This window comes from Nomascus leucogenys, chromosome 19 (genome assembly GCF_006542625.1).
Source record: "Nomascus leucogenys isolate Asia chromosome 19, Asia_NLE_v1, whole genome shotgun sequence".
NCBI classification, from domain to species: Eukaryota; Metazoa; Chordata; class Mammalia; order Primates; family Hylobatidae; genus Nomascus; species Nomascus leucogenys.
In genome coordinates this window covers 73,194,799-73,263,808 of record NC_044399.1, presented here as the reverse complement: position 1 = coordinate 73,263,808, position 69,010 = coordinate 73,194,799, and the positions used below count along the sequence as shown (strand labels likewise).

General features: G+C 52.6%; 2 protein-coding genes, 1 non-coding gene and 1 pseudogene across 5 annotated transcripts; 2 read left to right on the top strand and 2 right to left on the bottom strand.

The window, feature by feature from the left end:
* The first annotated feature begins 82 nt into the window (after window positions 1-82).
* On the top strand, window positions 83-672 carry LOC100598068 (annotated as a pseudogene).
* Window positions 673-10,632: 9,960 nt separating this feature from the next.
* Window positions 10,633-35,483, top strand: SMTNL2 (smoothelin like 2). Of its 2 annotated transcripts, none has more exons than XM_030799898.1 (8): window positions 10,633-10,645; window positions 18,809-18,896; window positions 19,340-19,582; window positions 20,240-20,315; window positions 21,572-21,754; window positions 22,963-23,080; window positions 23,315-23,466; window positions 34,532-35,483. In XM_030799898.1, the coding sequence occupies exons 2-8, from the start codon at window positions 18,842-18,844 to the stop codon at window positions 34,656-34,658; spliced, it is 954 nt and encodes a 317-aa protein (XP_030655758.1). In that variant the 5' UTR covers window positions 10,633-10,645; window positions 18,809-18,841; the 3' UTR covers window positions 34,659-35,483. The 2 variants fall into 2 exon arrangements, with proteins under 2 accessions (XP_030655758.1, XP_030655757.1); XM_030799897.1 differs by lacking the exon at window positions 10,633-10,645 and adding an exon at window positions 11,082-11,550.
* An 11,115-nt stretch (window positions 35,484-46,598) lies between these two features.
* On the bottom strand, window positions 46,599-46,702 carry LOC115831590. Its single transcript, XR_004027118.1, has one exon. It is a non-coding gene; the product is annotated as a U6 spliceosomal RNA (small nuclear RNA).
* A 10,836-nt stretch (window positions 46,703-57,538) lies between these two features.
* Window positions 57,539-68,602, bottom strand: ALOX15 (arachidonate 15-lipoxygenase). Of its 2 annotated transcripts, XM_030799729.1 has the most exons (15): window positions 68,537-68,602; window positions 67,804-67,963; window positions 65,750-65,951; window positions 65,370-65,451; window positions 65,169-65,291; window positions 64,900-65,003; window positions 64,539-64,699; window positions 63,427-63,570; window positions 62,072-62,281; window positions 59,711-59,797; window positions 59,443-59,612; window positions 59,158-59,279; window positions 58,475-58,575; window positions 58,183-58,350; window positions 57,539-58,073 (listed from the first exon to the last, which is right to left on the bottom strand). In XM_030799729.1, the coding sequence occupies exons 1-15, from the start codon at window positions 68,575-68,577 to the stop codon at window positions 57,894-57,896; spliced, it is 2,055 nt and encodes a 684-aa protein (XP_030655589.1). In that variant the 5' UTR covers window positions 68,578-68,602; the 3' UTR covers window positions 57,539-57,893. The 2 variants fall into 2 exon arrangements, with proteins under 2 accessions (XP_030655589.1, XP_030655590.1); XM_030799730.1 differs by lacking the exon at window positions 68,537-68,602 and having other exon boundaries at window positions 57,563-58,073; window positions 65,750-65,834; window positions 67,804-68,225.
* Window positions 68,603-69,010: the final 408 nt, after the last annotated feature.

Genomic DNA, 69,010 nt, shown 5'->3' with positions numbered 1-69,010 from the left:
TTATGGGGTAACAGGCTACAAATGAATATGGTCAGTTCCCTATTAAAAAAAAAATGCTGCTCATCAGACCTCAGCGGCCAAGATGGCGAAGCAGGTCGAGAGCAAGCTTGCTTTTTAGGAAGCCTTGGATGCCGCAGGCGATAAACTTGCAGTAGTTGACTTCTCAGCCACGTGGTGGGGCCTCGCAAAATGTTCAAGCCTTTCTTTATCCCCTGTCTGGAAAGTATTCCAACGTGATATTCCTTGAAGTAGATGTGGATGACTGTCAGGACGTTGCTTCAGAGTGTGAAGCCAAATGCATGCCAACATTCCAGTTTTTTAAGAAGGGACAAAAGGTGGGTGAATTTTCTGGAGCCCGTAAGGAAAAGCTTGAAGCCACCATTAATGAATTAGTCTAATCGTGTTTTCTGAAAACATAACCAGCCATTGGCTATTTAAAACTTGCAATTTTTTTAATTTACAAAAAAATATAAAGCATGAAGACTACAAACTCAAATGCTATCTGGGTGACAATAAAACATTAATTCTAACACTTTAAAAAAAAGACAAAAAACATTTCCAACAAGCAAGCATTTTCCTAGTGCCCCTTTGCTCCACCCCTTACCTCTGCTCCTTGACAACCGCTCATCTGATTTTGATCCCTGTATGTTGCTCTTTACCTAAGAAATCATGTTTTGAGGACTTATGTATTGTAAATGGAATCATACAAGATGCACTTGTTCATATCTGGCTTCTTTCACTTAGCGTGAAGCCTTTGAGAAGCATCCGTGTCATTGCGTGCATCCGTTTTTTCTTTGTATTGCTAAGTAGTGTTAATTGTATCTATGTACCACAATGTATCAATTCACCCATTGATGTAGACTGGATGGTTTCCAATCGTTTACTATAATGAATATAGGCATTATAAGCATTTGTGTACAAGCCTTTGTGGGGACATATGTTTTCATTCTTCTTGGATAAATATCTGAGTGAGATTGCCAGGTCATATGGTAAGTATATGGTTAACTCAGCAAAAAACCACCAAATTATTTTCCAGAATAACTCTACCATTTTGCTTTCCCACCAGCATTGGATGAACATTCCAGTTGCTCTATATTCTTGGCAACACTTAAGTATTTTCAGTTTTTAAGGTATTGTGTGTGTGTATGTGTGTGCGTGTGTGTGCTATCTCATTATCGTTTTAATTTCCATTTCCCTAATGTCTAATGATATTGAACATCATTTTATTCACTTACTGCTACTCATATATCTTCTTTGCTGAAGTGGCTGTTGAAATCTTTTGCCCATTAAAAACTCAGGTGATTTTCTTTTATTACTGAGGTGGTGGTGGTGTTGTTTTTAGACAGAGTCTCACTCTTGTCACTCAGGCTGGAGTGCATTGGCGTGATCTTGGCTCACTGCAACCTCCGCCTCCCGGGTTCAGCGATTCTCCTGCCTCAGCCTCCTGGTTGTGAGGTTATCTGGAGAGTCTGTAAAAACCAAGGCCATCTGTTGGTGGCCTCAGCTTGGTTCATATTGGGCTGGGCTCCAGACAGAGGTTTCCTCAGAAGTGTCCACCTCATGTGAGTGATGCATTTCTGGGAAAGTCCCTGTGAGCTCGGTGGCTCTGCTGAGCCACAGGCACGTGGCGTGGTCTTTGCCATGACCTTGGAGAGGAGGTGTAGCCACTCTGGCTCATGCTTACTAACTGGCAGCGTGGGTCCCAGTGCCAGCCAGGCTCAGGCCCCAGTCCTGCTCGGCATCTACACCACGGCCTATCCCCTCCAACTTCAGCACTGCTGTCTTCCCCGCCCCCCAGAGACTGCCAACACCGGCTCCTGTCTCCCCTGCCGGCTCCTATCTCCTTTCTCTTAAGGAGAAGTCTCCATTTTTGGTCTACAAAACTGTCTACCTTTTGTTATTGATCATGTTTGTGTCATTATTGCTTTTTAAAAGATCTCATGTCTATATGTTTGAAGCAGAAGGAAATGGTTTCATCTATCTCGATCAGAAGCATTGTAACTTATATACATGTGTGATACAGCTGCTGTTAACTAAATTTTGTTCCACAAGCAGATCTGCAGAAATGCACATACCCCGGAGCTGTGTGTTATTCTTCAACTTGCATAAAAACAACTCACATCAAGCATGTTTGGACCTGTTGGTGACCAAGGTCCAGCTCAGCCTGGGGCAACAGGACAAAGGTGAAAGCAACCTCTAGTTTTTATTAAGAGTCCATTTTAAACATATATGCATATTCATTCATTTTCGTGTGTGTGTGTGTGTGTGTGTGTGCGTGTGTGTGATCACTATGTACCAGACATAAGGGCCTTTGTAAGGGACTTACAAACATGAGCTAATTTCATCCTCATAACAATCCTAGGATGCAGATACTGTTATTATGCTCCCCATTTTACAGATAAGGAAACTGAGGCCCAAAGAGTGGTGAGCCATGACCGGGATCCAGAGTCCTGTGGCTCTCTCTGCTGTGTGTGCACATGCGTGCCCTCGTGCCTTAGCTTGCATACAAGGGTGGGGGACATGAAGTCCATGCTACCTCTGGCAGTGGCGTGCTTTTCCACAGCCAAGAGTGGAAGGGAGAAGGATAGGAGAGTGGCAGACTCAGGGCCCGGCTTGGGGATACCAGCCCTCTGACCCAGACATGCTCTGCCCACTTCCCCCCTGCCTACTCACTAGACTCAGACGCAAGAGTCGGAGACTGCCAAGGAGGCCTGGCTGCAGCAGGGGCAATGAGGTCTCCCTCCCACTCTCTCCCATCCCCAGCCCACCATCAGGACCAACCTGTTCCCTGCAGGCTGTAGGGACCAGGGCCTGGAGAGGAGGGAGATACGTGATGACAGCTACCTCCTTAGAGGAGAGGGCTACCATGCCGCCTCACTGCGGTTCTTTATGTCTACAGACACAGCAAGATAGAAAGAGAGAATAAGGGATACAGGACCCAGGAGAGAACAAAGAATACAGAGGAATACAGAAATACAGGCTGGTGGCTCACGCCTGTAATCCCAGCATTTTGGGAGGCCGAGGGGGGTGGATCACTTGAGCTCAGAAGTTCGAGACCAGCCTGGCCAACATGGCGAAACCCGTCTCTACTAAAAATACAAAAAAAAAAAAGAAAAGAAAAAAATAAAAATGAGCTGGGCGTGATGGCAGGCACTTGTAGTCCCAGCTACTCAGGAGGCTGATTCAGGAGAATTGCTTGAACCCGGGAGGCAGAGGTTGCAGCGAGCAGAGATTGCACCACTGCACTCCAGCCCAGGTGACAGAGCGGGACTCTTGTCTCCAAAAAAAAGAAGGAATACAGAGAGTCAAGACAGAGAGAAGCAAAGACAGAGAAACAGAGACTGGGAGGTGGAGGAAAGTACCTGGAAGGCATCTGAGAGTGAGGCTGTGGGGAGATGGGGCTGGGGTGAGTCAAAGCTGGTACAGGAGGTGGCCGTGCAAGGAACGAGTCCCCGGCCATGGGGGATTAGAGCTCTGGGGAGTCCGAGTCAAAAAGGCCTGGAGCCAGGGGTTCCTCCCACCCGCTGTGCAGCCCTGTATCAGGTGGGGCTGGGCTGGGGCTGGAGTAAGCGTGCATATTGTATCCAGTCCATCCTGGCTGCTGGCCTGGATCTGGTGGGGACAGGCACCCAGCCTCATGGTGCCCTCCTCCTGCATGGGCCAGTTGGCTCCACCCTTCCGGTGCCAGTGTCAGGTTCCAGGCTGTTCCCCGGGGGAACTTTGGTCTGGAAAGAATGAGGGTGACCGATCTGGCTGCTGCGCAGGGCCGAGCCATGTCACCAAGACCTGGCCTGAGCTGCCCCTGCCGCCTTCCCGCCCACTGGGACACCAAGCGGTTACCCTGGGCTCAGGAGACACAGAGGGGCTCTTTCCTGCTTCCCTTCCCTCCCTTCTCCTCTTCATCATCCATTGTTTATTCAGTAGTTCACTCATTCACTCATTCATAAGCACTGGCTGATGGAGTGGGGGTGAGTGATGGGGACAGAGGGACAAGGAGACAGGGTCCTGCCCTTTAGGGAGCCCCTCGCCTGATACAGGGGCAGGTGGCCCAAACAGACACACCCTAAACAGAGACCACTGCTTGAGAAACACAAGCCCTGCTTTGGAGGAGGAAGATGGGGGGTGCGAGGAGGGATGTGTCCTAATGGGCACCATGCAGGGTTAGTGGAGGTAAGGAGGTAAGGACAGGCTTTATCAGGGAGGGCTTCCCGGAGGAGGGGGTGGTTAAGCTGGACCCCGATCTGGAGAATGAGCAGGAATGTGTCCGTTTGAGAAGTAGAAGCCCAGGCACAATCACAGAAGTGCGAAAGAGTTTTGTGTTTGTGCGTTTGTGGGTGGCAGCGGCTGAGAAAGGGGGATTGGAGAGGTGGGTGGGGGGCTGGTTAGGAAGGGCCTTGAATGGCCCCCTCAGGCATTCCCCTGTTGGCGAGGGGACCCATGCTACCCCTGGCAGCTCAGGGTAGGGGTCCTAGCTGGGACAGGTTGTCAAATCAAGATACAGCTGGGGGCTCTAGGGGAAGCGGCAGCTTGATGGCACCTCCAGGCCTTGCTGAGGAGGGGCTGGTGCCTCCGAGACCTCCCCTGCCAGCCCCAGCCCCAGTTCATCTCCACAATGCTTTTGAGGAAGCCCAGCTGGTCTATGGGCTGCAGCGGCTCCAGTGGGCTCCAGGCCCAGGGCTCAGCCCAGCCCCCTGCCTTGGCCTGGCCTCCCCACCCCCACAGCCCACTCTGACTGACGCAGCCTTTTGCTGGGCTGAAAGCGGACACTGCCTGGCCTGTGAGGCCCCTGGGGAAGGCCCAGGGAGCAGAGCCCTGGAGCTCGGGCTCCTCTTGTCCTGAAGGCTGCTGAGCCGGGGCCTATAAATAACCCCTCCCCCGGCCCCCGTCTCTGAGAAGGGGGAGGGGAGGCAGGCCCAGGCCAGGCTGAAGGCACCAGGTCTTTTGGCTGTACAGGGGGTGAGGGAAGAAGGGGGCACGGCCCACGGTTGGAGGTCCTCTGGGCTGGAGCAGCCAAGCTCCACAGGGAGAGTGCGTGCAGGGACTGTTGTTGGAAGAGGCGCGGCCAGTCCTCCTTCCTCCCATCTCTGGGTGGGTTTCCGGAGGTCCAAGAGTCCGGATATGAGCTCTGAGGGCCACCCTGCCCCAGAGACCCCTTCTTCAATTCCCAGTGGCCCAGGACAAACTTGTCCCTGCTTTGCCTGAAGACCTTAAACATGTGCCTGTTCTTCCCGGACTCAATCTCCCCTCCTGGCTTTGCAGTTTTCAGGGTGGGAGCTGAGTGAGTCAGCGTAGAGCCCTCTCCAGGCCATGGGGCCAGGGCTTAGGGGCTGGGACCCAAGGGGGAGGATCCTGGAAATGGAAAATCTGAGCCCAACCACCTTATCTGGGCTGGAAGCAGCTGTCTCCACCCCACACCCTGCACAGCCCCCGCCTCCTGGGGGAGGACAGCAGCCCCTCTGTGCAGGAATAGGTGGTGTTTGTTCACTGGGTAGCCTGGGCCTCCACAGAGGCCTGTGGGAAATTCTTCCTTATTGGGGTCAAGAGGGCCCAAGGTTGGTGCAGGAGGGCAAGAAACTCTGCTCACTCTCTTCTTTCCCCATATCACAGCCACCCTGATTTTTTTTTTTTTTTTTTAGATGGAGTCTGGATCTGTCATCCAGGCTGGAGTGCACTGCAACCTCCACTTCCCCAGTTCAAACGATTCTCGTGCCTCAGCCTCCCGAGTGGCTGGGATTACAGGTGCACGCCACCACACCCAGCTAATTTTTTGCATTTTTAGTAGAGATGGAGTTTCTTTTCTTTTTTTTTTTGAGATGGAGTCTTGCTCTGTTGCCCAGGCTGGAGTGCAGTGGTGTGATCTCTGCTCACTGCAACCTCCGCCTCCTGGGTTCAAGCTATTTTCCTGTCTCAGCCTCCTGAGTAGCTGGGATTACAGGCACATGCCACCATGCCTGGCTAATTTTTGTATTATTTTAGTGGAGACAGGGTTTTAGCATGTTAGCCAAGCTGGTCTCAAGCTCCTGACCTCAGGTGATTTGCCCACCTCAGCCTCCCAAAGTGCTGGGATTACAGGTGTGAGCCACCATGTCCAGCCGTATGCTTAGAATTTTAGCAGACCCCACAGCAGCCAGGATCTGCATCTTCTAGAGACCTACTTCTGATTAGAGGGAGCCAGAACTGGGGCATGTGATATACATGTTCAAAGTCATGCTCACACAACATTATACATGCAAACATTTAATATATGGAAGCATGTGTATGCATGTGACACATGTACAAGCGTGTGGACAGTATCAGCTGCATAGGACACAACCTGATGTCTACATTGACACATGTACTGGAGACATACATATGTATGTGTGCATATAAACACATTCCCTACCTACAAGCAAGCACACCACACATGCACATGCAAGCACCACACATGCCCAGACGCATCCTCAGATACACGGGAAAGAGATGAGCATTGAAAGGTACACGTGTGCCTGGCAGAATGTCTGCTGGGATGGAGAGACGGCATTTAAAGGAGGGTTTGGTGGAGCGGAGTTGAAGTTATCCAGAGGTCAGGAGGGTCCCAGGATCAGCCCCTGTGGCTCTGCTTCACGCAGGCAGAGCTGTGGGACTGGGGCAGAGACCCATGCATCCCTCTCCTGGGCACTGCCCTGGGACCCAGCTGGAGATAAGACTTGGAGGCTCCAGGACGTGCCCAGCATGGGGCCCCCGCTCCTGCACAGCCTTCACCAAGTTCTCTACCTCCCTCTTTATCGCTCTTCTTGGCTCCTGAATCCAGCAACCTGGCAGGAAAAGATAAATCTAAGCCCTGTGTTCCCACCCCTATGGATCTCATAACAAGGCAACAGTTTCCAGGGCAGAGGCTGGATTTCAGGATTTGGGAGGAGGAGGGGGAATGGCGTGTTTGCCAGGGGTGGTGGGGTCCAGTCCTGGAGTGCACGCCTCCTCTGAGGCCTCATTAGCTTGCTCCCTGTGGGTGCCTGCGGCTGCAGACCATGACGAGTCAGAGGGTATGGCAGGATACACGCACCTTCCTGATTGTGACCCTGATGGCCGGGCTGGCTAGCTGCCCCAGGCAGTGAGACCTCCGTGGGGGTGTGGCAGGGCCAAGAAGGGCCTGACCTCCAACCTGACTCCTTCCTGGTGGAGAGGCTTACAGGGATCCCCAGTGAGGTGTGCAGCTGCCTTTGACCCAGTGAGGAGGCTGATGCGAGCTTGTAGACGGGCCGGGGAGCCCCACAGCTCACTATCCCTCTAACGCACCTTCTCTGAGACCCATTTTATTTTCTTATTTTATTTTATTTTGAGATGGAGTCTCACTCTGTCACCCAGGCTGGAATGCAATGGCATGATCTCAGCTCACTGCAACCTCCGCCTCCCGAGTTCAAGCAGTTCTCCTGCCTCAGCCTCCTGAGTAGCTGGGATTACAGGCACACACCACCGTGCTTAGCTAATTTTTATATTTTTAGTAGAGACGGCATTTTGTCATGTTGGCCAGGCTGGTCTCGAACTCCTGACCTAAGGTGATCTGCCCACCTTGGCCTCCCAAAGGAGGGATCCACGCCTGGGATTACAGGCGTGAGCCACTGCACCCAGCCTCTGTGACCCATTCTAATGAATGGTACCTCCATATCCCCAAGTCAGAATTTGGGAGCCATCCTTGCCTCTCTCCCTTCCCTCAGTCTCCATTGTCCATCCGTCCAGCATCCTATCAGTTCCACTGACTCTCCAATGAGTCCCCTTTTCCAAGAGGACCCAACTACCACAGGTTTATTGAGCCATTACTAAAGCCAGCTGCTGCCCCAGGTGTGGGGACAGCCTCACGGCCGAGACACCTCCTGCTCTCCAGGGATGGAGTCTGATGCGTGACCACGTGTGTGTGTGTGTGTGTGCGTGCACCATGCATGTGGACCTGGGGTGCAGAGGGCTGGAGGGGTGGTGCCAGGCAGGTGGACAGAGCCCACTCCCACCTCAGTTGGGGGATTCAGCCATCCCACTCCTTCTGTCCTTTCCCCACGCTGTAAGGCCTGCTTGTGTTCTCTCAGACCTGAGGAGTCTGGAGAGTGTGGGGGGCCTTCAAGGGTGAGGCTGGGAGCAGGCAGAGAAGCGGGAGTCCTCAGCACCGAGGTGGCAAGCACCGTGCAGGTGTGGGGATGAGTGAGACCACCCAGGCAGGTGTGCAGGTGAGAGGGAGGAGGCCCAGCTCAGAGCCCTGGGGACCACCTCGGTGAAGGGATGAGCAGAAGCACAGTCACTCAGGAAGGTCGCTGGGGAGGGAAAGAGGAGAATCAGGTGAGTGAGGAGGAGGAGGGAGTGGTCCTGGGGGGTCCCGAGGGCCATGGGGGGCACTGGAGACCTCTGAGGAGCAATTTCAGGGGACTGAGGCCTCCGACCAATCTGGGGAGCAGGGAGGAACCGCTCTGACCTGGTGGAACCTGACTGCTGTCCTGGGAGGTGAGCAGGGACTGGTGTGCGGGAAAGAGGGTACTGCACCTCAGGTCTGGGGGCAGGGCCCGGGCTCCAGTCCCATCTCCGCATGCCTTGCTGTGTGGCCCTGGGCCAGTCCCTGCCCCTCTTAGGGCCTCGGTTTCCCCACCTCAGGCCCAAAGATGCTTAACTTCCCTAACTTTGTGGTTTGGGCCTGGCGAGGATTTGATTTTGTGAGACATTGGCAGGGGGGCTGGGGAAAGCTTGTCCTGCATCCTGCATCCAGCCTAGAGTCAGAGCAGAGCAGGAGGCCGGCGGGCAGCAGCGGGGGCAGAGCCAGGAGACTGGAGCAGGAAGGGCAGGTGCCAGGGCCCCCGGGCCTTGGTGGGAGGTTGGCCTCCACTTGCTTGCTGACATCAGGGCTAGTGAATGTGCAGGGAGTTCAGCCAGGTTCACGGGCCCTCACCTCCCTCGCAGGCTGGTACTGGGCAGGAGTGGAGCTAAAGGAGAGTGGGGGAGGCGCCTGCAGGGAAGGCTCACAGGAGCCCCTGGGCCTGGGAGCAGAGCTGCAGCCTCGGTCCAGCTGTCATGGAGCCAGGTGGGAGGGTGGTGCTGACCCTCCATCCCGCCCCCTTCCCACCCCGGAATCACTCTCTTCCTCATGCTACTGGCTCTTCTCTCCTCTCCTAGGTGCATCTCCAGCTACTGACTCGGGGATCTGACTGCTGAGAAAAAGGAGCCAAGGGGGGTGGTCTTGTACCATCTGCCTTCCCAGAACCCACAGTGAGCCCCCATCTCTGCCCTTGACAGAGTCCCTCCTTCGGCCCCAGAAGCAGCCATGCCCCGTCCCCAAGAAGTTCCTCCTAGATATTCCCATGTGGCTCAGGAGAGACCAGGTAACTAGCCTGAGGTTGGAGAGTGTGGATGGATCCCAGGCGGCCGGCTCTACAATCTGTCACCTCCTCCACCCTGCCAGGATTCCCACCCGTGGCCCAGCCAGCCTGCCTTTTCCTGGAGGATGGACAGAAGCCTAGAGACCAACCTGTCCAGTCCCTCTCAAGGCTTCTCCACACGGTCCTTCCTTGGATCTTACAAGGGAAGGGACTGGGCTTCTGTGGCTGAGACCAGGGTTTTAGAACTCCAGGTTCTTGTGCTGAGACCTGGAGGGGCTATGAGTGCTGTCTGCAGCAAGAGCAGCAGCAGCGTCTCTGGAGGCTGCTACTAAAGATTCCACCTGGAGAAAGCGTTCGGGGAGCAGTTTGGCTCACCCTGTCCAAATGGCTACCTGGAATGCACACACATGCTCACACATATATGCAGCATGCACACCTTTTGGCATTTGACTTTTTCATGAAATAATCGCTGGAAGGCTCCCTGGATTAGGTAACCCAGAGTTCCTTCCTGTCCCCTTGGGGCTGGGGGCGGGGGAGAGAACCAGCATTTAGCATCTGTCAGGCTGCTCCAGTTCCTTTGGGGCAATGATGGCAGGTCCAGGAGGGTTTGTGGGCTCCAAACATCCTTGGGAGCTGAACACGATATGAACAAGCCTTTCAGACTTCTCCTTCCTGCAGGTCAGCTGGCTGTGCCTGCCCAGCCTCTGGGCCTCTTTCAGGCAGGCCAGGCTTGGGAAAAAGAAGGCCAATTAGGAAAGGTTTTTTTGCACAAAGGAGGATATGTTCTCATTTTTATTTTAAATCGGCTTTATGATACAGTGAAAACTTAGAGTTAGCTTTGCCCATCATCCCATCATCCTAAAGCAACACCTGTTTCCCTTCTTCCCTTTTCTGGTGATGGTTTGGGGTGTGCATTTGGAAGGGGGAACTATCTGGGTTCAGCCATGAAGAGCATTGAGAAGGAATGGGGTAGGACCCCTGGCCTGCGGGTAGAGGCCAGTGACTGAGACGCTCATTGCGGGAGGGGGCGATTAGTCGCAAAGCTGCCCATTCCAGGATTTGGAGATTCAGCGCTAGCACACCCTTCTTTCCCTGTCTGCCCTTAGCCTCTCCGGGATCTCCTAACGGAGGTCCCTTGGTGGGTCGGGAGCCTCTACCGACCACTAGTGGGAAGGGCACGAAGATCTTGCTATACAGAGTAGGACTGGGAGGGGAGAGCGCATAGTCGCAGAGTCAGGGAGGGGACCTCACCACCTGTCTCCTGCCTGAGGTCTTAGAACAGATCCAAGAAATTCCAGGCGAAGGTCCCACAGGTGAGCGTGTGCCTGCGAGAGCCGTGGCCGCTGCATAGGGAGGGCCCCGCGGGGGAGGGCGGCAGCTCTGGGAGCTGTAGGTGTCCCATTAGCGCGGGAGTCTCCGCCCCCAGCAGAACCTGGGCCTGGCGGGTGAGAGCCCCGAGCGAACGCGTCAGCCCGGGTGTGCTCTCCACGGTCCACGGGGGGCCAGGGCCTTCTTCGGGTGGGCCCGCCGCCCCTCCCGCAGGCCGCACGCTGCTCCTCCGGGGTCGCAGGGTTCAGTCAAGAGCCGGGGAGGGGAGAGGCTGGGCGAGCTCTCCCTCCGCACCGTCCCGCTGGGCTCCAGGGCAGGGGGGTGTCCCGGAGTCGGCCCCGGCTCCGCCCCCGAGGCCCCGCCCCGCGCCCGCCTCCCCGGCCGCCCCTCGAGCCAAGCCAGCCGCGGACGGCCAGTCGCGGCCCGGAGCTGCGGAGCTCGGATCTTCTCCCCGCCTGGCCCGCTCTCGACCTGCGCGCTCCGCTGGGCCATGGAGCCGGCCCCCGACGCCCAGGAGGCGCGCACTGTGCGCGAGGCGCTGGGCGGCTACGAGGCGGCACTGGAGGGTGCGGTGCGCGCGCTGCACGAGGACATGCAGGGGCTGCAGCGCGGCGTGGAGCGGCGGGTGGCAGAGGCGATGCGCCTGGCGGGCCCCCTGGCGCGCACAGTGGCTGACCTGCAGCGGGACAACCAGCGGCTACAGACGCAGCTCGAGCGCCTGACGCGCCAGGTGGAGGCGCTGGGCTTGGCCAGCGGGATGTCCCCGGTGCCCGGCACTCCCGGCACGCCCAGCCCCCCGCCCGCGCCCGGGGTTCCCGACCGCGCGCCCCGCCTGGGCAGCGCACGCTTCGCCAGCCACGCCACCTTCTCGCTGTCCGGCCGCTGCCAGGTGAGCCCTGGGGAGCGCGTGCGCTGGCGCCAGGGAGTGGGGCTCGGAACCGGGTGCCGCCCCTTCACCCCGACCGCCTGCGTCTGCGCGCGTCTGCGGGGTTGGGGCCTCCACCGGCCGCTCGGACTAGGTGATGGGGTCCTGCCGCCCCTCCGGAGTTGGAGAGGGCGGGGGGAGGACCGCTTAGCCTGCCAGCTGCACCTGTCTTGGTCCTCTGCCTTTTTTTTAGAGCCAGGCTCTGTTTGCTCAGAGTCCTGTCTCCCTCTCTCTTCTGTCCCACGACACCAACGGCTTGGGCGCCGAAGTCCGGCCCCTGACTGTTCAGCACTGCCTGGAGCCACGCAGGGCATGTTGGAATGGTCAACACCCCTGCCTGCCCCCCACCCTCCATTCACGCTCTCCTGCGTTGCCGCTTCACTGAGGCCTGACGGCTCCAGTTATTGATTAACTCAGATTGAGAACTCAGGCCCCTGGATGGGTAGGGAGGGGACCGAGGGGGACACGATCAGCAGCGGCTTTTGGGAACTCTGCATCGCAGGGGGCAAATCCCTTACCGTGAAGGGAGAGAGGTGGAAACCCGCCTTGAGCCGTATCTAGATTCCTCGGGTCAGTGACTAGCCAGAGGCCCACACCACGTGGGGATGGGGCAGAGGCCGACGTGGACCAGTCACTACCTTGCGCGTGGGCCACCCAGAGCGGTTAGAATGTTTCCATGGTGTGTGCAGTGGCCCGTGGGTGGGATTTTCCATCCTGATCAGGCATATGCTCTCGGATTGGGTTCCCAGGATCTGGGGCTGTGTAGCCTGCACCTGCTCCCTCCTTGGTGCAATCCGTGGGGCACTCAGATTTCCCGCTGTGGGCTGGGCTGGACCTCAGGGGGCCTGGAGGAGGGTATCAGGTTGAGCCTTCCCCCTGGAGGTGCCATCTAGGGTGGGAGATGGCCCCAGACCAAGTTTGGGCAGACAGAGATGTTTTGCTCCAAACACAGTAGTTAGCCCCTTCTCAGTGGGTATCCCAGCAAGGCTTTCTGCTGGGGGCCTGGGGCTTGCTGCTACTGGTGCAGATGGGGGTAGGGTGGGGGCTGTGCATGAAGCCTCAGAAAGGCCGAAAGTACTCACTGGTGAGTGCAGCCTCAAGGTATGCGAGTGGAGTGGGCAGTGGCGAATGCCCCTAGTGTGCTAGGCAGAGGAGCTGGGCTTTGTCCGGCCTGTAAGAAGTTCTTAAACATGTCATGGTGGCAGAACCCGGGAGTATCCCAGTGCTCCGTGCGAAGTGTCTGGAAATGCGGATACACTTAAGTCTGTCTTATGAACATGACACTCTACATGACCATGGTCTAAAATCACCACTGTGAGCTCACACGTGCCTCATCAACTGTGTCATCGGTTGTTTCTGAGGTTTTATTTGAACATGCATTTGCTATTTGTCTGCTCATAGCAGCAGCTGTCCAAATTAAAAAAAAAAGTCAGAGTCACATATACGTGTAGATGTGTGTGTACACACAAAGAGAGAGAGAGAGAAAGAGAGAGAGAGGGATTCTCTCCAGTCGTGATTTTTGTCAATGGAGATTAGCCATTGTTCACTAGCACCAAGCTAGTCCTCTTGGTTAGGGGTTGGTGGGTGAAATTCAGGATGAGGATCTTCTTTGTGTCTGGCAAGCCTTCTTAGGGGTGGCTGGAAGGTGGAGGGTGGCTGGAGGTGGGTAACTTGATTGTGATGGTCCAAGGAGAAAGGAAAGGTCTGAGCTGGGCCATGGGCCGTGGTGTGTAGAGGGGCTGCCTTGGACAGGGTTTCGGAGGGGGAATGAGCAGATGGGGTGTCTCAGAGGGGAGCTCTGACTTGGGGGACTGCTGGGTCACAGATCTGGGGGGAGATGCTGGGTTCCACCCGGGTTGTGCTGAACATGAGGGGACTATGGGAACTGCAGGTGAAGCTGTCCCAGAGAAGGTGGATTCATGGATCTGGTGGTCCAGAGAGTAAGCAAGCCTGGAGATTAGGGAGCTCTCTGGGCAGAAGCAAAGAGTCCGAAGGAAATAAAAACCAGACCGGGGAACTGCCAGGGAGTGAGAAGGACCTGAGAATGCACTCTCAGCAAACCAGAGAGGGAGCCCTCCTGGAAGAAGAGGCTGGGGTCAGCGAGGATGCATCAGCCTGTTGGGGAGCGAGGATGGAGACCCAGGCACCCAGGGGCGTGAGCAGCAAGGGTAGCTGAGCACTGTGGGTGGAGCATGGCGATGGTCCCCAGTTGGGTTAGAGGCTCTGCACCCCTTGAGCCTTGGCTCCCGGGGCCTGAGGCAGCTGCCGCAGGGCTGACCCCAGAAGCACCAATCCGCATCTCTCTTGCTGTCCTCCGTCTCGGGAGCATTGTCACAGCCTCCAGGCCAGTATGCGGCATGGAGAAGAGGGACTGTGTGGAGCCATCCACATGCTCTGGCTCGTGTGCTGTGACCAGCATTATGTGATCAAGAGCTTGGTCACACACAAGGAGCCAGGGCTCAGGGTGAGACTGGAGTGTGGACCACGGACAGAGAGTCACAGCCGCACGCCAGGCTGCTGGGTGTCTGACCTCTCAGACTTTGTGTCTGTGTAGTGGGGGTCTGGGTGGGACAGTTTCATCCCATCCACATGAGTCAGGGATGGCTGTACTACCTGGCATTGTAGAGGTTGGTGTCACGCTGCCCCTCTGTAACAAGCAATGACATTTAGAGACCCAGTTGCTTTCAAACTGGGGACTGAAGGACTGGAGGTAGATTGTCTCCAGTATATAAATGTCCCCTGAATTCAATGCAGGAAGGGTTGATCAAGTAATCCTGTCTGGCTGGGAGCAGGGAGCTGGGAGCCAGCTTGGGGCCTGGGGTGGATGGTGGCAGCCTGAAGCCAGGCCCAGGCCCCAGCAGGTTGGGCCAGAGCTGTGGCCTGGAAATGTCATCCTCAGCTGAGCTGGAGCCACTGGGTCCCTATGCCCGAGGCAGCAGAGGCCCCAGGAACAGCTGCCAGGAGCCCCATGTCAGAGGCCTGACCATGAAAGAAGCCAGACTCGCCTTATCTGCCTTCCTTTCCCAGACACACTGCGATAAGAGAGTTAAATGCTTTAGGGAGAAGTTTGAATTAAGTCCTTTCAAACGGTGGTGTGAGTGGAGGAGGGCCGGGTCAGCAGCGTGAACTGTCTTAGGATGGGGCTGTGGCTCTGCGTGGGCCTCGTCCTCATGGATGGGCCCGTGCAGATCAGGCAGCACCCAGAAGGCCTGAAAGATTCTTCCTTCCCCCACAAAAATGTCTAAAAGCTTTTCCAATAAGAAGGCCCCTGAAATCAGACTTAGCTCATCACCCTTCTGCCTTTCCCATGAGTCTCTCAGGCCTGGGCTCCCTCATGGGGCACCTCCCCCTTCTCAAAACGAAGCCGAGCTGGGGAATCTTGGGGGGTACCAGGCCAGCTCAACAGGACTTGTCCCCAGCCCCAGGGCTCTCCAGCGATTTCTGCCCCGGTCCCAGCATGCCAAGGCCCCTCCCTGGTTTCCTTCTGCATGACGGCGGCAGGCTGCCCCCATCAAAGGACAGCAGTAGCCCACTGGGGACTGCGGGAACAGCTCGTTCCAGCCCAGCCCTTTGGTTGAAGAGCTCTGAGTTCTGTGAAGGTCCCGCTGGGTGGTGACCCCAGTCCTCCGCCTTTTCCTCACAATCATTGGCTCAGACAGATCCCGTGGGGCCGGGGCTCATACTGACCCAGGTCCTGGAAGACAACTTTGCCTTGAGTTGTCCTCTCTGCCCCCTAGAAGGCCAGAGCACTTTGTGGACAGAGCCCTGGATTGGGGTGGGAGACCCGAGTCCCGTACTTTGGCTCTGCCACTACCTTTAGCCATGGTGTGGGGTTTAGGAGCTCCCCCTGCCCTGCCCCGTGTCTTGCTTTCCCCATCTGTGTGATGATGGGTTGGAGGGCGGTCTCAGAATAACCCCTTCCGCCTTGACCTAAGGCACGGGCAGACCCCTTTCCCCAGGTGAGGAATGCTTCTAGTCATGGAGCAGGGGAGCTTGGGAGTCTGGGCTCAGCCCCACACCCCAGCCTGCATTAGTCCAGCCCCTTCCCCTCCTCCCTTTGCCAGAGAACCCTTAGCAGCGATCTAACCAGAATAGAACTTACCTCCCAGTCTGGTATAGTCCCCTGGTCCCCTGGGGCATCATGGGGGTTGTTGAGGGGGCTGCAACGTGCAGGGACAGGCATCTGTGGAGGACCCCCCCACCCACCCATAGAGATACATATTTCCTGGGAAAATGGTTTCACCCTCAGCCTTTCCCCCCAGGGCCCCGCCTGGACCCGTGGAACCTGTCAGACGAGAGTAGGGTGGGTGAGGGGGCACGGAGACCCCAGAGCCTGGTGACCATGGGGGCCGGGGTTCCAGCTGGACTGGCTGGTTCTCCTCCCCCTGCCGACGTGGTCCACATGGCCACAGCATGGCTCTAGGGGCACCCATTCTGCTCTGTGTGCTGGGAGACACCCTGTGCTTTTCTCGCGTTCCTGAGAATGAGCCTGGTCTCTCCTCCTCCCACTCTTGAATCAAGAGCTGAGGGGTTGCCTCCTCTCCAAGGCTGGCTCTTCCCAGGCTCTGGGTCCTATCTGCTGTGAGCTCCCCAGTGACCCCATTCTGCAGATGGTCCCCTCATTTCTCAGCCTATAAATGTGGTCTTGCCTCTTCCTTCTGGAAAAACCCCTCAGACCCCTTCCCCCGGCTCTGCTCAGGGCTAAAGTTACTGTGCTGTCTTCATTTCTCTGGGACCTGTCCCCTAGATGGTCCCCCGACCCCCTGTCCCCCGCCCCCCTGTCCCCCGCCCCATGCTTCTGATCACCCATGACCTCTTCTTTTGCTGAACCCAATGGATGCCTGGTTGGATTTCCTCTTCACCTTCTCCTCGTCCCCAGGCTGCCTTTGGACGCACCTGGCTTCTTTCTTCTTTTTGAGACAGAGTCTCGCTCTGTTGACCAGGCTGGAGGGCAGTGGTGCAATCTTGGCTCACTGCAACCTCCATCTCCTGGGTTTAAGCGATTCTCGTGCCTCAGCCTCCCAAGTAGCTGGGACTACAGGCACCCGCCACCATGCCTAGCTAATTGTTGTATTTTTAGTAGAGATGGGGTTTCACCACGTTGGCCAGGCTGGTCTTCAACTCGTGACCTCAGGTGATCCACCCGCCTCAGCCTCCCAAAGTGCTAGGATGACAGGCGTGAGCCACCGCACCCAGCCCCGTGCCTGGCTTCTTGACTCCCTTCCTTCCTGGCCTTGGCCTTCTCACCATTCTTCAGGGGCTGCTCCTCATTCTCCGCAGACCGCTCTGTTGCTTCCTGAAATGTGGGGGCCTCATCCCAGGGGCCCTAAGCTGCTCTTCCTCTGCTGGGCTTCCAGGAGCCCAGTGGATGCCCTGACTCCTGTTTTTCCATGTTCATCCTTCTTTTCTCTTAAACTCCAGACTCAAAACTCCAGCTACCTCCTCAGCTCCCTGATGCTCCAGGTGCCCCAGGCCCTCAACATGTCCCAACTGAAACCCTCATTTACCCCCTAAACCTGCCCTGACCCCCCAAGTCTGGGCTTGGGAGAGGCTTGGCACCCTTCCTCTTCCATGTCCACCCAGTCTCTCGGCCGGATCCCTTTTCCCCAAAGCTCCGAGTCCTTCTTGCCCATGGCTCTCCCAGTGCCCCATCTCCCCTCCCCAGCTTCCTGCCCAGGACGAGTGAAGTGTCTTGCCATCTGGTCTCCACTCTCTGGCATCTTCTGAAGGGTGTTCCTGAAACACAGAGCTGAGGACCTTGGGCTCCTTCTTGTCTAAGGCATCAAGTACCCAGGGCCGGCAGCTTGGGCGGCAGGGCACTTCTCCATCTGCCTGAGTCCTGGACGGGCGTGATCGGGATACCTGTGCCTTGATATCTCTCTGCAAAAGCAGACACTAATCACTCTGCTGGGCGTGCTCTCCCTTGCTCGTCCACCGGGCTCACTCTGGATGTGGCTTAGGCACCCCTGCCTCTGAGAAGCCCTCCTTGCCCCACTGGGTCGGATGAAGTCTGTATGAGGCATCCTTATCCTGACACGGCCCCCTCTGTTCACCAGCCTGGCTCCCCTACCAGACTGATTCCCACACAGCAGGGTGGCACCTCCTGCACTGGTTGCAAGAGGAGCTGAGCCATCTGGGGCCAGGGATGCATCATCATTCGCCTGGGAGCCTTGTAGACCAGGGGGCATCTGGGAGAGGCACAGCCGACCTCTCAAGCCGCTCGTCCTGGGTCTTGGTGGAGCCCCCACCAGCCCCACAGACACTGTCAGCCCTTCACATGCCCTCGCTGTGAGGAGGGCAGGACCAAGGTTGAGGGCTTCTCCCCTGGCCACACGTCCCAGCTGTTTTTCGCTGTATAACCTTGGGCAGGGCACATGCCCTCTCGGAGTCCTCGGGCCCCATCTCTCAAATGGCTCTGGCAGCACCTACCTGGGAGGACAGTTGCTGTAAGTGGTGTGCCCAGAAAAAGGGCTGGATGTTTGGTAGATGCCGAGTGGCACTTGCCTAGCCTGCTCCCGTTTCTCAAACAGGGAAACAGACCCCAAGGGGAGCTGATGTGGCCCAGGTCACATGGGTGGGTGGCAGCACAGCCTGGATCCCAGGCTCCCCACTGGCTCTTGGCCTTGGCTGTCTTGTCTGCCCCCACCTGTCCCACCCACTACTACTGCCCAGCCGGGATGGATGAGTTGCATGGAGCTGATCAGGTGCTTGCACTCTGCAAGCCGGGTAAATCTTGTGTCCCCGCCTCCCATGCAAAGGCCTCATCGTGACTGGGGCTCTGTGGCTCATCGTTGGCCCAGAAGGACCTGGTGCCACTGGTTCCTGCTGCCCCTGCACGGGTAGCCATGCCGACCTGGCCCAGCTGAGAGGGGCAGGGGGCCAGGCACTCCTGACCCCATCATCTGGTCCAGCCTGGGGGAAAGGATGAGGTGGCCTAACGTCATTGGGACCCTCAATCTTGACTTCTGTCCTCAGCTTGTTGGGACTGTGGGAGGAGCCCAGTGGAGGTGTTTGCCTCCCAGGATCTCAGGGGTTCAGCAGTTGGAGTGGGGCCATCCCAGCTTTTGTTGTGTGACTTGGCCCGTCACTTGCTTCCTGGGGGCTTTCTCTCAACATGATTGGTGTTTTGCCAGAACACGAGGGGATTTGGGGGTGGGCAGCTTTTGGGGGTGGGCAGCTGGCCCTAGCTGATGGGGTCTCGGTGACATTTGTGTCTCTGTAGAGTTTGGATCACGATGAGGCCAGTGAGTCGGAGATGAGGAAGACCTCAAACTCGTACATCATGGAAAATGGGCACCAGCCGGGGGCAGGTAGGGCTGAGGGCAGAGGACGGGTGGCTGGGTAGGTTTGGGGGTTAAGTAAGGTCTTGGTCAGGCATCGGGGGGACTCTATCCTGAACCCCAGCAGGGAGAGAGGCTGCCAGGAGAGCAGCGCCATTCAGTAGAACTTGTGAAACACAGAGGGAAGTTGGGAGATCTCAGGAGGTAGTGAGCTCTCCTGTTTCTAGAGGAAAGCAAGTAGAGGCTGAGGAGCCGACTAGTATTTATTAAGCTGGCCATGAGGGGAAGTTGGGAAAAATCCACTCTGGTTGGAGCAGTAAGATATCCCCGGTAGGGGAGCTCAGGCAGGCTGGAGCAGTCAGGGAGGCCTTCCTAGAGGAGGTGGGAGGAGGGCCCAGGAAGGCTAGAGCCCTCCTGGGAGGTCTCAGGCCCCTGTGGCTGCCACAGCTGACCATGCTGGTCACATGTTCCAGGTCCAGGCGATGGACCCCCTGAGATTGCCCAAAACTTCTCGGCACCAGATCCCCCCAGGCCTCGTCCCGTGAGCCTCTCCTTGCGGCTGCCCCACCAGCCAGTCACGGCCATCACCCGAGTCTCTGACAGGTTCTCTGGGGAGACCTCAGCTGCGGCTCTATCACCCACGTCTGCTGCCACCCTGGGGGGCCTCAACCCAAGCCCCAGCGAGGCCACCACGCCCTGGACTCCCAGTCCTAGCGGTATGAGCTGGAGAGTGTGGCCTTGGGGCAGACCTCCCCTTGGGATGGGAGAGGGAAGGCCGGGGCTGGGGAGTGGGAGTCGGTGGGTGACATGGAAAACAAGGGGCTAAGCCCAGCCCTGCCTCTGCCTGCCATGTCAGCCCCTTCCCTTAGCCCATCCTCCCGGGCTCCTGCCCAGAGATGCTGTGAAATAGCGTCATCCCCTGGTGGGGGCGACCGTGGCTTTTATTACAGTTGGAAGGTGGCCTCTTGCCCTGCACATTGGGCACTGTCCCCTCCCTCAAGGCCCCAGGCCTGACTTGGGCCTGTGGCCAGGCCTCCATGGTAGGTCCTGGGGGAAGCCGTGTGGGCCTCTATAGGGAGGGTTTGGGAGCAGTGTTCGCTGGATACAGGGCACGGCATGGGCCCTGGGCTCTGTGCTCTCAAGAGCAGGGCAGGGACAGTTGAAAAGACCTCTTTGATGCTGTTGCTGTGTGTGCCCATCCTCCTTTCTCCTCCACTGTCTGCTGAGGCAGGGCCAGCTTAGCCCAGAAGGTTAGCTCATCCATGCAGTGATGCCCGGTAAATGAGGCAGGGCCAGGTCAGAGGAAGGGAGGCTATGGCGGGCCCTCCCTGGGGCCAGGGTTTGTTACTTCTCTCCCTCTCTCTCTTCCACAGAGAAGAATTCCTCTTTCACGCGGTCTGTGTCAAGCTCTGGCTACGGGGCAGTGACAGCAAGCAAACACAGTGACAGGTGAGTCAGGGCCCGTGTTCCTGTGGGGTCGCTGCACCCCGGGTGTCTTCTCTGCTTTGGACGCAGGCTGCCCAGAGTTGGCCCTGGGGTTGGTGCTTCCACAGAAGGCTCGGGGCTGGATCTCGGGAGCACTGGGCGGCAGGGTTGGGGGAAAGGTCTGAGCAGGGGGAGTGAGGCAGTGGGCCTCGGTGGAGAGTTTCATTTGGAGAAATATGGTCACAGGCTGGTTTCTTTGTGGACCCTTCAAGTCAGTCAAAAGATTGGAGGAGTGGCCGGGCGCGGTGGCTTACACCTGTAATCCCAGCACTTTGGGAGGTTGAGGCAGCTGGATCACCTGAGGTCAGGAGTTCGAGACCAGACTGGCCAACATGGCGAAACGCTGTCTCCACTAAAAATACAAAAATTAGCCAGGCACGGTGGTGGGCGCCTGTGATCCCAGCTACTTGGGACGCTGAGGCAGGAGAATTGCTTGAACTCGGGAAGCGGAGTTTGCAGTAAGCCGAGATGGTGCCACTGCACTCCAGCCTGGGCAACAGAGCGAGACTCTGTCTACAATAAATAAATAAATAAAAAATAAATAAATAAATAAATAAAATAAAATAAAATATTGGAAGAGGCCTCTCAGCCGGCAGGAGGGAGAGGATAGGAGCTTTGTCTTCTTCTGTCCCAGCCAGCTGGGGTCCCTCGGAGCCCGGAACTTCCTGCCCACGGGCTGCAAGCAGGGGCAAGCGAGCGGGGCCTTTCCTGTGGCACAGGCCTCCCCCCGCCCCGGCCAGCCACCCGGACTGTGATTGGGGGTGGGGGTAGGGTAGCAGGCTTGGCTTTTTTTTTCTCTTTAATAATAAAAGGAGAATTGTGACTTTCTGGCAAACCGTTCTGGGGAAAACAAAGGGGGTCTTATCTCATGGTGGTGGAGGCAGGAGGCCTGGTCCCTCCGGGGCTGGTTCTGAGCACACCTCCTGCCTGAGGAGGGGGTCCCCCTGTCCTCCCCAGGCACTGACACCTGCAAAGGGGTGGTTATGTCCAGATCGGGGCCCAGCGTCTCCTGAGTTGAGCCTATTGGCCAGTCCCTCCAGCCAGCACAATTCAGAAAACCTGCCAAACCAGCTAGGGACCGGAGCAAGGGGGCCTCCTCTCTGAGCGCCCATCACGGTGCAGGCTGCCTTGTCCACACTCAGTGCAATGGAGACCTTGGGGCCTGGTGAGCTAGTGATGGCTGCTGGGCCCAGGTCCCAACTCGGCGATTCTCTCCTCAGCCCACCGCTGGTGACACCACCCCAGTCGCCCGTGTCCCCACAGCCGCCAGCCATAACTCAGGTCCATCGGCAGGGGGAGCGTCGCAGGGAGCTGGTGAGGTCGCAGACGCTGCCCCGCACCTCGGAGGCGCAGGCCCGGAAGGCGTTGTTTGAGAAGTGGGAGCAGGAAACGGCGGCCGGCAAGTACGGATGCTCACTCACAGACAGGCCCGGCCCCACGGTGTGCCCAGGCCCAGACGGGGGTTGGGTGGGTGCAGCAGAGCAAGGCTCAGCCCTGTCCTGTTCCCCAGGGCGCTGTTGCCCAAGATCTCTTGGGCAAGGCACAAAGTTAGGGCTGGGCCACAGGGCAGGTTGGGGGGACAGGGGACCCCAGTTGTTGGGGGAAGATGGCTGTGAGGCAGGGAGCCAGGAAGACCTGGTGAGAGCCCCTCTCTCCTCCTCCATTCCCGAGGCTCCCTGTCCTGTCTCTGGTGCCCCCAGGCTGCCCTCACACCCACATTCCCCAGGGGTTGTGGCGCCTCTAGTTTCTGGGCATGACTGGGGACTGGATGCGGACTGGGATTCCTGGCCAGAGCTGGGAGGCCCAGCCTGGGGTTGGTCTTGCCCGAGGACCGAAGGTGATGCCACGGGGCCGAGTGGCCTCCAGCCCACTGCTGGGTCTCGAGAGATGGCTCCTCGGGCTCCAGCCCACCTTTGCATATTCAGCCAGTCCTCGTGTCAGTGCATGGTATTGATGCCTGCTGTGTGCAGGGTGTGGCCCCAGCGTGGTATTGATGCCTGTTGTGTGCAGGGTGTGGCCCAGGCCTTGTGGGATAGTGAAGACGACAGCCAGTCCCTGCTCAACTCTAGTGAGGGGGACCGACCCAGGACGTGTCCCCACTCACCCCAAACAACCTGGTCCAGGCCATTAGGGACTGTCCTTTGGGCCCAGAAGAGGAACTCATCCCTCCTGGCTAGGAAAGAGCCACCAGGGAAGGAGGCACCCCATTAAGAGGGGAGCTCAGAAGGAGAGGTGGGAGGAAGGAACCGGGAAAGGTGTTCCAGGCAGAAGGCAGGGGCCTAGGGCCATGTAAGCCAAGGTCTTCTGTCTCAGGATTCCCACGTGACCCCTGCTTCCTGGGTGGGGAATAAACAGGGGACCTGGAGGGCTGTAGGGGTGTGGACGGTCCTGCCACATACCATCAAAGGAGGCTGTGTCGCTGGTATATGGGGCCGTGCCATGGACATGGGCACAACTGAGCCCATGCGTGCCACCAGCATCTCCCCTGGGTGAGCAGAGCAGGTGGGGGCACCCTCCCTGGTGGTGCAGGGACGGCCTCCCCTGCCCCAGACCCGCACTGGGAGATGGCAGCTGGAGGGGCCCCCGCAGCAGGCCTGCCATCTCTCCGCAGGGGGAAAGGCGAGGCCCGGGCCAGGCTGAAGCGGTCGCAGAGCTTCGGCGTGGCCAGCGCCAGCAGCATCAAGCAGATCCTGCTCGAGTGGTGCCGCAGCAAGACGCTGGGCTACCAGGTGAGCCCCGGCTCCCCTCCGGCTGCTGGGACCCCCAGCCAAAGGCTTGACCAAGCATCGCCCCTGTCCTTGTTCTCCCACCTGGGCAGGAGCCCGCTGAGGCTGGGGTTAAGGGGTAGGAACCACAGTAATTATGCCTTCCGAGTGGGTGCCTAGCTGCCCATGGCGTATGCTGAGAGACTCCAGGAATCCCGTGTCTAGGGTCCCGCATTGACCCCACTCACGCTGTTGCAGCACGTGGACCTGCAGAACTTCTCCTCCAGCTGGAGCGACGGCATGGCCTTCTGTGCCCTGGTACACTCCTTCTTCCCCGACGCCTTCGACTACAACTCCCTGAGCCCCACGCAGCGGCAGAAGAACTTCGAGCTGGCCTTCACCATGGCCGAGTGAGTATGGTGGCTCCTGCTGGCTACCAGCCCCAGCCCAGTCCCTGAGCCCAACTTCTTCCCCAGGTGGGGCATGGGGGCGAGTGGGAGGTGGGGCCGCTGTCTGCAAAGCTGAAGGACCCTGGGGCCATGTGGTCTGTGTACCTCTTGTGCAGATGGGAAGACTGAGGCCTGGAGAGGGATTTTCCCAGAGTCACTCAGCACTCAGTGGTGGAGGGGGACTCTGTTCCTGGGGACCTGCCCTCTTTGCTGGGTGCCCAGCTTCTGAGGTGCACTCTGGGAGACCAGCCACAGACCAGGCATGAAGGGTGGCAGGACAGTGTCCCCCAAAGCTCTGAATCTGTCCTCTCTGGACTGATGGAGAGATGCCGTTGCTTGCATGAGCCACAGCTGCCAGTTAGCAAGAAACTGAATACGACCTGGGCCACTTAAAAGGAGATTTTTGCTTCCAATAGGATTTTCCTTCCCAAAATGGTGTTCTAGCATTTATTGTGAAATTGCCTAGCTTCTTAGGTCCCACCTCTAGGGTGAAGATTTGGGGGTGGCTCTGGGGTCAGGAGGCACCTGGAAAGCCAGTTTGGGATTCGGTTTTTGGCCGAGGGCCTCAAGAGACTTGGCAAAGTCAGGTCTGTCTGCCAAGGCTCCAGCGGGGAACAGGGACACAGTCAAAAACTGGGCGCGGAGAGTTTAATAAAGGGACCCTTTACAAAGGCGTACGCAGGAATGAGGTCGTGGGTCAGGCCTCATGCAGCAGCCTCGGGATAACAGCAGTGCAGCAGATGCCAGCCCGTGGCCTGGGTGGGGAGGATTGTCTGATAAGAGCTGCGCTTTGGCAAATGGTTGCAGTAAGCTTGCTGCGACCTGGCAGGGAGGGAGCTGTGGATAAGTGTCCCAACCTCACTCCCCTCCTGCCTCACGCCGGGGCCTCTTGGTGACTGAACCCAATCTGAAAACAGAGGGCCAGGGCTGTGGTTCATCCTGGCCCCCAGGGCAGGGAGCAGGGCACAGATGAGTGGTGTTCGGGGCTGCCCGATGCTAAGCTCTCTGAAGCTCAGAGAGAAGTAAGGCCGTCCCCAAAGCCGAGTCTTCTGGAGGGCGCGTTTGTTATTCTCTCCCTGTCTTTGTGCCTTATGTTGTCAGCCTCTGACGTCGGTCTACAACCGACCATGTATGTTTCTGGTCTGAGTCCTCAGTGCCCACATTTAAGAGTGGTCCTTGGCCGGGCGCGGTGGCTCACACCTGTCATCCTAGCACTTTGGGAGGCTGAGGCGGGTGGATTGCCTGAGCTCAGGAGTTCGAGACCAGCCTGGCCAACACAGTGAAACCCTATCTCTACTAAAATACAAAAAATTAGCCAGGCATGGTGGCAGGCACCTGGAGTCCCAGCTACTCAGGAGGCTGAGGCAGGAGAATTGTTAGAACTCAAGAGATGGAGGTTGCAGTGAGCCAAGATCGCGCCACTGCACTCCAGATTGGGTGGCAGAGTGAGACTCCATCCTTAAAAAAAAAAAGGGGGGGTCCTCATGGGCTTGTTGGGTTAAAGGAGCCTCACCCCAGGCCTCACCTGCCTTCCTCATTCCTTTCCCAGCCCAACCACCAACCACCCAGCCCCGGCCCCAGCCCCGGCCCTGGCCCACCACCCTGGCCCCTGAGCCTGGCCAGGGAAGGAACCAGAGCCAGTGGGTCTTGTAACCTGCACTTGGTTTTGTAAGTCTCACTTTGACCTGAGACAGCTGCCCCTCTCTGGGGCAGCAACTCTCACTCCGAGGGCAGAATCGAGACTGGCTCTGAGCTCCTCAGCCTGAGTTTTTGGAATATCGGTATCAGCCCTGTTATGTTGCCTTGGATGACGCGCTTGGACTCAGCCCCCTGGGGTCACAAGAACTCCTTGTATACTTTAAAAGCCTGTCTTGGCTGCTTGGAGTTAGCTGTCATCCTAATTGCAGAAACAGCTCTGAACCAGCGTGTTGTGCAACTGGATCCAGACGATGGTGAGGTGGAGCCAAGGGGAATGGGTGGTGCAGGGAGCGGGCAGCTCATGAGGATGGGGCCCAGCTGCCGAAGCCCAGACATGGCAGCCGTTAATCAGACTGTCAGAGGACACAGGGTCAGGGTATCGGGGTGGATACCCCAGCACCCACCCCAGCAGCAAGGTCACTCCAGCACCCACCCCAGTGGCAAGATCATCCTAGCAGCCACTCCAGTGGCGAGGTCATCCTAGCACCCACTCTAGCAGCGAGGCCGTCCTAGCACCCACCCCAGCGGTGAGGTCACCCCCACACCCACCCCAGGGTGAAGCCACACTGTCTTGCAGGGTTCTTCGTTGTCTAAGTCCAGTGGTGCCCGCTTATGCCCTGGTCACCTTGGTCACCCTCCGCCCTAGACCAGGCCAGGCTGTGGCAGGGAGAGGGACGCCCCGGGCCATGGGGTGGTGGCCCCGTGCCCCAGCCTGCAAGGAACACAGCTCCCCTTGGCAGCCAGAGCCAGAGCGATTCTGGGCTGTGCTTCCCCAGCACGAGGTTTGAGTTCAGGGAGCTTCTCGACTCCAAACAGATGTTTCTTCTGTTCCCAGCTTGGTGGGATGATGGGGAGGCAGCGGCGGAGGCTGGTCCAGGTTTTGCCTTCTGCCTTCCTGGAGCACACAGCAGGGTAAAAACGTGGGCCCCGCCTCCCGGTGGCCTGAGCCTGCTCCAGCTGTGGAGGGGGCAGGGAGGATGGGTCTGATGAAGCCGCTGAGATGAGTTCTTGCTTTTCTGCTGACTCGAGGGGGTGGGGAGAGGTATCCACCGCAGGCCTGTGCAGGGGGTTGGGGGAGTTTGCTCAGAGCCTGGGAAGAGGCCTCCCCTCATGACTCATCCATAAGATTATCTCCCAGGTACTAGGGGGAGAAGGCTGGGAAGACTGGCTCGCCTGCCTGGGCCTCTGGGGAGGACGACAGCTTGGATCACCTCCTTTCTTGGACAACAGGCTGGTTAGAAGAGCTGGCAGGAAAGCGCAGGGACACCTGCCTGAGGATACTAGCTGTCAGTGTCCTCACCGATATTCCTGAGGTTTGCGGCAAAGGCTGAGCAGACGCGCGTGCTGCTAAAGCCACCCAGGGTCGTGCAGGCAGCAGGACCACAGAGCTAAGAAAGGCAGCCTGGGGGCGGGCAGGGTGGGATGAGAGGAGCCTGGGGTCTGACAAAGACAACTTCTGGAAGGGAAAGGGGGACACAGGTCCCCAAACCATGAGTTTACCTTGCGGAAGAATGAAGCATTTCCCTGAGCAAGTGCCTTAAAGGCACAAGGATCAAGTATGCACCAGGGACCTTTGGAGTAAAAGTGGTGTGTGCTGCCCTCCCCCAGCCCCCACCTGATCATTTATGGTCCCAGAGATTCCCAGTGGCCTAATCTGTGTGAATGATGCGGTGTTGACAGCACAGTGAGCTTCCCTTGCCTGACAGGTGTTCAGGGTCTGGAACGAGGGAGGACCAGCCCCTTTTATGGAAGGGGCTGAGTCGGGCAGGCGCCTGACCCTTCTGCACCCGTCCTCTCCACCTCTGCAGAGGCCCGGTGCAGGACGTGCAGCCCCAGACTTCCCGCTTGCCCTGCGGGGAATGTGTCCTGCTCTCGGGTTACGCTGGAGCAGAAGGGCCTTCCAGGCTATTTGTAGTGCCCATGTGTCTCTGTCTAAAACCAGATAGGAGGCAGTAGTCCCAGTCCTGGCATCCTGGTCTGCACTTAGAGCAGGCTTAAAAAAATAAAAATAACCCCCAAACCCGTCCTCCAGCCCCCTTACAGGCCAGCCTGTGGTAGCTGAAGCTCACAATAGACAGGAGTAGGAGAAAACCCTTTCAGCCTTTTCCCCACCCCACTGATACAGGGCGCAAGCAAAGCCACCTTAAATATGGTCGTCGGGATTGGCTGGGCACAGTGGCTCATGCCTGTGATCCAATCCTAGCACTTTGGGAGGCCAAGGCGGGTGGATTGCTTAAGCTTAGGAGTTTGAGACCAGCTTGGGCAATGTGGCAAGACCTCACCTTTACAGAAAATACAAAAAATTAGCTGGGTGTGGTGGTGCACACCTGTGGTCCCAGCTACTTGGGAGGCTGAAGTGGGAGGATCGCTTGAGCCTGGAAGGCAGAGATTGCAGTGAACCCAGATGGTGCCACTGCACTCCAGCCTGGGCAACGGAGTGAGACCTCATCTCAAAAAAAAAAAAAAAAAAATATATATATATATATATATATATATATATATATATATATATAGTCAGCCCATGTTAACTCTGGTTCTTGCTATGGAATGGCATTTAAAGTGATTTGTACTTTCTCCTTTGAACTTTCTGTTTGAATGATTGACTGACTGATTGATTGATTGATTGACACAGGTCACACTTTGTCTCCCAGGCTGGAATACAGTGGTGCAGTCACAGCTCACTGTAGCCTCAGACTCCCAAGCCCAAGTGGTCCTCCTGCCTCAGCTTCCCAAGCAGCTGGGACTACAGGCACACACCCCCACACCTGGCTATTTTTTTTTTTTTTAGAGATGGGGTCTCACTCTGTTGGCCAGGCTGGTCTCAAACTCCTGGCCTCAAGTGATCCTCCCATTTCAGCCTCCCGAAGTGCTGGGATTACAGGCATGAACCACCGCACTTGGCCTGTTTGAATCATTTAAAACAACCTGTATCATTTTTACAACAGGAGTTTTGTTTGTTTTTCTTAATTTAAAAGGCAATTGGGACCTCTAATGTTTGGAGACTCAAACAGTTTTTATAAAAGTCAATGCTGATCATCACTTTGTTTTTCTCCTGTCTCCCGAGTTTTGTCCAGCCTATGTCTGCAGCTTCCAGGAATCTTGCCATCACAGGTCAAATATCCCTTATCCAAAATGGCCTGGGACCAGAGGTGTTTTGGATTTTAGATTTTGGAATATTTGCATTATGTAATACTTACTGGTTGAGCATCCCAAATTTAAAAAATCCAAAGGCTCTAAAATCTGAAACTTTTGCCGGGCGCGGTGGCTCACGCTTGTAATCCCAGCACTTTGGGAGGCCGAGGCGGGCGGATCACGAGGTCAGGAGATCGAGACCATCCTGGCTAACACGGTGAAACTCCGTCTCTACTAAAAATACAAAAAATTAGCCAGGCGTGGTGGCGGGCGCCTGTAGTCCCAGCTACTCGGAGAGGCTGAGGCAGGAGAATGGCGTGAACCCGGGAGGCGGAGCTTGCAGTGAGCCGAGATTGTGCCACTGCACTCCAGCCTGGGTGACAGAGCGAGACTCTGTCTCAAAAAAAATAAAATAAAATAAAATAAAATCTGAAACTTTTTGAGTGCCAGACATGATGCTCAAAGGAAATGCTCACTGGTGCATTTTGGATTCGGTATGGTGAACCTATGCCATTGAAGCTGGCACCATGTCTCTGAGAGAGAGTGCTCCCTTTGCAGGGACAATCTGGGGTGGAAGGCAGGTGCTTTTTTTTTAATTTTTTTGAGATGGAGTTTTGTTCTTGTTGCCCAGGCTGGAGTGCAATGGAGTAATCTCAGCTCACTGCAACTTCCACCCCCTGGATTCAAGCGATTTTCCTGCCTCAGCCTCCCGAGTAGCTGGGATTACAGGCGCCTGCCACCACGCCCAGCTAATTTTTGTATTTCTAGTAGAGACGGAGTTTCACCATGTTGGCCAGGCTGGTCTCGAACTCCTGACCTCAGGTGATCCACTCGCCTCAGCCTCCCAAAGTGCTGGGATTACAGGTGTGAGCCACTGCGCTCAGCTAATTTTTGTATTTTTAGTAGAGATGGAGTTTTGCCATGTTGCCCAGGCTGGTCAAGAACTCCTGACCTCAGGTGATCCATGGAAGGCAGGTGCTCCTGAGGGTCTGGTGTGAGCCATGCCTCAAAGACAGAGAATGCCCTCTGACTATGGGAGGGGGAATTTGGAGCTCCCCAGGAAAAGAAGTGGGTAAAGAGCAAAGGTGACAGGTGGAGAAGAAAAGAGGGAGCCAGGAGACGGTGGTTGCGTGTTGCATATTGTGACCCCTCCCTGCTCCCCAGGAACTCCTACACTCTCATGTACTCAACTTAGAAATAACGACAGTGGGAACCAGATGGATCATGGCCCAGTGCCCTGGTTGCCTGCTGGGGAAGCCGGTGATCTCGACAGCGGAGGATGACACAGGGCATGGCATCCACTCCCATCCTGACTGCCACCCTGGACTTGAAGACTTGCTGCCAGGGCAGGGGCCAGGGGTCATTATCAGAGGGTAAATGCAGCCTCTAGAATGAGGAGGGGGTCAGCTTGCTGTCTTCTGCAGAGGGTGGACAACACCCAGAAAATGCCAGCAATTCTGAGGGCCTCCTATGAAGTGGGTTAGGGAGTGGCAAGACCTGGTTCAGAGAGTTGGGTCCTGGGTATCCTTTGTGGGGACAGTTAAGGAACCAGAGCGATTTAGTTCAGAGAAAGACATGGAAGGAAGGTTTTCTTGTGGCATGTGAAAGGTTCTTGCATGGGGGAAAAAATTAGACTGAGAATAAGTAGCCTTGTGCGGTCAGTAGATAGAGAGTACGCACAGGCACAAATAGCATAAGAAATGTCAGAAGAACTTTCTCGTGGTCACAGCATCTGCAGAGGGTTCTGAGCTGACCTTGGAGGAAATTGGGTCCCCTTTCCCTGGACCCCGAGATGGACAAGCTGAGGCAGGGCCTTTATAGAGGTGATTGGTGCTTCTGATGGGGGTGTTTGGATGGTTGGAGGTCCTAGAGTCCTCATGCTGTCCCTACTTAACATGTGGCACCACTGAGGCCACCGCTCTCAGTGCTGATAACCTGAGCATGTGTGGAGCCTGTTTCTACACACCTGGAATCCTCCAAATAGCAGGTATGGGAGTGGAGGTGCCCCAGCTGTGTGGCAGGTGGAAATGATCGTTCAGAAAGGTGAACTCAGGTCCCCAGCCTCTCTGAACTCAGATTTTCTTTTCTTTTCTTTTTTTTTTCTTGAGATAGAGTCTCACTCTGTCACCCAGGCTGGAGTGCAGTGGCATGATCTTGGCTCACTGCAACCTCTGCCTCCCGTGTTCAAGTGATTCTCCTGCCTCAGCTTCCCGAGTAGCTGGGACTACAGGCATGTGCTACCATGCCCAGCTAATTTTTGTATTTTTAGTAGAGACAGGGTTTCACCATGTTGGCCAGGCAGGTCTCCAACTCCTGACCTCAAATGATCTGCCCACCTCAGCCTCTTAAAATGTTGGGATTACAGGCGTGAGCCACCGCGCCCGGCCTGAACTCAGATTTTCAATCCTTTATCGTCGATAAAGCACCTTTGCATGCTTGCTCGCATCAGAGGGCCAACTTCCCTGACATCGAGCCCTGCCCTGGCCTGTCCCAGGGAGAAAGGGTGCCCGCTCATTGAGCCAAACCCACTCATCACCCCACAAAGCCTGTTGGTTTCACTTACAGGCCACCCGCTACAACCCCAAGCAGGAGGTGGGGAGGGGATCCAGGACAGATGTCTCCATTTCGCCTTGACATTTGGTTTCTGATAGGAGGCCTGGCGTCCAGCCAGCACAGCAGAGCAGGGCCTGCGGGTAATGTTACAGACTTTGTCTCTGGAGCACACAGCCGCGTGAGTCCTGGTAGAAAGTGCTGAGTGTGTCGTGCCAAACTGGGATGGGTTAGAGGAGTCTTGCTCGCTCACTGGGGTCTCCCCTCTGGCTGGGTTCTCTGGGGAACAAGATGCATACATAAAGACACATTGTGGAATCACAGCCTCGTAACAGGCCCACTGGGAGGGACAGCAGAGGTGGTATTCTGATTTTTTTTTTTTTTTTTTTTTGGAGACGGAGTCTCGCTCTGTCACCAGGCTGGAGTGCAGTAGCACGATCTCGGCTCACTGCAACCTCCACCTCCTGGGTTCAAGCGATTCTCCAGCCTCAGTCTCCCAAGTAGCTGGGATTTCAGGCGTGTACCACCATGCCCGGCTCATTTTGTATTTTTAGTAGAGACAGGGTTTCACCATGTTGGTCAGGCTGGTTTGGAACTCCTGGCCTCAGGTGATCTGCCCGCCTCGGCTTCCCAAAGTGCCGGGAATACAGGTGTGAGCCACCACGCCCGGCCAGTATTCCGATTTTCTGCTAAGGAAATGGGCACAGAACAGTGAAGAAATTGGAGGAGTCGGGGTTTGAACTCTACTATTTTGATTTCACATTCAGGCCTCTTCTCTGTGATCCATCCTGCTTCTTAAAGCCAGGTATGATCATCAAAATGGCAACAAGAATAATCTCTGACTTTTTTGTTTGTTTTGGTTTTGGTTTTTTTGAGACAGGGTCTGGCTCTGTCCACCCAGGCTGGAGTGCAGTGGTGCCATCTGGGCTCACTGCAGCCTCCACCTCCTGGCCTCAAGCGATCCTCTCACCTCAGCCTCGAGTAGCTGGGACTACAGGTGCACACCACCATGCCTGGCTAGTTTTTAAAATTTTTTATAGAGACGGGGTTTTGCTGTGTTTTCCAGGCTGGTCTCAAACTCCCAGGCTCAAGTGATCCTCCTGCCTCGGCCTTCCAAAGTGCTGGGATGACAGGCATAAGCCACTGTGCCCGGCCTAATCTTTAACATTTATTAGCTCTTTCGATGTGCCCTTCACTGTTCCACCTGATTTGCATGGGTTTATAATTTTCATACCACTCTTTCGAGGTGGATATAATTTACAGATGGAGAAACTGAGGCCCAGAGAAATGAAGTGTGTTGCCCGCAGATATATAGCTCGGAAGAGATGGAGCTGGGATTTGAACCCTGACAGCCATGCGCTTATTGATGGAAGAAGAAGAAAAAAAAAAAGACTGGAAACCCCTGGAACTACAAAAGTACACACAGCTGCGGAAGGAAGGGCACTGACAATCAGGCCAAGTGCGATCGTTTTTGCCTTTTTGATTCTGCCTGATAATGTCAGGCCGGCTCCATCTGGTGCCCAGGGGACCCAGGCATACTGTGAGCAGAGTCAGAGGAGGCAGGGGGCGCAGGGCTGGGCATTCCAGAGGCTATCTGTTGTTATTTCAGGACTCGCTGCTGAGATGAGCAGGGCGATGTGTCTTGACTGTTAATGTTCCTCTTCCCACGTCCACGAGGCCTTCAGCCTCCCTCTGAGCCCCAGTGAAAGGCCACAGTGTACACACGAGTCTAAACCAGTGGAGCCAAAAGTTAAACCAGTATTTCCCAGGGCAGGAGGCAGAGGGCCCTGGGGGGCTCGGGGTGGGGCGGCAATGATTTTAAGCAATCTTTTTTTTTTTTTTTTTGAGACGGAGTCTCACTCTGTCGCCCAGGCTGGAGTGCAGTGGCACGATGGCACGATCTCGGCTCACTGCAACCTCTGCCTCCCGGGTTCTAGTGATTCTCCTGCCTCAGCCTCCCCAGTAGCTGGGATCACAGGTGCCTGCCACCACACCCAGCTAATTTTTGTATTTTTGGTAGAGACAAGGTTTCACCTTGTTGGCCAGGCTGGTCTCCAACTCCTAACCTCAGGTGATCTGCCTGCCTCGGCCTCTCAACGTGCTGGGATTACAGGCGTAAGCCACCAAGCCCGGCCATGAACAGCATTTTAAAGAGGTGGGGTTGGGGAGGGGCAGGGGAGAGAAATAAACATGCAGTATCATGAGAAAATACGGGTAGTGGTAAAGGTAAGTATTTCTGTGAAACTTTATTTCCACATACATGTAAGCATATGCTGAATCATGATAAAAATATCTTCCTTACTCTGGGTCACATTAAAATAAAATAAAAGTCTAAAAGCACTTTTAGGAAGTAAATGGGTGATTTATTTTTTGCTTTATTAGTTTTACATTTATTTTAATAACTCAGTGTTCCATATACTATTGATATTTATTTATTTATTTATTTTTTGAGACAGAGTTTCACTCCATCACCCAGGCTGCAGTACAGTGGTGCGATACCTTCACCTCTTGGGTCCACACAATTTTCCTGTCTCAGCCTCCCAAGTAGCTGGGACTACAGGCACACGCCACCACACCTGGCTAATTTTTGTATTTTTAGTAGAGACAAGGTTTCACCATATTGGTCAGGCTGGTCTCGAACTCCTGACCTCAGGTGACCCGCCCGCCTCAGCCTCTTAAAGTGCTGGGATTACAGGTGTGAGCCACCACATCCAGCCTACTTTTTTTTTTTTAATTAAATATAGTTTCACTTCAAATTTAAATACAATATGCCAGGTACTGTGGGTCACCTGTGCCTGTAATCACAGCTACTCAGGAGGCTGAGGTGGGAAGATCACTTGAGGCAGGCGTTCAAGACCAGTCTGGGTAACATAGTGAGACCCCATCTCTACAAAACTATTTTTAAAAAAGTAGCTGGGCCAGGCGTGGTGGCTCACGCCTGTAATCACAGCACTTTGGGAGGCCGAGGCAGGTGGATCACCTGAGGTCAGGAGATCGAGACCAACCTGGCCAACATGGTGAAACCTTGTCTCTACTAAAAATACAAAAAAAAATTAGCCAGGCGTGGTGGTGGACACCTGTAATCCCAGCTACTCAGGAGGCTGAGGCAGGAGAATCACTCGAACCCAGGAGGCAGAGGTTGCAGTGAGCCAAGATTGTGCCACTGCACTCCAGCCTGGGCAACAAGAGCGAAACTCTGTCTCAAAAAAAAAAAAAAACAAAAAAAACTACCTGGGCATGGTGGTGTGTGCCTGGAATCACAGTTACTTGGGAAGACAAGGTGTGAGGATCACTGGGGCCTAGGAGGTTGACACTGAAGTGAGCTAGAATCGTGCTTACGCCTGGGCAACAGAGCAAGCCCCTGTCTCTAAAAAAAAAAACCCCAAATCAAATAAAGTAAGTCTGTTTAAATGGAAATATGAATTGTATAGGTGGCTCATAAATCTGGGAGTCTGGGAAACCCTGCATTGGGGTCAGTGACTCCAAGGGTTCTGCCAGGGTTATCTGAATTCCCCGCTGGTGGGCCCTTGGGAACCTCTGGCTGCGGGATGAGCTCTGTTCCCGGGACCGAGACGCCGGCCCTGTTGCGGCTGTGGGGTTGGCTGATGGCTGGGACCGCCGTTCTGACGGGGCTTGTGTGTTTCAGGAATCTGGCCAACTGTGAGCGCCTCATCGAAGTGGAGGACATGATGGTGATGGGCCGCAAGCCGGACCCCATGTGTGTCTTCACCTACGTCCAGTCGCTGTACAACCACCTGCGTCGCTTCGAGTAAAGCCCCTGAGCCTGGATTGCCGAAGAGCAGCCCCAGGAAGAGGCCGGGGGTCCGCTTGCAATTCCCCAGCCAGGATGCCCCCAGGAGCCTTGTCGTTTGGTGTGAGCGCGCTCTTTGTTCTGTGGCATGTGACCACGCTCCCCTTCGAGCCCAGCTGTGTTACTGATTAAAAGTACTGCTGAGCTGTGGTCCGACAGCGCTGATCACAGCCAAGGGCTCGGAGGAAAAGGAAAAATTATGAGAGAGAGAGAGACATTGGTGCTAAGTAATGATCTTCCTAAAGAAATGCTTGTGTTTATAGCTTCCAGAATGCTAATCTACAATTTTCCCTCTGGTGAATTCCATACATCGGCTTTACAGGGTTACAGTGACTACCAAGTGTTTTTTAATCAAAATACCCAGAGTTTTTTACTTCCTCTCGCGATTGTAGGTTCCTCTCCTCCCTCCCTCTGGGCCACTGCCAGGAAACAGACCGCTGAACCAGCAGCTTGACAAAGAAGACCGCAAGTCTTGGGAAGAAACAGTTTAATCACTCCCAAGTCCTGGGCAACAGATGACCTTCAAGTCACCTCCGCTCTCCGGGGAGATGGGAAGGCTCTCGTCTTGGTCCCAAAGTCCTCCTGTTCTTCCCAGGAGGCCCCACAAGTGTTTGGCTAAGCACAGGCTCTCGGGAATTTAACACTTTTGGGGAAGGAATAGGCCCTTTGTGCTGAGAGAGAGTTTTTATTCACATCTTTTTTAGGGGATTTGCTGCAGATATTTATAAAAAGTAACTCCTCTGTACCACTGACCCATTTGTACATAAAAAAAGATGTGTTGAATTTTGCCTGGGGTTTGTCATTTCTGTTTGGGAGATGGGAGTTCTGTGAATAAGAGACTTTGCACACCTTCCAAGTGAATATCCACTAAATTCCCACCCCTGTTCCTGCACTTAAATCACTGGCCTGGAAAGTTGAAGATGGCATTTGCCGTCATCTCTGAGTGTGCCTGTCTCCCATCTCCGTGTCGTGGAAGGAGCGTCCACAGAAAGTTCCCCTTGAGATCCGCCCTCTGGATGTAGACTGCAGTGTTTGTGATAAACAGTGGCCCAAGACAGCAGGGTTTGGGGTGGTCCCGCACTTGGAGGAAGCCCATCAAGGAACGTTGGTTTATTTTCACAGCTGTTTGGTGGTCGGATTTTCATAGAAATATCTTGAGATTCTATAGAGCTCTAGCCATTAGCTTATTCTCAGCCAAGAATCGTTGCGTAATTGGGTTGGATTTTAGCCATGCAATTCTAAACCTTCCCTTTAAGGAGCGGATCTGTGTCTTCACCTCATGCAGCGGGCTCTCCATACCAGTGCCTGTGTGCCTTTGTGGGGTCCCAAGTGTCCTCTGGGTGGTATATTGGGGGTGGGCAGGAGATCCCTGGGGGTGTCAGGAGGAACGTGGCAGAGGCTGCAGGTGGGTGAGCAGTATTCTCCATGGACTGATTGGTCCAGGCTGCAGTCTTACCCTATCTCTCGGATATTCCCACGCTGGAAACCATTCCCTTGCTAGCTCTCTGTCTCCTGTACGCCTGGGGAGGGGAGCCCTATTATTAGCAGAGACACATAACTGAGGCTTAGAGTTTCAAACCTAAAGCCAATCTGGGAACACAAGGGCCCTGTAACAAGCATGCCTATATGTTACTGGGTCCTTGCGCACGTTAAATAGAGCTCTCCCGAGTTGCAGACACGGCCATACGCTCTGCGCATGAAACAGAGCAGATCCTGCCAGAATACAGAACAATTTCTTTTAAACTTTAGGAATGGCGTCCCTCATGTCTCACATTCAGAATGAGACAGACTCGAGATTTTAAAGTTGGTTCCGTGATGTTCTTGTCTATGGTCTTTGTTGGGGGTGGGGGCTGAGGGATCGTAAGAGAGTTTATGAGTTTTAAACATGATTTTACCTCTAAGACAAAGCATGAGAAGAAAATCCAGGAGGGTCTCACCGTCCCGAGATATTTGGAAAGCACCGTTTTAGGTCAGGGTTACGCCAAAATTCCCCGTTTGTGAGACCCAATTTCATCTTGCTTTCTACCCTGGTATGGAGGAATTCACTTCTTTTTTCCCCTTTCCCGAGAGAATTATTTCTTGGAGCTGCTCATAAGAGTCTTCTGTTTTTCCAGATAGATTCCTTCACCTGGATTTTGTTAAAACTTATTAAGTCGGATCAAACTGGCCTGTGTGTTTCCCTGAAGTGAACGTTTCACCAGAGCCATGATGGGTTTGAGCTTTTCTGACAGCTGATGGATATTTTTCAGGGCAAGCGAGAGCCTATAAGCACTTTCTGGATGTGATAGAGCACATGCTGGGAGAGGAGACCGCCCAGGCCAGGTGTTTGGAGAACAGTTTGTTAAAGCCAATGAGTTTCGCAAATGTGCTAGACGATGAAGGGTTCTCAGCTTTCCCAGCTGCAGTGATCAGAACTCTGTAACTGGAGACCGGTGTGAGAGAAGATTTTATTCTCTGCCATCATGACCGGGTCTATATGACTGCAGGCAATTGCACAGAAGACTAGAAATGCTGATTCAGTTGGTCAGTTTGGGGTGGGACATCTTACCAGTCCGGCAGAACCAACTCTGGCTTGGGTTTCTCCAACTGGTGACAGGTGACCAGCTCATTCTGATGAGTTGATGACGCCTGTGGACATGGCCCACTTGATTTATTTTTTCTCCCTCGGTTAGCTGTGCTCTCCCAACCACCTGATAAATGGACCCAGTATGATTATTTCTGAGCCATCTTATCTCTCTCACTTTTAAAGATTGGACTAGGTTTGCTTTTAGAGCTTTTGATCTCTTATCTCTTGGTGCTTGGACTTGCTTTGACACCAAACAGCCCTCATAGTCTTTTGAAAGAGCACCTTAAAAATTCCTAGGCTGGGCGCGGTGGCTCATGCCTGTAGTCCCAGCACTTTGGGAGGCCGAGACAGGACAAATATTTGGGCTCTGGAGTTTGAAACCAGCCTGGGCAACAGAGTGAGACTCTGTCTCTACAGAAAGTTTTAAAATTAGCCAGGTGTAGTGACACATGCTTGTAGTCCCCGTTACTTGGAAGGCCAAAGTGGGAGGATGGCTTGAGCCTGGGAGGTCAAGGCATCAGTGAGCGATGGTTGTGCCACTGCCTGGAGATAGTGCGAGACCCTGTCTCAAAAAAAAAAAAAAAAAGAAAAAAATCCCTAAGAACTGCCTACTCCCTAGAAAGCACCAAATAAGGAAAAGCACCCCGGAAGAATGAAGCTAAGAAGGCTGCACTCTCCGAGGCATCCAGGCAGCCTTCACTGGAGGGACAAGGTCCAGGCAGGTGGGATGATAAGCTGGGAAGGGGCCCTGAACCAAAGGCAGGTGATGTGGGTGGCAGCACCAGAGAGACGCCAGACGGTGTTACCGTAGATCTTGACTGTCCACCTTCATTCCTGAAGTTGATCCAGCTTTTTTACTCTCACATAGGTAGATGTAAAATCGATCTTTAGGGATCTGATTTTTTGTTTGTTTTTGTTTTTGTTTTTTTTGAGACGGAGTCTCATTCTGTCACCCAGGCTGGAGTGCAGTAGCACAATCTTGGCTCACTGCAACCTCCACCTCCCGGGTTCAAGTGATTCTCGTGCCTCAGCCTCCTGAGTAGCTGGGAGTACAGGCGCCTGCCACCACGCCAGGCTAATTTTTATATTTTTAGTACAGACAGGATTTCACCATTTGGTCAGGCTGGTCTCGAACTCCTGACCTCAAGTGATCCGCCCGCCTTGGCCTCCCAAAATGCTGGGATTACAGGCATGAGCCACTGCGCCTGGCCGGCAATCTGAGTTTTAATCACTCCCAGTAGCAAGTGTCCTTACCTGGTTTGCAGACTGAGTGGCGTTTGCACTGCCAAGGCTCTTCCTGGCTTCCCCGCTTCTCTGGCTGTTGCTCTCCCTCCTCTGTTCATTAGAGCCTCCTCTCCTCGGCTTGTTGCTCCCATACGCTATGACCTAAGCTCTATGCTCCTTCTTCTACATTAGGGTTCATAGCCCAGGACTTTGGGGAGTCTGTGGATGTCCAAATTGACTTGTTTTACCTCAATTTGGTTGAGGTTGCAGTGAGCCGAGATTGAGCCGTTGCACTCCAGCCTGGGCAACAAGAGTGAAACTCTGTCTCAAAAAATTGTATTTCTTTGATGTTTACTGGATGGCATTCTTCTGTAAAGAAAGTCTTTCCCTCCCTCTAAGTCAGTTTTTGAGTATTCCTGGGGGCCCATGGATTCTTTTTTTTTTTTTAATTCAATGTGTTGTAATCGCTTACTGTTATAATTTTTTTTGATGCTCAAACTGTTCAGAGGGAGAAGACAGCTCTTGTGTCTTTTTGCCATATTCCCATGGTTCTTTGAGCATTTTATTTTATTTTATTTTTTTGAGACAGAGTCTCACTCTGTTGCCCAGGCTGGATGGAGTGCAGTGGCATGATCTCAGCTCACTATAACCTCTACCTCCCAGGTTCAAATGATTCTCATGCCTCAGCCTCCTGAGTAGCTGGAACTACAGGCATAAGCCACCATGCCTGGCTAATTTTTATATTTTTAGTAGAGAGGGGGTTTCACCATGTTGGCCAGGCTGGTGTTGAACTCCTGACCTCAGGTGATCTGCCCGCCTCGGCCTCCCAAAGTGCTGGGATTACAGGTGTGAGCCACGCGCCCGGCCTTTGAGCACGTTCTTGCTTTTCTGGCACAAGGTGTTCCAGACTGACCCTTCACTCTCCTTGCCCCACCTGTGGAATCAGTCATTTATTCAAACCCTGGTCTCTTGTGGTGGAGAATTTTTATTTCCCAGTGAAGGTCCAGGAACTTGGTGTGCTCGTTTTGCTGGGTGTCATGCTTCTAGGCCTTTTCAGTGAACAGAGCCAAGATGTTTTAGAGGAGCCTCCAAGTGTATTGAAACCTCCAGCTTAAATTCAGCACCACAGGCCTCACCTGTACTTTAGTCTGTATTTTTCCTTTTCTCAAACCATCCTGATTCCCAACAATTTCAATATGCTTACAGATTTCTTCTGTACTGCAATACCCAAACTCTGAAACAACCGTTTCTGAATTTTTAAACTGATGTCACTGCCAACAACAAACCCACCAAGTAAGGTTTGGGATTTCTCTTCAGCCCCTTTCCCCACCTTTGGGTATATTCCCTAAGGGTGCACAGGGTAGTGGATTCAAAAGTTACTTGAGGCCAGGTGCGGTGGCTCACGCCTGTAATCCCAGCACTCTGGGAGGCCAAGGCAGGCGGATCACTTGAGGCCAGGAGTTCAAGACCAGCCTGGCCAACATGGTGAAACCCCGTCTTTACTGAAAATACAAAAATTAGCCGGGCATGGTGGTGCGTGCCTGTAATCCCAGCTACTAGGGAGGCTGAGGCAGGAGAATTGCTTGAACCAGGACCTGGGAGGCGGAGGTTGCAGTGAGCCAAGACCACGCCATTGCACTCCAGCACACGAAGTGACAGAGTGAGACCCTGTTTCAAAAAAAAAAAAAAGAAAAAAAGTTACTTGAATTATTAATTTTCTCTTGGAAACCATGTTATGAATTTGATATGCATGAGGTTGACTTGATTCTGTTTGTATTCAATTGTAGGTTTCTTTCCATCATTTTTATTTGCTTTTTTTGACTATGTAAATTCTTTACCTAGATCAAAATTCAAAACTATACAAATAGGTATATTCCCAATCCCATTCCTCCATCTGCCCCCACCCTTAGTCTCTGTTTTCTTCTCCTTGCCTGTCTTCTCCTTTCCTCCTTTTCTTTTACCTTCCTTCCTCAATAATAAGCAGGTACATACCTATCATCTCATAGAGATCCTCCTCGTCCCTTTTTTTTTTTTTTTTTTTTTTTTGAGATGGAGTCTTGCTCTGGAGTGCAGTGGTGCAATCTCAGCTCACTGCAACCTCCACCTCTTAGGTTCAAGCGATTCTCCTGCCTCAGCCTCCCAAGTAGCTGGGACCACAGACACCCGCCACCACGCCTGGCTAATTTTTGTATTTTTGATAGAGACGGGGGTTTCACCATGTTGGCCAGGCTGGTCTCGAACTCCTGACCTCTGATGATCCGCCTGCCTTGGCCTCCGAAAGTGCTGGCATTACAGGTGTGAGCCACTGCGCCCGGCTGATCCTCTTCATCTTTAAAAAATTCCTGCATAGGCCAGGCAGGGTGGCTCATGATGCCTGTAATCATAGCACTTTGGGAGGCCGAGGTGGGTGGATTGCCTGAGCTCAGGAGTTTGAGACCACTCTGGGTAACACGGTGAAACCCCGTCTCTACTAAAATACAAAAAATTAGCTGGGTGTGGCAGTGTGCACCTGTAATCCCAGCTACTCAGGAGGCTGAGACAGGAGAATCGCTTGAACCCTGGAGGCAGAGGTTGCAGTGAGCCAAGATAGCACCATTGCACTCCAGCCTGGGCAACAGAGCAAGATTCCATCTCAAAAAAAAAATGCCTGTATCATCCTCCACTGTGCTAGCTGATCATTTGTTCAGCCTGTCTCCTAGGCAGGACTATCTTGGGTTTTTTTTCCAGTATTTTGCTATTACAAACAGGACTGCGGTGAACAGCCTCAGGTGTATGCTGTTTTGCATTCGTGAGGGTGGACCTTCAGGGTTAGTTCCCAGGATTGAGCTTGCTGGGTTCAAGGGTAAATACATATTTTGTTAAACATTGCCCAAATCTCCTCTGTTTTGCACTCTCACTAGACACGTGAGAATGCTTGCTTTTTCCCCAACAGCGAGTGCTGTGAGGTTTTTGAATTTTTAGGAGACAGATGGTTTCAGTGTAGTTTAAATTTGTATTTCTCTTATGAGTGAAGATGAGCATATTTTCATGTTTACGGGAGACTTGTATATCTTGTTCTATGAACTCTTCTGTCTTCATTTTTCTATTTTTTCACTTGATTTTTTTTTTTTTTTTTTTTTGAGACAAAGTTTCACTCTTGTCACCCAGGCTGGAGTGCAATGGCACGATCTTAGCTCACCGCAACCTCCACCTCCCGGGTTCAAGCGATTCTCCTGCCCCAGCCTCCTGAGTAGCTGGGATTGCAGGCATGTGCCACCACACCCGGCTAATTTTTGTACTTTTCTGGAAGAGACGGGGTTTCTCCATGTTGGCCAGGCTGGTCTTGATCTCCTGACCTCAGGTGATCCACCCGCCTTGGCCTCCCAAAGTGTTGGGATTACAGGCATGAGCCACTGCGTCTGGCTTTTTCACTTGATTTTTAAGAACGTGTGTGTGTGTGTGTGTGCGTGCACACACGTGCATGTGTGTCAGAGTCTCACTCCCATTGCCCAGACTGGAGTGCAATGGCATGATCTCGGCTCTCAACAGCCTCCGCCTCCTCAGTTCAAGCGATTCTCCTGCCTCGCCCTCCTGAGTAGCTGGGAGTACAGGTGTGCACCACCTCGCCCAGCTAATTTTTGTATTTCTGTAGAGACGGGGTTTCACCATGTTGGCCAAGCTGGTCTCAAACTCCTGACCTCAAGTGATCTGCCTGCCTCAGCCTCCCAAAGTGTTGGGATTATAGGTGTGAGCCACCGCACCCCGCCAAGAACTTTTTGTATATTAGAAAAATTTCTGGGCTGGGCACAGTGATTCACATCTGTAATCTCAGCAATTTGGGAGGCCAAGCTGGGAGGATTGCTTGAGTCCAGGAGTTCAAGACCAGCCTGGGCAACATAGTGAGACCCCATCTCTACAAAAAGTTTAAAAATTAGCCAAGCATAGTGGTGCACACCTGTAGTCCCAGCTACTCTGGAGGCTGAGGCAGAATGATTGCTTCAGCCCAGGAAGGCAAGGCTGCAGTGAGCTGTAATCGCTCATTGCACTCCAGCCTGAGCAAAAAAGTGAGACCCTGTCTCAAAAAAATAAATAAATAAAAGATTTCTGTATCTCTCCATCCCAGCTGTCTCCACCCACTCTGCCTGTAACCTGATCTACCTCATGTCACTTCTCACTTAGATTAGAACAACTACCTCCTGAAACTGGTTTCCAGGCCTCACTCTTGTCCTTCTCTAATCCATTGTCCATATTGGAACTAGAATGATCTTAAAATGCACATCTGATCATGTCACCACCTCCAATGACTGGATTCCTGTGGTCCTTGGGATAAGCAGTTTCTTAGCGGGGCATTGGGGACCACCTCCCCTGGCCGTGTGCTCTGTTTTCGAAGAGCTGTGTGTGGTCACAGAACGAGGGGCTTTGTGAAATTACGCTGGCAGCAGAAATGAGCAGACCTGGTTTCTTAGGTCGGCTACATTGTCTCATCGTCTAAACACCATTTCCTTGGGGAGGCTTCATCAACACCCCTCCATCATCTCTGTTCCCGGGGCACCGTGAACTTCATCCTGTCACTCACAGCTCCTGTTTTATCACTAGACTATAAGCTCCCTGAGGGCAGAGCATGTGCTTGCTCCCCTACTGGATCTAGCAGGCGCTCCAGCAGTATTTTTTTTTTTTTTTTTTTTTGAGACGGAGTGTCACTCTGTCGACCAAGCTGGAGTGCAGTGGCACGATCTCGGCTCACTAAGATCGGCAAGCTCCGCCTCCCGGGTTCACGCCATTCTCCTGCCTCAGCCTCCCGAGTAGCTGGGACCACAGGCGCCCGCCACCAAGCCCAGCTAACTTTCTTGTATTTTTAGCAGAGACGGGGTTTCACCGTGTTAGCCAGGATGCTCTCGATCTCCTGACCTCGTGATCCACCCGCCTCGGCCTCCCAAAGTGCTGGGATTACAGGCGTGAGCCACCGCACCTGGCCTCCATCAGCATTTCTTAATGGATGGCTTGTATTGCTGAGTCGACAGGTTGTTTGGTGCCAGGTAAATACAGGAGGAATGGAATGAAAGAATGAGTGGTTCAGCCCAAGCTCCTGAAGGTTAAGTGCTTACTTTCAGAATTAATCAGGTGCCATTGAATTTCTTTCCAGTGGGACCTTCTTACTCAAGATGGCTTCAATTCCAATCACCAGAGAGTTTTGAGAACCAGTGGGAGGGGTTACTGGGCAGCAGGGCTCTGCGCCCACCGGGATTTGTTTATTCAGCTGATGTTAATAAATGAAGCTGAAGGTAACAAGCTGTCACTTAGCCTTTCCAGGCTGGACCAGAACTACCATTGGTTAAGTTTCAGATTTCAGCCCCAAAGTACAGTTCACCACCTTGGATGAAGGATATTAATTAGTGTTATGAGGGAGATCACAGTCTTATTCCCCTCCGTCACTAGCACGAGACTGAAAAAAAAAAAGAAAATCAGATTCAGTTAGAGCGGAGACGTGCTGAGAAGCTGGGCCAGAGACCCCGCGGGGAACCTGCCGTCGTTTGTCAAAAAACGAGGCCAACGAGGAAGAAGCCAACCATGCCTCCCGCTCCACTCGCTTCGGAACCCACAGAATGTTCAACAGGGCAGCACCTTTCAATTCATAAGACACTCAGATTCCACCCTGATGCAGTTAAGCGAACTGGATTAACCACGCGGCACGTGGCAGAGCCACAGCGCAAACCACCGCACCTGCTGCTGAGGAAAATGCAGGCGCCTCGGCCGCTCGGAGCTGTGGGTCCGACGTGAGTAGCCTCGGGGCAGAGACGGATTCTGTTCATGTCTGTCCCCTCTGCCATCCCAGGCCTCAGGGGCTTCTGTTGACCTGACCATGGCAGGGTCATGTTTTGCCCGCCTGTGAAAACCACTGCAACCATCATGGTTACCATTGCGTTGCATGTTGGCAGATTTGGGGAACATCACCTTCCAGGCCACTTACAGCACTCGAATAACGGCTTTGACAAAACACAAGCGTTATTATGAATGTAATAATAATCAGGGTTAGTTGGCTGTCCTGGCGGTTTCTGGTCTGCAGAGGGTTAACAATGATGACAATAACGTTGCCTCCTGGGCTGGGTTTCTCATCTGCTCTATCAGGCCCACCCCCTACTCGGGACTGGTTCTCCACATCCCGGATTCATGTCCCCCACCCCCACCGCACCAAGGGCAAGAGAAAAACCCGAAGTTCTGCTCAGAACCTTGTCCCCTGCCCCCTACTCCCCTCACTGCAGTTTTCCTGTTAACCAAGGAATTTCATTCCACAGATCTGTTTGCTTCTTTCTGTTGCTTTAGCCAGCAGGCTTACCCTGACCTGAGGAGGGTGACTAAGGGGAAATGGAGTATTTTCAGCCAGGGGCCATCACAGTTGCTGTATCATGTATCTTTTCCAGGCAGTGGATTTCATGACAGGCGTGTCTTTATTCGGCAAAATTAACACACTTAATTTAGAGGGATGGACTTCCCTTCCAGGAACGTTGCCCCCCTCATCTGTCCCCCATGCCACCTGCCGGATCATCTACAGTGACAGCAACCACCATTTTTATCCTGGAGACACCATTAAACCTAAGCCAGGAGGTCTGGCTTGTAGTCTGCACTCCACCTTTTGATGAACACAGGAACTCACAGAGCCGGTTTTCTCCTTTGCAATGGGCATGAGCCCGGGAGGATCGGGGAGGGGGTTAGTGGGCATCTGAGACTCGGGGAGCTGCAGTGGTCCTTGGTGGGAGATCCACAAGGTGAATTGATCGTGTAAATCCGAGCACTCTTTGGGGCCAGAGACACCAAGGAGAAGGCACAGAGGGGAAAGGGGACTGGGCTAGAGTATTTCCTAAAATTGCACTGCCGGGCCGGGTGCAGTGGCTCGCGCCTGTAATCCAAGCACTTTGGGAGGCCGAGGCGGGTGGCTCACCTGAGGTCAGGAGTTCGAGACCAGCCTGACAAACATGGTGAAACCCTGTTTCAACTAAAAATACAAAAAGATTAGCCGAGCGTGGTGGCACATGCCTATAATCCCAGCTACTCAGGAGGCTGAGGCAGGAGAATCGCTTGAACCCAGGAGGTAGAGGTTGCAGTGAGGTGAGATTGCGTCATTGCACTCTAGCCTGGGTGACAAGAGCAAAACTCCATCACACACACACACACACACACACACACACACAAATTGCACTTGCTATAGGGATGGGGCTATTTTTTATTTTTTAACTTTTTAAATTTTTGTGGGTTTTTTTTTTTTTTTTTTTTGAGACGGAGTCTCGCTCTATTGCCCAGGCTGGAGTGCAGTGGCACAATCTCGGCTCACTGCAAGCTCCGCCTCCCGGGTTCACGCCATTCTCCTGCCTCAGCCTCTCCGAGTAGCTGGGACTACAGGCGCCCGCCACCACGCCCGGCTAATTTTTTGTATTTTTAGTAGAGACGGGGTTTCACCGTGGTCTCGATCTCCTGACCTCGTGATCCGCCCGCCTCGGCCTCCCAAAGTGCTGGGATTACAAGCGTGAGCCACCGCGCCCGGCCTTAATTTTTATTTTTTAACAGACAAGGTCTAGTTCTGTAGCCCAGACTGGAGTGCAGTGGTTCAATCACAGCTCACTGCAGCCTCGAACTCCTGGGCTCAAGCAATCCTCTCGCTGTAGCCTCCTGAGTAGATGGGATTACAGATGCTCACCACCATGCCCAGCAAATTATTTATTTATTTTTTATTTATTTATTTATTTTGAGATGGAGTCTCACTCTTTTGCCCAGGCTGGAGTGCAGTGGCACAGTCTCACTGCAAGCTCTGCCTCCCGGGTTCACGCCATTCTCCTGCCTCAGCCTCCTGAGTAGCTGGGACTACAGGCACCCGCCACCACGCCTGGCTAATTTTTTGTATTTTTTTTTTTTAGTAGAGATGGGGTTTCACCGCGTTAGCCAGGATGGTCTCAATCTCCTGACCTTGTGATCCACCCGTCTCGGCCTCCCACAGTGCTGGGATTCCAGGCGTGAGCCCCAGTGCCCGGCCTAATTTTTATTTTTTAGAGATGGGATCTCACTATGTTGCCCAGACTGGGGGCACTTTTTTTCTCTCATTTTTAAAAATTTTGAGTTAAAAAAACTTTTCTTTTACATAAAAGATATATGGAACACTTCATGAATTCATGTATCACCCTTGCTCAGGGGCTGTGCTAATCTCGGCATCATTCCAATTCTAGTATATGTGCTGCTGAAGTGAGCACTGTTCTATCATTTTTAACATCAATTTTATAGAAATGAAATTTACATCCTTTTAAAACAGTTATTTTACCAAGTAATACATTAAAAAGTCAAATAGAGGCCAAGGACAGTGGCTCACGCCTGTAATCCCAGCACTTTGGGAAGCTGAGAGGGGAGGATCCCCTGAGATTAGGAGTTGGAGACCAGCCTGGCCAGCAGGGTGAAACACCATCTCTACTGAAAACACAAAAATTAGCTGGGTGTGGTGGCGTGCGCCTGTGGTCCCAGCTACTCAGGAGATGGAGGCACGAAAATCACTTGAACCCTGGAGGTGGAAGTTGCAGTGAGCTGAGATTGCACTACTGCACTCCAGCCTGGGCAACAGAGTGAGACCCTTCTCAAAAAAAAAAAAAAAAAAAGTCAAATGGTACTAAAAGCCATACTGAAAAACACTGGCTGAGTGCGTGGCTGACGCCTGTAATCCCAGCACTTTGGGAGGCCAAGGTGGGTGGATCACAAGGTCAGGAGTTCGAGACCAGCCTGGCCAATATGGTGAAACCCCGTCTCTACTAAAAATACAAAAATTAGCTGGGCATGGTGGGGGGCGCCTGTAGTCCCAGCTACTCAGGAGGCTGAGGCAGGAGAATAGCTTGAACCTGGGAGACGGAGGTTGCAGTGAGCAGAGAACGTGCCACTGCACTCCAGCCTGGGCGACAGAGCAAGACTGTGTAAAAAAAAAAAAAAAAGAAAAAAAAAGAAGGAAGGAAGGAAGAAAGAAAGAAAGAAAAAGAAAGAAAGAGAGAGAGAAAGAGAGAAAGAAAGAGAAAGAGAGAGAAAGAAAGAGAGAGAAAGAAAGAAGGAAAGAAAGAGAAAGAGAAAGAAAGAAAGAAAGAAAGAAAGAAAGAAAGAAAGAAAGAAAGAAAGAGAAAGAAGGAAGGAAAGAAAGAAAGACACTAACCCCCTTGCCTCACCATCCCGCTCACCCCATCTTGCTCCTGAGAAGGAACCATCCTTACCTTTTCTATGTATTTTGCTTTGTATTTATCCCCGGATTTCTAACATTGTCCTACTCTTCTTTCTTGATTCTTTCTTTGTATGTGCCCATTGATTTCTCACTGTGGGGGTTGGGAACTGGGCCCTGTCCCACTGTGACCCCATCACTTCCTCTGCTCAGTCCTCCCACAATGTGGTCATATCACAACTTTGGTTAAATTGATAGTGTTTTTATTTTAATCACTATGCAAATAATATTCAACTCAAAATGTTCCTTAACTCTTATGGTCTCCCCAAAACCTGCTGAGGTGGTTTTAAAACATATCTGCAGTTTCTTGGACTCTCCTCTCATCAAGACAGGGAATCTGATTCCCTCCCCCCTTGCACATGGTGGCTCAACTCTAAGGAACACAATGCCGCTGAAGTGATGCTGTGTTGCTTCTGACGCAGGTCGCACAGCTTCCCTCTCATTTTAGGACCTGAGCCTTTGGAGCCCTGGACCACCATGCAGGAAGCCACCAGCCACCATGCTGGAGAGATCGTGTGCAGAGACCACATAGAGAGAGGCCCAAGGAGCCCCTCCAAGTCCATCCTCGAGCTCTAAGAGTCTTCCAGTAGACTCACCAGACATGTGAGCCAGGAGGCCTTTGAGATGACTCTAGCCCCAACCACCAAGTGAGACCTGCCTATCTGAGCCCAGTCAACTGCCAGGGTCACCAGAGCTGATAATAATCAATGATTGTTGTTTTATGTCTGTAAATTGAGGTTGGTTCAGCAACAGGTGATGGGAACATTGTTCCAGCTGTGGTCTCCTCACCTCATTTGAATGCAGCTTCATCCCTCCAGTTGCTCAGGCCATCTTTGATTTATCTCTTTCTTTCATACCTCGCATTCTATATGTCAAGGAATATTTGGCTCTGCCTTCAAAATATCCAGAATCCAATCACTTCTCACCCACCTCCAATGCTTCCACCCTGGTCCAAGCCACCATCATCCAATGGGGCCATCAGTATGATCTTTCCCTGGATCACCACAGTGGCCTACTGACTGCAATAGCATCTACTTCTACCTACTCCCTCCTACCATTTATTCTCAACACATAGGCAGAATTATCTTGCCAACATGTAAGTCAGATCATGTCACTCTTTGGCACAAAACACTGCAGCAGCTCCCGTCTTGCTCAGAGTCAATGCCCGAGTCCTCACAATGTCCTGGCCCTTCATGTCCTGACCCTTCTTGTCTCTCTGACCTCATTGCCTAGACTTCTCCCCTCTTCAGTTCTGCCGCAGCCCCACTCTTCTTGTTAGTCCCTGGATGCATTAGGCTCACTTCTACTTTAGGCCCTTTGCATGAGCCATACTCTTCATTTATTTCCTGGAATTTATCATTACTTTTTGTTTGTCATTTGCCTACTATTCTATGTGGCAATTGCTCATTTTTTCCCCAAGTGCTTTCATGTTTCTGGATCCTATTTTCTGTATCCTCAAACATGTCATTTTCTCTGATTCCTTGGGTGCCTCACTCCTGGTGCCTGCCATGCTGCTCCCCTCTGGACTGGTAGCTCTCTATCCCCTATCATCCTGGCATTTCTCTTCACTGCTGTTCAGCATTGAATCCCATGACTTCCAGTTCCACATTATTTCTTAGTTTACTTTCTCATTTTGTTGGTGCACATCCTGCAGTAGCTACTTAAGAGAGGACATACATGTGAGGTAAAATTTGACTCCTTGCATGTCTGAGATGCTTTTATTCCACCTTCCTATTTCATTGATCATCTGGTTGCAAGTATTCTCAGCTGAAAATCATTTTCACACAGAAGCCTGAAGGCATTGTTTTCTTTCAGTGTGGCTATTTAGAAGTCCAAGGCCGATACCTGATCTTTCGTATGTTTTTTTTCTCTCAGGGAGCTTTAGAAATCTTTTCTTTATTCTGGGTATTCTGAAATTTGTGATGATGCACCGTGGGGTGGGCATTTAGTTCGGCCTCTCAATCTGGAGACTCACATCTTTCAATTTTGTGAAGTGGTATTATTTTTACTCTCACTCTCCTCTATTTTCTCTTTATAGAATTTCTATTGGCTGGAAATTGGACTTCCCAGAGTGGTCCTCATTCTTATATTTTTTCAATTATTATTATTTTTAAATCTCTGTTTATTTTTGTTCTACTGTATCTTCCACCAAACTTGCTTTTAAATATTTTATTCTTACTCTTCTTTTGAACAATTTCCAAAATTTCATTTTTGTTTTTTCATTAATTCCTTTAAAAGTAACATCCAAAATAGAGAATAAAGCATCTAACTCTTGTTTAATGGATATAACATCTTATTTTACTTTTCTGAAGAAATTATCAATTTTTTTTTCATTTTTTTTCTACTCCTTCCATCATCTCTGCTTTCTCCAAATTCCTTTATCCTATTTGTCTAGATCCGTCTCTTCCAAGTTGGAGGCTGTCTTTAAACATTGGGTGATCCTGGGCTGCCTGTTCTTGTCTAAGTGTGACTCACTAAAAACATGAGTGGGAACTCTGAGTGAGTGGGTGAGGCTTGTCCATAGAAGGACTTACAACAAGGTCGTTGGATAGCAAACTGGCTTCTTTTCTTTCTTTCTCTCTTCCTTCCTTCCTTTCTTCTTTCTTTCTTCTTTTCTTTCTTCCTTCCTTTCTTTCTTTCTTTCTTTTCTTCTTTCTTCCTTCCTTCCTTTCTTTCTTTCTTTTTTTTTTTAATGGAGTTTTGCTCGTTGCCCAAGCTGGAGTGCAACGGCACAGTCTCGGCTCACTGCAACCTCTGCCTCTCTGGTTCAAGTGATTCTCCTGCCTCAGCCTCCTGAGTAGCTGGAATTACAGGCATGTGCCACCAGGCCTGGCTAATTTTGGTTCTTTTTTTTTTTTTTTTTTTTTTTGGTAGAAATGGGGCTTCACCATGTTAGTAAGGCTGGTCTCAAACTCGTGACCTCAGGTGATCCACCTGCCTTGGCCTCCCAAAGTGCTGGGATTACAGGTGTGAGCCACTTCGCCCAGCCCAAACCGGCTTTCAAATTGGGGCGGGACTCCAAGATGTCAGAATGTGGAGGTCTTTTCTCTGGAGCCGTTCAGTTATCCAGAGAGAATGTGTCAAACCTCCTGCTGGCAGTGAGGGTGGGGAGGTGTGCAATGGGTGGGTGGAGAGAGCTGGGGTGCGCCTGCTGTAGGAGGAGGAAGGGGGTCCATCCACCCCCTATACAGGCCACTTAACCCTCCTGTTTTTAGTCCCATGCCTTATGCCCACCTTCTGTAGATTTCAATCTCCCCGTCCTCAGCACCTAGAGTTCTACAAGACCACCCCCGTTCTGCTTGTTAGTTTCCTCATCTGCAGCGAGCCAGGTAGTGATCCCCAGCTCTGCCAAGTCAGCTCCTGCTCCTCTCCCTCTTCCAGATATTGTGGGACTCTCTCATCCATGTTCGTCTCTTCCCTCATTTTATCCCCTTATGAGTTTATATATTCTTGATTCCTTTATTGCCATTTCAGTGGAGTTTTGGAAGGGGGAAGTGGGCAATCTGCCATGCTTACTCAGAAGTGGGCTGCATTTTAAAAACAAAATCGGCTGCATCGCTCAAAGATGAGGGAGGGTTTAGGAAAACCAATTTGTGTACAAGACATACTTTCTCATGCATATATGTATGTATGCCTTACATGATGAAACTCCTGTGAGAGGGGCCAGCCCGTGAAATTCCCAGATGGTGAACATAGGACCCACCTCACTGAGTTGCTATGTGGATTAAATGAGCTAATACAAGTAAAATGCTTAGCACAGAGCTTGGCATTTGAGTTCTCAAGGGATAGCAGTGATGATTATTCTGATAGTTTGGGGATGAACTTGACTAAGGGCTCTGGGGATTTAGGGGAACTTCTCTCCGTCCTCTTCTGTGCCCTGAAGGAGGAAGCACCTTCTGCAGGCTTCTGGGAACCCCACCAGCCTGTGGATCTCAGAGTTCTTTGGAGTTTGAGAAGGGAATGGGGAAATCCCTCTGGTCTTGACAACTCTGACACTGCATAATCGGCATAAATGGGGCATCCCAGCTCAGCCTGGAATGTTCTTGTTTCTTGGCATGAACCTGTCTTTTTGCAAACACAGTCAGTTTGTGTCTGTCCCATCAGCCGTCTTCCAAAGGTTTATTCTACCCAGTCCCGCCATACACATCCTTTTCAACATTAAAGTCACTCTTTAATTTGTAACAAAGAGATATGGGTCCTAGTTCTGTGTTTGCCACCAATTGCCTAGAAATAGCTCAAACTTGGGATCTAGATTTGATCTGCCCGGTTTGAATCCCGACTTTGCATCTGCCATTGATGAGCCGTGTCCCACGGGCAAGTACTCAGTCCTCCATGGGCCTTGGTTTCCTCCTCTATCAAATGAAGATAATAATAGTTCCTAACTCATAGAGCTATCATGGGGCTGAAAGAAATAATCCATGTAAAGCGCCCAGCCTGGTACTCAGAGTTCAGATAAAGCTAGCTGTAAGGATTACTATCTTTCCCAATTTAAACTCTCCCGCAAACTTCGTAGCTCCAGGCACAACTGGAGGTGAGGACTCAGGCATATCAAGCTTTTCCAGGGGCTGAGGCAGAGGAAATGTGATCTCCTGGATTTTGTTTGTAGCTTCTACTAGACCACATAGCAACCGAGCAACATAGCAACGAACGAAAGCAATTCCATTTAGTTCCAAGTCAAGCAACTTACTTTTTCAAAAGTATGTCATTCCAACTTGAAAAAGCCAATCTTCCTGAGTTGTCTTCATGTCATAGAGACAAACACTTTATGGTAAAAATGCTATTTGATTTTGTTTCTGCTCAAAGCAGTTCTCATCACAATCTTTTTTTTTTTTTTTTTTTTTTTTTTTTTTTTTTTTTTGAGACAGAGTTTTGCTCTTGTTGCCCAGGCTGGAGTGCAGTGGTGTGATCTCCGCTCACTGCAACCTCCACCTCCGGGGTTCAAGCAATTCTCCTGCCTCAGTCTCACGAGTAGCTGGGATTACAGGCATGCGCCACCACGCCCGGCTAATTGTTTGTATTTTTAGCAGAGACGGGGGTTTCACCATTTTGGTCAGGCTGGTCTCGAACTCCCAACCTCAGGTGATCCGCCCGCCTCGGCCTCCCAAAGTGCTGAGATTACAGGCGTGAGCCACCGCGCCCAGTGCTCATCACAAATTTTAAAACTGATCACAAATTTTTTCCTCTGCTCTTCCGAGCCTACTGTTTTATAAACGAGTTACTATATTGCCCTCTTGTGGAACATAGAGATTTCTTTGAGTCAAAGTCCTTGCTTGAATTTTTTTTTTTTTTTTCTTTTTGAGATGGATTCTCACTCTGTCACCTAGGCTGGAGTGCAGTGGCACGATCTAAGCTCACTGCAAGCTCCGCCTCTGGGGTTCAAGTGATTCTCCTGCCTCAGCCTCCTGAGTAGCTGGGATTATAGGCACCTGCCACCATGCCCAGCTAATTTATGTATTTTCAGTAGAGATGGAGTTTTACCATGTTGGCCAGGCTGGTCTTGAACTCCTAACCTCAAGTGATCCACCCGCCTTGGCCTCCCAAAGTGCTGGGATTACAGGCGTGAGTCACTGCTCCCGGCCGTCCTTGCTTAGATTTGAAATAGGACTCCCATTTATAATTTATTATTCATAGTATTAGGTTCATCGGAAAGTATGCTTTATCCACATATTTCACAAAACTCTTTTAAAAATTATTATTTCATTTTCAGTTGTTCGAACTTGGAGACTTTATGTTGACTGATTCTGTCTTCCTACAGCGATTCTACCTAATGGTATGTCAGTTCTGTTCCTCGAGCTTCCTCTGGGTTCAGAGGGCTACTCGTAAATTAGTCCACAGCAATTCAGGCATAGTGGGGAGAGCAGGCCACAGGCCACAGGACAATTGTTCCGCAGGGGTTGCGGTTAGAACTCAAGGAAACTGCCTGAAAGCCTCCTTTGTGCCAGCCCCTGTCCAGCCTCACCCCGGCTGGAGGTGCTGATGATCCTAAAGAGGGTCAGAACATGCCACCCCCAAAATATGCTACCTCGGCAGAAGAATATTTTGAGCTATAGCAATGAAGAAACAACAGATGCAGTAAAAGTTCTCTGCCCTCCTTTATCTGCCTAAATGCAGGACCTAAATTTTGCTTTGAGGAAGATGCCCCTCTGTACTCGGAAGAGAGTGACTCTTATCACCAGTGACGGGAGTTGCATCGAGAAGAGTCTGCAAAAACAAACAAATGGAAGGGAGATAACTGTTCTCATCCATTAATTTCTCCCATATGTTCCTAAACATTTTCTTACAGTTTATTACCCCGGAAGCCCAAACATTCTTTTCTTTATCCAGTCATTTCTCTATAACCTATCACCCTTTGCTGAAATAGTATTTAATTTCTCAAGTCTAAACACTTATTTGAGTTTTCTACTTCTTTTTGTGAAGCTCCTGTGCCCATAAAAATATCAACATCCATAAAATTTGTATACTTTTTCTCTTGTTAATCTGTGTTCTGTCAGTTTAATTTGCAGGTCCCCAGCAATAGAACATAAGAGAGTATGGGATAAATGTTTCCTCCCCTCTAATCCCAGGTGTGGAGTTGGTCAGCGGAGGGGCAGGACGAGGGTCAGCAGCCTTGATGCCCTTTTCCAGGAGAGCTTCTTGCAGTTGGTTCGGATCTTGAAAGTTACTTACCCGCCTCGGCAACCTCAGCTGCTTTGCCTGACAAACGGCAAAAGACAAGGCACCAACCACACAAAGATCCCAGTATGCACTTTCCCTGCCTCATCTTGACTTTCAAGTGGCTTTATGTGCCTATGCAGTGTTGCAATGTTAATCCTCAAGGATGAAATCCAAGCTGGTTTATCCGCAGAGCTACCAAGGCCAGTGGTGATGGTGAGCAACGAGGCACTAAATTTCTTCTCCTAAAATACAGAGGATCTGTTCAACGCACTCGCAGTCACAGTACAAAAAGCTATTCTGTATTAGATCAGCAAACGAAACCAGTCCAAGTGCAAAGGCAGTTTTAGATCTATGTCCTGTTTCCTGTGGAAACGTGAAATCAAAGGGAAGCTCACTGGTAGGACGGAGCAAGCACCCGTGAAGGTGCAGCCTTTTTTTTTTTGAGACGGAGTCTCGCTGTGTCACCCAGGCTGGAGTGCAGTGGCGCAATCTCGGCTCACTGCAAGCTCCGCCTCCCGGGTTCACGCCATTCTCCTGCCTCAGCCTCTCTGAGTAGCTGGGACTACAGGCGCCCGCCACCACGCCCGGCTAATTTTTTTGTATTTTTTAGTAGAGACGGGGTTTCACCGTGGTCTCGATCTCCTGACCTCGTGATCCGCCCGCCTCGGCCTCCCAAAGTGCTGGGATTACAAGCGTGAGCCACCACGCCCGGCCAAGGTGCAGCCTTTTTTAAACTTAAGTTCTGATCAGCAGGTTGGCGGCAGGTCCTGCGAATCCATCCTTTAACAAGCATCCCCTGCGGGAAGGGCTCTAATGCAGAGTGTAGGAGGGCTGCCTGTATTCTGAGAAACACTGGATGGTGTCTGCCACAATTCAATAGCAGACATTATTATAATTATCAGGAGACACGGGCTGTGCCAAATAGTAAAATAAGAATAAATATATTTACATTTCCCAGGGTTTGGCCCAATCAGACTGCTTGGCTTACATGAATGCCAGCACATAGATATTTGCAAACAATAAACGTATGTTTAGCATCCTAAACTCTACTTTTAAATAAAACATTAAGGAAGTCATTATTTATGCAATTAGTAAGCCCATAATTAACACTGAAGACAATTAATAATTAACCCATAATTTTTACTATGCAATACTAATTTTAAAATACCTTTCACAACTCAAGGGATCAGGCAGTTGTTCAAACTTTTCTAGAAGGCCTGGCTTACACCAGTATCCATGACCATCTTCCTTTCTTGGAAACTGGACCTTCAGATCTTATTAATGTGTTTGATAATTTCATCATAAAGAGCAAAGACAAATGCGATGTGCAGACAGACTCTGCCATAATGCGAAATCATTCTTTGTAAAAGTTTGTTCAATACAAACTTTATATGAAAAAAAATTTCCCTTCAAGGAAAAAAAAAAGCCCTCAAAACTTTTCGTGGAAGCCTCTGGTATTTGCATTGGGAAATACGATCCAGTTGAAACATATATTTTTGATTTTTTTGCTCATTAACTTAAAAAATTACTGAATGCCTATTTTTTTACAGGTACTCTTCTCAGTATTGGCCCAGCACCATCCTTAAAGCAATCTTCAGTGAACATAATATATATAGATTATATATATTTTTTGAGACGGAGTGTCTCTCTTGTTACCCAGGCTGGAGTGCAATGGCATGATCTCAGCTCACCGCAACCTCCACCTCTCGAGTTCAAGCAATTCTGCCTCAGCCTCCTGAGTAGCTGGGATTACAGGCACGCACCACCACGCCCACCTGATTTTGTATTTTTAGTAGAGACGGGGTTTCTCCATGTTGGTCAGGCTGGTGTTGAACTCCCGACCTCAGGTGATCCACCCGCCTTGGTCTCCCAAAATGCTGGGATTACAGGTGTGAGCCACTGCACCCAGCCAGGAAATATTATTTTTAAAGTCTGAAATCCAAAATTGCTTTCAAGGTGAATAAAAGGATTTTAAAAGATTGTAACGATTTTATTTCTGTGATGATCGTTGAGTGTAAATTCTTCTTTCTCTATCATGAAATCCATCTAAGACTTCAATAGAAGTGAAAAAATATATAGTTTTTTAGTCTGTGATTAAGGGGAACTATTTCATGGGATGAGAACTGGATATAGGCCAGGCGCGGTGGCTCACACCTGGAATCCCAGCACTTTGGGAGGCCTAGGCAGGCGGATCACCTGAGGTTGAGAGTTCAAAACCAGCCTGGCCAACATGAAATCCCATCTCCACTAAAAATACAAAAAAATTAGCTGGGTGTGGTGGCGGGCACCTGTAATCCCAGCTACACAGGAGGCTGAGGCAGGAGAACCCGGGAAGCAGAGGTATCAGTGAGCCGAGATTGCGCCACTGTACTACAGCCTGGGCAACAAAGCGAGACTCTGTCTCAAAAGAAAAATCAGACCAAACATCGCCAGTATGTCTTCTGTAGAATTAAACAGAATCAGAGGCAAGCAGCAGCTTTATTCACATTATAAATGAAACACTTTTGTTTTGTGCATACTGTTAGTTTCTGTTTTAAAATACTCACAGATGATCACAGTAAGAAATAAAGGCCAGGCGCAGTGGCTCACGCCTGTAATCCCAGCACTTTGGGAGGCCAAGGCAAGTGGATCACCTGAGGTCAGGAGTTTGAGACCAGCTTGGCCAACACAGTGAAACCTTGTCTCTACTAAAAATACAAAAAAATTAGCCAGGCATGGTGGCAGGTGCCTGTAATCCCAGCTACTCGGGAGGCTGAGGCAGGAGAATTGCTTGAACCCAGGAGACAGAGGTTGCAGTGAGCTGAGATCGCACCACTGCACTCCAGCTTGGGCGGCAGAGCGAGACTCCGTCTCAAAAAAAAAAAATTAAAAATTTTTAATTCTTTACCACATCAAGCATATGAACCCAGAAAAATTTTTTGGCGCTCTATATTCTTTTGCCAATATTTTATTTAAAACAGTTCAGTCCTAGTTCTTTTCCATCTTTAGTGTAAAACAACTTTTTATTAAACTCAGTTTGGGTTCAAAATCCTATTTCTAGCCTAGGCAACATAGTGAGGCCCCGTCTCTACAAAAATAAAAAAATATTAGCTGGGCATGATGGCATGAGCCTGTAGTCCCAGCTACTCAGGAGGCTGAGGTGGGAGGATCATTTGAGCCCAGGAGGCTGAGGCTGCAGTGAGCCGTGAGACTGTCTTAACAACAACAAAAAAATCATATTTGATTCATAAAAGGTGTGGAGTAATATGTATTATCCCCCTATTCTAGCCTTGAAATGGTTTATATAGTTGTGGCTATTTGCCGTATAGATCTGAATGAAGAAAGAGGAAGAGAGGGAGGAAGGAAAGAGGAGTAAGGTCCCAGCTGATGCCTCTAGAGTAAAATGTGTTCACTGGGTGCAGAGACCATGAAAAGGTGCCCCTTTAGGGAGGGTGGGACATGGGAAGAGGGTGGGGCTTGGGAGGGCAGGGCTGTAACCACGAAGGGGTCAGCTTGTGGCTTGGGTGATGGGGGCTGAAATAACCAAAGGCTGGCGACGCTCAGATGGCCACACTGTTTTCCACCAGGCTGGGCCGCAGGTATTCGTAGGGCATGTCCAGCTTTGCATTCCGGATCTCGATTTCCTTATCCAGGGCAGCCAGCTCCTCCCTGAACTTCTTCAGCACAGCCTTAGGCTCGGGGCCCGAAAAATACTCCTCCTCATGCTGACCCACAGCCACCTGGCAGGGAGAGGAAAAGGTGGCTGAGAGCCTTATGACCCCCAGTCTGGGATGCCACACGTCCCCACAGCTGCCTCCTTCCTTAGGGCCCTGGGCACTCGGCTCTCACCATAACGGGCTGGCGTCTGCCCAGCTGCCAAACAATGGACATCTGGAGAGAAGCCTGATGGAAGTTGGGCAGTGTCGCCATCACTGTCTCCAGCGTTGCGTCCTTGGTGGTTGGTGGGGGCAGCCGCATCGTGCAGGGTGCATTAGGGACCCAAGAGTACCAGTCCAGCTAAGGAAGGGCAGGGATCCAGAGTCAGTGCCTGCCAAGCGTGAAAGCCCTGTGGCCCACCTGCACACAGACCCCTCCCTCACTCCAGGCCCCAAATTCCCAGCTGCCCATCTCTGGTAAGTACCTGGCCCAGGTGCACAGAGGCATGTTGGCCGGTGCAGGTGAAGATACACATGGTAACAAAGCGGCAAACCTGGTCCCGAGACTGTAAAGAGACAGGAAACCCTGCAAGGGGTGAGGAGAGTTAGAAGCTGGGAAGCCAGGAGGAGGGCAGCGCTCAGAGGACGAGGCCAAGAGAGGAGAACAAGGGGGGGCGAGAAAGAGCGGCAGGAACGCTCGGTAACTCTTACAGGAATTACCATGACAGCAGGTTGGGGTGGGGGAGTGGGGAGTTCTGCTGGGAGGGTCCCACTCAGTGGGGTGCTGCTGCTCACTCACACTGGCTCACAACAGTCAGTCCATGACGTTAGGTGGTTAGCAAGCCGGTCAGCATCACCTTGGTAGTCACAGTAGAAGTATTTATACCATGGAAATGTGCAAAAGCTACAAATCAGGACGGTTCTTCCCGAGAGTCGGTTGTTAAACATTTATGAGCAGCCACTGGTCCCGCTGCATCTGGCACCTAGGGGTTCTCGGTATGTAGGACGGGGACCCGTCTCTAGGTGAGAGGGAGTGGAATCTGAGAAGGCCTTTGGAGTTCTCATAGGTGTCAAAAATGCTTCTGGGAGATTGCACAGAAGCACGGGGGATTCTGGGAAGGTCTCTTGGTTTTGTGTCTGAGATCTCAGGGCAGGGGCTCCTGTTTACCTCGGTCCTGGGCCCCTTGCAGCCCGATTTCAGTGATGTCTCGACACCAGCTCTGCAGCTCTGGGTCATCTTTCACAGCCACGTCTGTCTTATAGTGGAGACTCACGATTCCTTCCACATACCTACCAACCAACGGAGCAGGGCCAGGGAGCTGAAGCCAGCTCTGCCCCTGCTCACATGACCAGGTCAGGGCCCCAGGCCCCCAACCACATGCAGACCTCCTGCTCTCCTACATGTCTTCTCCACCCCCACTTGCACCCCCACTGGCCTTCCCGCTTGCCTCACCGATAGATGATTTCCCAGAGCCGCAGCGCATCTTGAGCATAGAAGGAAGACTCCACTCCCAGGAGGCCCCGGTCAGCCAAGTCGTCAGGGGGACAGAAGGAGCTGTAGGTTAGAAAGGCTCCAGCTTGCTTGAGCAGCTGCACATGGCCTCCCCCACCAGTGCTCGTTATCTGAGAAGTGAGGATGAACAGGGTCAGGGGAATCGATCTGCCCTGAATCCAGAGCTGGAAAGAAGAGAGACCCAGAATCTCCCTTTCTCTTCCCATACCTGGTCGAAAATTCCCATGTCAGAGACCAGCCCAGTCCTGGCCCGGACGTTAATTTCCAGGGTGTATCGCAGGTGGGGAATTATAAGCTAGAGGGAGAAACACAGGGAAGGGCAAAGTCAGAGGAGAGCTGCAGCAGATCCCTGCAGGAAACAGGGGCTGACAGCAGGAAAGGCGCCAGGTCTTCAGAAAAAGCACAGATGTAGAGTTCAGTGGCCTCTCAACAGTGAGTTTTCAGAAGTACCATTCGACCCAGCAATCCCATTACTGGATATATACCTCCCAAAATATAAATCACCCTACTATAAAGACACATGCTCACGTATGCTCATCACAGCACTACTCACAATAGCAAAGACATGGAATCAACCTAAATGCCCATCAACAATAGACTGGGTAAAGAAAATGTGGTAGTTATACTCTGTGGAATACTATGCAGCCATGAAAAAGAACAAGATCATGTTCTCTGCAGCAACATGGATGGAGCTGGAGGCCATAATCCTAAATGGACTAACATAGGAACAGAAAGCCAAATATGGTATGTTCTCACTTACAAGTGAGAGCTAAACATTGAGTACACATGGACACAAATAAGGGAACAACAGACACCAGCATCTACTTGTGGACGGAGGATGGAAGGAGTGAGGGGATCCAAAAACTACCTATCGGGTACCATGCTTATTACCTGGTGACAAAATAATCTGTACACCAAGCCCCTGTGACACACAATTTACTTATAGAACAAACCTGCCCATGTATCCTTGAACCTACAATTAAAGTTAAAAATAAATACATAAAAATAAACCACTGAGTTTTCAGTTGATTTGCATCAACTATTTGCATTCCACAAACCCAGACTTAGTGCTTTATGATCATTGAAAGAAATCATTCTTTGTTGTTGTTGTTGCTGTTTTGTGTTGAGATGGAGTCTTGCTCTGTTGCCCAGGCTGAAGTACAGTGGTGTGATCTCAGCTCACTGCAACCTCCGCCTTCCGGGTTCACACGATTCTCCTGCCTCAGCTTCCCGAGGAGCTGGGATTACAGGCGTGAACCACCATGCCTGGCCTCCTTTTCTTTTCATATTTTTTCATAGGTCTAGACCAAGATTTCTCAACTTTTTTTTAAATCACCCACTAAGTACCCTTTTGAGATATTTTTTCCTAATCTCACTCCACCTCATTAAATATTAATGCTACATATATACTGTATATCTGTCTATATATTGCATTATATCTGTGCTTTATATAGATATATATCACATTATATCTGTGCTATATAAAATAATAAGATTTGGCCGGCCACAGTGGCTCACGCCTGTAATCCCAACACTTTGGGAAGCCGAGGTGGGCGGATCATCTGAGGTCAGGAGTTTGAGACCAGCCTGACCAACACGGCAAAACCTCATCTCTACTAAAAATACAAAAATTAGCCAGGCATGGTGGCAGGCACCTGTAATCCCAGCTACTCGGGAGGCTGAAGCAGGAGAATTGCTTGAACCCAGGAGGCAGAGGTTGCAGTGAGCCAAGATTGTGACACTGCACTCCAGCCTGGGCAGCAATAATAATAATATTTTTCACACACATTTTCCAACCATCTTCATCCCTTGGGGGACATTGTGCCCCCACTGAGAATGGATGGTCTAACCACTGCCTCCCTCCAGAGCCTGGTCTCCTCCCTCTCCCCTTCATCCATTACGCTCGCCTTCTTTCAGCTCTTTAAAGAGGACAAGCTTGGACCAGGCGCAATGACTCACATCTGTAATCCCAACACTTTGGGAGGCTGAGACAAGCGGATCATCTGAGGTCAGGCATTCGAGACCAGCCTGGCCAACATGGTGAAATCCTGTCTCTATTAAAAATACAAAAAAAAATAGCCAGGCATGGTGGTGCGCGACTGTAATCCCAGCTACTGGAGAGGCTGAAGTGGGAGAATTGCTTAAACCCAGGAGGCAGAAATTGCAGTGAGCCAAGATCGCACCACTGCCCTCCAGCTTGGGCAACAAAGGGAGACTCCATCTCAAAAAAAAAAAAAAAAAAGAAAGAAAAATCAATGACTGGCTGGAAAAGATCTTTTTAACGTTATTTCATGGGTTCCTCTTGTTGGATGGAATCCTTGGTCATTTGCATGTACTGTGCTTTACATATAAAAAGAGTAAGATTATTTTTGCCACTTTCCGCAGGTGGGAGGTGATATCCCCTTTGAAAACGCATGGCCAGCCCTGCTCGTTCTCTGTTGCTGTCACATTGTCCATTCATTGTTTCTCTCCATACCCCGAGACCCCACAGAGAGGGAGCCTCCAGAGGTGGCAACGTGCCCTGGGACAGAGATAGTGGCAGGCAAGAGAGAAGGGGATAAGATGTTACCTTGAAGATAGGATGTATCGACGGCAGGCACCTCATGGTGGCCACAACAATGACCTCAGCCATCAAGTGTCCCCTCAGAAGATGAGACTGCAGCTCATGGAGCTGGAAGTCAGAGCTGCGCACCCAGCATTTGGCCAGAAGCCAGGCCATTGGAGGATCCGTGGGCAAGAAAAGTGGAGGTGGCGGGGATCCTGTGCTGGGCAGTTGGAGCTGCAGCAGGGACAAGGTGTGGGGAGAGAAGGCATGAGTGCCGGGCACTCGGCGATTCCCGCCGTCCCTTGCATGTTAACCTCGCCCTTCGTCCTCCAAACGTGTTCCACTTTCCCCATCTCACTGCTGCCGCTCCCTACAGCTCCCATCTCCTCCCCTCCCTTCCTACCCGCTCGGTGCATTAGCACCCTGCCAGCTGCTTCGCCTCCAGCATTCTGCAGAAACTGCTCTTCTGGTGCCTCCTCCAGCCTCCACTTCCCCTTTCAGTCCCCACAGTGTGGACAAGATTCAAACCACCTGCTTCCTTCATCCCACACTGTTTTTCGAAATCTAATCTTTTAGCCCCACTTCTACACAAATGACTAAATCTCTTGTTCTCAGCTGCCTGCTGGACAATCTAAATGTCTTCCCATTCCCTCTGCATTGGCCAGACAAAAGTCTACCTGGGCACCCTGTTCTCTTTATTGGTGCTATTTCTGCAGGCACCTGGCCTGGCTCCCTTTTCCCCTCTCCTTGATCTCCCCCTGCACTCGCATCCACCTGTCCTCTCCATCCCGAAGGTCACTACCCACATCCGAGCTCCCCTCCTCCTGGGGTCAGTGCTGGCATGTTGCCCCAGTCCCTGTTTCTAGCATCTCCCTTCTCCAACCCACCCTAAACACCACTGCCCACACCGCGTGCCCACAGCACGTTTCATCACAGCCTTCTCCAGCTTCCCACCTCATACTCCTTAGCCTGGCTTAGTCTGGCCTCTGCTCCAACTGTCCCCTAGGAATCTCTTGACTCCTCTACCTCAGCCTCTGCCCAGTCTGTCTTGCCCCTGAGGACCGGTCCTTCCTCTCCCTGCTGCTTGTCTGAGACCTGGCCCTCCTCCGAGGCTCATGACACCCCCCCTCCCCAATCCCTCCTGGCCTGTCTCTGTCCTCAGGGACTTCCTCAGTCCTGGAGCTTCTGCAGACTGGCCCCGTGTGTCTCTCCAGCTACACTGCAAGGCCTTCAAATCAGAGACTTGGCCATTTTCTCCTTTCGCGTCTCCCCGGTGCCTTAGCTCAGCGCCTTTGCAGGTGGTGCTCAGTGAATTTTGATAAGGGGCTGAGCTTTCTCAAAAGCCAGAGACTGGGAGCAGAAATCCTGAGTCCTCTCACCTGGATGACCATGGGCAAGAGTTTCCCATCAGGCTGCAATTTCAGCATGACCAGAGGGGCAGCCAGGTGCTGCTGGCTACAGAGAATGACGTTGGCCTTGATCCCATCCAGCAGGGAGAAGTCAGCTTCGAACAGTGTGCCTCCCTGGGTGGGGGAAGAGGTCAAGGGCCGCTATCAACATAAAGCATCTTCTTCCTACTCTGATTCCTCCAAGGGGGAAGAGAGAGCGAGAGAGAGGAGCTAACTTGTCTCCATCATCTACTTTATACCAGGTAATGGATCATGTGCTTACTGCCTCATATCATTTTTTTTTAACCAGGGTCTTACTCTGCTGCCCAGGCTGGAGTACAGCGGCAGGATCACCACAGCTCACTGCAGCCTGGACTTCCTTGGGCTCAGGTGATCCTCCCACCTCAGCCTCCCAAGTAGCTGGGACTACAGGTGCATGCCACTACACCAAAAATTACAGGTGATAATTTTTGTACTTTTGTAGAGACAGGGTTTCTCCGTGTTGCCTAGGCTGGCCTCCAATTCCTGGGCTCAGGTGATCCTCCTGCAGCCTCCCAAAGTGCTGGGATTACAGGTGTGAGCCACTGCGCTCAGCCTTATAATTTTTATACCTAGTTGAATGAGCCTCAATTTTACAGAAGAGGAAACAGATCATCAGAGAGGCTGGATACTTTGCCTGAGGTCACACAGCTTACAAACAGCACAACAAGGATCCACATCCAAGCCTATCTGCCCCGTAATCCCATGAATTTCCTCTCTGTTCTTCCATGTCGCCTCCTGATGAACAGCCACAGCACTCTGACCCTGATTCTCTTACTCTGCACACTCCCTGAATCCCTAGCACCAAGGGCCAGTCACATTTCTTCATTTGACCCTGTTTCTATCCACCATTCCACCTTGCACACCCTCCCTCAGCAGCTACTCTCGTGTGGGAAGGAGGCCGAGCAGCTGAGCTTCTCCAGGGTCCCTCAGGACCTCTCCTGCAGAATCCCTCCTTGCTGGCTGGCAGCAAGCCAGGTCCGCAGTGGCTCCCGCAGCAGCAGCATTGACACTAGCCCACCCCACCTCACTGTTGAGCTTCCTCAGGGCTCTGATGTCCATACCTCCAGCTCCTTCTCCAGCTGGGCCTGCAGTTCCTCCATGCCTGGAGGGAACACGAGGCGAGCAGGAAGGTGAATGGAGCGCCTCAGCACCATGGGGTTGGCGCCATTAAGAAACTGGTACCCAAATAAGGCATCTTCCTTCCAGGAGTCCCGCACGCGCTCTGGGGAAGGCAGTTGTTGAGCAAGTTGTGGGATCTGAGCTCTTGATCATTCCAACCCCACCAACCATGCCCCCTTGACTCCAGCCCACCAGAGGGACCCAAGTCCCTGGTCTCCCCACCCTGCTTCTTTCAATTCCCCTGGGTTGGGTGGGATCTGGGGGTAAGCGTCCTGGGAGACATATTGGGGTGAGGAGACTGACCAGCCAGCTTGCTCTGGCCACACCAGAAAATCCGGTTGAAGTCATCTAGATCCTTCCAGCAAGTCAGAACATTTAAAGAGTCTTTGATAGCGAGGTCAGCCAGCCTTCAGGGCAGGATGGGGCAAAGGGTTTGAGCATCATTCTGAGACTCCAACATGACGACCACAGGCACCGATCTTGGGCCGGTCCAGTGCAGTGCAGCCCATAAGCCCCTTGGCTTCCACTACACCAGGACACCTCCCTCTCACCCATCCTCCCCTTGCTCTCACCCCTTGGCCAGCGAAACCTCAAAGTCAACTCTCTTGTCTTCCAGAAATCGCTCATCCACAGGGAGATCACTTAGTTTGGCCCCAGCCACACTCAGAATTAAGCCATCCTTCCAGTTTCCCCACCTGTGGGGCAGGAGGGAAATCAGGCGTGGGTGCTGGAAGCATCAGCAGGTCACGTGGGGTCAGGGGAGATGGGCTCACCGGTACAGCTTCCTTCTCTCTTCCAGCTCCTCTTCCCGGTATTTCTGGAACAGGCCCTGAGGGTCGTCGCCCACAATGCGGCCTAGAAGGACAGAGGAGGGCTTGGCCAGTGACTTTTTCTGAGAGACTCTTCTCGTCTCTGCCAGGACAGCCTCAGCACCCCGTCCTTCTATGTGGCCTTCTGCCCCTTCAGCATCACGCCCCTCCCCCAGCCTCGAGCCACTCTGTGCCAGCTGCAGCCACCGCCCCTTCGACACCCCCAAAGACCCCTGCGCTCCAGGTTGCAGCATCTCCATCCTGCGCCCTCTTCTCCACACGCGCATCCCCCCAGCTTCTCTCGCAGCCCAGAGGCCTCCTGACACCCTCAGCCCCGCGCTTACCGGTGCCTTCGGGCAGGCTCAGGACGCCGCCGCCCTCCACCCAGCGGTAACAAGGGAACCTGACCTCGTCCCCGGCTCCGGGGCCCTGCACGGAGATCCAGCTGCAGAACCAGGCGTCGTCCTTAAGCAGGTGCCGTTTGCGCAGTTTCACAAACAGCAGTGGCCCCAGATACTCCGGTACTTCCACCTTGAATTCTGTCTCCTGCGGGCGACAGAACAGGCTCAGCCCCGGTGGGGCCTGGCGGGAGGGGCACGCGGCTGAGCCCTGCTCCCTCCAGCGCCCATGCCCTTCCTCGGAGCCTCTGAGAGGAGGAGACGTATCGGGGTGAGGGGACTGAGCCAGAGAGAGAGGGACCGCGCTAAGCAGGTGGCCCCAGGACTCGGTTCTGAGGGGACGGGACGGCAGGTGGGAAGGTGCGCTCCTGCCTTCACTTTCTCTTCCCTGTGGTCATTGACTGTGCCAAGCGCTGGGCTGGGCGCTGCCGCGCCCTGGACAAGCGCGCTGTGGAGCCGGGACGCACCGGTGGCAATTCCCGCTGTGCGACCCCCCCACCCCACCCCGCCTGAGGCTGAGGACCTGCAGGGGCCCCACCAGCCTGGGGACAACCTTCCCGGAGACCTGGAGGCGGAGAGGGCTCAGCCAGGGAGAGTGACAGAAAGGGAAGGCAGGGGAAAGGCGCGCTGGGCAGGGACAGCAGCGGGGAAGGGAGGGCGAGCAGCATCTTGGAGCTGGAACTCAGAGCTCAGGTGCGCGGGGGGTCAGCAGGTCCGGAGGCTCTCGAAGGTGGCGCCCAGGGCTTTGGGTTTGGTCCCGAGAACAAGCGGGAGCCGTTCGAATGTGTTAAGCAGGGGGAGTGAATTAGGGAGACATCATTCCGGCTTCAGAAGGGCTTGGAAGGTCTGCAGCAGAGGTGGTGAGGCCGCTGGAGGTTTGAAATGGCTTTTAAAATAGAGAAAGCGGGGGGACAGACGACCGCTCTGGCGACCGCAGTTTCCAGACACCAGAGCTGTGTGGAATGAGGGGCGCTCAGGAGCATCCCCTTAATTCCAAGGAGATCGAGTAGCGGGAACATTTATTGAGCGTTTACTGTGTGTCACCAGCTGCCCATCATAGGGAGGAAAAAAAGGAGGAGGGAGCGCCTTTCCACCTTCCGTGCCCCGTCCCCTCACCCTGGAGTCGCGGGGCCACCTGCTCCGTGCGCATTTTCTCTCTTTCTGGCTCCTTTCGCCCCGCTTTCTCGGAAGCTCGGAGCAAGGGCGTGGGGTGCCGGGAGCAGGGCTCCGCAGGTTCAAGGGGACGCGGCCGGTCGGGGGCGGGACGGATATTGGGCAGGGACGCGGGAGATGCTCAGGGTCTAGAACTGACTGCATCGGATTCTTGTTCGGAGGGAGGTGAAGAGAAGGAGGAGGCGCGGGTGACACCGGGGGAGGCAGGAGGAGAGGGCTGGGAGGTGGGGAGAGGGGAGGACCTCATCCGGGCATGTTCCTTTGACGTTCCCTGAGACAGACATCCGGATTTGGGGATCTGGGAGAGAGCTAGAGCAGCGATGGGAATTTGGGGTTTCGCGGAAGAAAAAAAGTAACAGGACCCGGTAGAACACCAGGTAGATATGACATGAGATATGATGGGAGGTGGGTCGGGAAATCGAGAGCGTTCTCCTGTCTTGACTCCCCATCCCTTCCCTCTCACCACCCACCCCACCCCAGGTGATAAAGCCCGAAAGATCAGAGATCCAACAGCGCTAGACGTTCAAACGGTTTTTAAAATAGAGAAAGCGAGAGGACCGACGGCCGCTCAGGTAACTGCTGAGTTTCCAGACGAGGGAGCTCCAATGAGGAGCACAGGTGCATGCCCTCAATTCCAAGGAGATCGGGTAGCGGCAACATTTATTGAGCGCTTACCGTGTACCACCAACTGCCCTAAAGCCCCCCACCCCCGTGGCCTCCGTGCGCTTTGAGCCCAATGCGCGCGCCCTTGGCAAAGAGAATCCGCCAGAGGCCGACGGGGGCGCATGTCCTCCCCGGTATTCCCCGCCCGGCTCTGGGGAGCTCACCTTGCCCCGTGTGGGCCACAGTCGCGTCCCGAGCGCCGCCTCCCCGTGCTGGCCGACCAGCCACAGCTGCACCTGGTTGTTGGAACCGGCATAGAGCGAGGCCCCAGTGGACACGCGGATGCGGTAGAGACCCATCTTGCTCAAAGATGTTTCGCTCCTTCTGGTGGGGAAGAAGGGTGGACGAGCTAAATAACCCAGCCTGAGACCCCGCCCTCTCGGAGGTCGCTTGCGGTCGGAATGTGGGTGGCAGGTCTCCAATCAACTCCGCCTACCGCTGGGGCCCCCAGCTCCAAGGAGCAGAGCTTCAAGGGGCAGAATTCAGCCCCAGTCCAAAAGGCGGTGTCCTGGCGAGAGCAGGGAGTGGAAACCACTATCTTGAAGGGAGGGAGAAGAAGAAAAGGATTTGGACCGAAAACACGCAGGAAGAGGGAATCAACGCCTGGTACAGCAGGCAGGAGATGTGGGGGTAGGAGTTATGCACGTGTGTACCACGGACTTTGGGCCAAGCCTGGATGGCTGGGAAGCCAACCTCCATCTAAACGCAGGCGTGCACACACACGCACGGACACGCGTGCACACGCACGGACACACGTGCACACACACACGCACACACGCGCCTCACAAGTTGGATTGCAGGAGAGGGTGAAGTGGGCTAGGAGACCCAGTTTGCAGGGGCATTTGAGGAAGGTACATTCAGGCCACGGAATTCATTCGACCAGCTTTGCACACTTGCCTTCTCTGTGCCAGCCACTGGGACTCATTCCTTTTGAGCATAAAAGCCTCTGCCTCCCTGTTGCCTGCAGAATAAAAGTCCAAATGTTTCTGGCATTCAATGCCCTTGCTAACCTGACCTGCCCTCCTCACCTCTCATCCCACTGCACCCTGGCATCTCCTGTGCTGGAGCCATGTGTTCCCCGGAACCACCCCCCCACCCTTCGCTGTTCTCTCAAAGAACTCACTTCTGGGTTAGTCTGTTCATGCTTCTAAACCCTAATTCGTCTCCAGTTTCTTTTTGGGCTGGAGCCATGTGTTCCCCAGAACCCCACCTGCTGTTCTCTCAAAGAACTTTCTCCTGGATTAGACTATTCATCTATTCATGCTTCTAAACCGTAGTTAATCTCTAGTTTCTCAGGAAAGTCTTACCCAGTACTTTCACCCCCCACCACCCTACCAGAGCGAATTAGCTTTCCTTTTTTTTTTTTTTTTT

Bases quoted from the DNA above. Each gene is read 5' to 3' on its own strand.
- SMTNL2 (XM_030799897.1), top strand. From the start codon at position 11,152: ATGGAGCCGGCCCCCGACGCCCAGGAGGCGCGCACTGTGCGCGAGGCG. The intron at 19,583-20,239 runs GTATGAGCTGGA...TCTCTTCCACAG, and splicing joins CTGGACTCCCAGTCCTAGCG to AGAAGAATTCCTCTTTCACG. The intron at 23,081-23,314 runs GTGAGCCCCGGC...ACGCTGTTGCAG, and splicing joins GCAAGACGCTGGGCTACCAG to CACGTGGACCTGCAGAACTT.
- ALOX15 (XM_030799729.1), bottom strand. From the start codon at position 68,577: ATGCTCAAAAGGAATGAGTCCCAGTGGCTGGCACAGAGAAG. The intron at 59,798-62,071 runs GTAACATCTTAT...TTCTCCCTCTAG, and splicing joins CGATACATCCTATCTTCAAG to CTTATAATTCCCCACCTGCG. The intron at 58,074-58,182 runs GTGAGAGCCGAG...TCTCCCTGCCAG, and splicing joins GCAGACGCCAGCCCGTTATG to GTGGCTGTGGGTCAGCATGA.